This window comes from Papaver somniferum, chromosome 1 (assembly GCF_003573695.1).
Source record: "Papaver somniferum cultivar HN1 chromosome 1, ASM357369v1, whole genome shotgun sequence".
Lineage (NCBI taxonomy): Eukaryota > Viridiplantae > Streptophyta > Magnoliopsida > Ranunculales > Papaveraceae > Papaver > Papaver somniferum.
The window spans coordinates 141,594,973-141,667,061 of NC_039358.1; the positions used below are offsets into that span (position 1 = coordinate 141,594,973).

At 36.3% G+C, this 72,089-nt stretch overlaps 4 protein-coding genes across 4 annotated transcripts; 2 read left to right on the plus strand and 2 right to left on the minus strand.

The window, feature by feature from the left end:
- Positions 1-5,897: 5,897 nt before the first annotated feature.
- Positions 5,898-9,756, plus strand: LOC113333206 (sodium/hydrogen exchanger 4-like). The gene is made up of 14 exons (XM_026579722.1): positions 5,898-6,131; positions 6,697-6,815; positions 6,923-7,020; positions 7,174-7,233; positions 7,342-7,388; positions 7,486-7,680; positions 7,788-7,834; positions 7,958-8,024; positions 8,118-8,218; positions 8,399-8,500; positions 8,612-8,753; positions 8,874-8,936; positions 9,021-9,104; positions 9,189-9,756. Exons 1-14 carry the CDS (start codon positions 5,946-5,948, stop codon positions 9,450-9,452), a joined length of 1,575 nt encoding a protein of 524 aa, XP_026435507.1. The 5' UTR covers positions 5,898-5,945; the 3' UTR covers positions 9,453-9,756.
- Positions 9,757-10,005: 249 nt separating this feature from the next.
- LOC113302868 (ER membrane protein complex subunit 3-like) lies at positions 10,006-13,315 on the minus strand. The gene is made up of 8 exons (XM_026551831.1): positions 13,073-13,315; positions 12,889-12,982; positions 11,478-11,600; positions 11,335-11,383; positions 11,021-11,120; positions 10,857-10,918; positions 10,672-10,730; positions 10,006-10,543 (listed from the first exon to the last, which is right to left on the minus strand). The coding sequence occupies exons 1-8, from the start codon at positions 13,222-13,224 to the stop codon at positions 10,439-10,441; spliced, it is 744 nt and encodes a 247-aa protein (XP_026407616.1). The 5' UTR covers positions 13,225-13,315; the 3' UTR covers positions 10,006-10,438.
- A 31,193-nt stretch (positions 13,316-44,508) lies between these two features.
- Positions 44,509-45,890, plus strand: LOC113302884. Its single transcript, XM_026551850.1, has 5 exons — positions 44,509-44,976; positions 45,069-45,180; positions 45,293-45,377; positions 45,477-45,528; positions 45,606-45,890. The coding sequence occupies exons 1-5, from the start codon at positions 44,527-44,529 to the stop codon at positions 45,768-45,770; spliced, it is 864 nt and encodes a 287-aa protein (XP_026407635.1). The 5' UTR covers positions 44,509-44,526; the 3' UTR covers positions 45,771-45,890.
- Positions 45,891-45,981: 91 nt separating this feature from the next.
- On the minus strand, positions 45,982-49,966 carry LOC113302879 (bromodomain-containing protein 4-like). The gene is made up of 6 exons (XM_026551841.1): positions 49,213-49,966; positions 48,237-48,342; positions 47,941-48,112; positions 47,538-47,854; positions 46,924-47,049; positions 45,982-46,210 (listed from the first exon to the last, which is right to left on the minus strand). Exons 1-5 carry the CDS (start codon positions 49,827-49,829, stop codon positions 46,927-46,929), a joined length of 1,335 nt encoding a protein of 444 aa, XP_026407626.1. The 5' UTR covers positions 49,830-49,966; the 3' UTR covers positions 45,982-46,210; positions 46,924-46,926.
- Positions 49,967-72,089: the final 22,123 nt, after the last annotated feature.

The window sequence follows — 72,089 nt, forward strand, 5'->3', positions numbered from 1 at the left end:
TGAGTCTAAGCGGGAATATGATGAGCCAAGAAACAGACTCACAATCAGAAGTTTTTCACCTTGAGCCATCTTAACTGCAAGAAGAATCACGAATGCTTTCAACTAGGACAATAAAACATATATGAATTATTCAGAGAGTCTCTTAAAATCTCTAAACTCACGGAGAGTCAACCAAAATCTCTTGCATAAAAAGTCCCTGAACGTCTCTACTAATCCGAATTGACTAACCCCCTGTCAGTTGATTGTTTATGTTGAATGAGACTTTCTTACATTGTGAGAGGTTGATTTCTTAGATATATAGTCAACACTGCGGATCTTTTTCATAGTGAAACCTGTTAACACTCTCGCTACTATCAATAAGCCAGGTAAACTATTTTTGGATAGATATCTACATACTACGATTTTTTATTAATGTTATTCCAACGTAGAATTAAAACTTCCAAAAATATCAAATAAAAAGAAACCCAGTTAGAAACACATATTAGCACATTATGAGTTGTATAATAGAATTAGTGTTAAATAGGTTAGTTTAAAATAGAGAGTACATTTGAAATTAAAATATACAGAGTACTTGTTGCTTATATCTCCGACAAGAAATTTGGGAATAAAGGTTGGCATTCTGGTTATACAATAAAGGGTGGCACTCTGGTTAATAAAAACTTATGTTGAATGTTTCTGTTGTAGAAAATATATTACCACAACACTCCTCGAGAATTGTATTGAAAGATATAATCTTACCCGTTAGGTGAATTCATATTTATACCTGATGAATGAATTATAGACCGTCAGATGATTCACGATATTCCTCGATATGCGTTATTGATGATTAAGAGATTTTAGATCAACTCTGCAATGACTTTGGCTCTCTTAGAATTGTTGATGAATGAAGAAAGGGGGATACCTGCAAAGACACTCTGATGCCTCAATGAGTAAGATCTCTAAGAAGTTTTTATGGAGAGAGAAGGATTAGAAATGTGTCCCTTTTTAATTAGAATTCCACCTTTATTTATAGGTTATGGAGGAGTTGTATCCAGTCCAGTTTCTGTCTTGATACAGTTTGACTATGTATCCGGACCAAATGCCTTCTAGGTTCACCTGGTCTAAACCAATTGTGCTTGTTTTTAGGATTTGTAACTTCCAAGTTATACCTGGTCTTCTTAGTAAATGATTCCTCCTTTTTCTTAGGATCTGTAACTCCCAAGTTATACCTGGTCGTAATTCTTAGTAACTGATTCCTCTTTTTCTAAGGATCTGCAACTTCTAGGTTTGAATAGTACCTGGTCTTATCCATAATTTATTTGCCCTCTTTTTAGGTATATTTAACCTCCAGGTTTGAATATGTGCCTGGCGTTTTGTTGTAGAAGGATAATTGTTGATTGGGATACAATCATTCTTCCATATTTTTTACCCAAGAGCCCAATATTGGGCAGAATTATTGGGCTGGGGCACTTGGTCCCATATACACACACTATATGGCCCTTTAGTCAATTGCTCCGGCATTTTACTCAGACACCCCAAAGCTGCTTGTTGAAGTGACACGGTGGTCTGCTTCCGAACAAGGTTACACTTGGTATTTGTGTTGTGTGATGAGTTTTCCAGAGCTTAATATGAACGAGTCCTGATGATTGTACTTGCTGCTGTAACAAGTATTTTTGTTGCATTGCGACAAAGTCTTTTCTTTGCAATGTGGCAAGACTACTGCATCGATTGCTATAACATGTTGGCATATCTCTTGGATAATATATGGCTCTTTTGGATCAACAACTGGTGTTGGTCTCGTTTTTGAGACAAGAGTTTGTGGTTGCATTGGCGTAAGACTTGGTGAGATTTTGTGCTTACGATGAGAGCAAGAGTTAAGTGTCCACTTGCAAGGTGAGGCTATAGATGCATGCATAATGGAAGCCTTATTACTTGTATTGTGGTTGCGGTATAACTTTATTGTTCGGAGAAAAAATAACTAGCATATTTCTTCTTGAAATATGGATCTTTGTGCATAGATCGGTTAATGCTAGACGAATACGCTCCAATTGATGTTCCAACGATGATGGTGATGCCGAGATGTGATCTACACCCTTTAGATGGTTGTAAAATATCACAACTACCCATGCATTGAGAGCTTGATAAATGATGTTCTTCTGATACTTTTTCGAGTGATTCTTCACTATACCTCATACCTAACCAGGGGATCAGGAGGTAAAATATGAAACTCATTCCTTTGAGATCTTCATATTATATAACTATTGTTTCCTTTTTATTTTTCCTCCTGTATTTTTTTCCTCCTTGCATTTTTTTTTCTTCTTTTCTCGCTCTTTTCCTCCATGTCTAACAAAGCCTCTTCATGCAAACATTTTTTATTTTATTTTTCCTCTTTTGCTCTAGCTCCAAGTATGCTTCTTCATGTAAATGATTTCTTACCTTTTTTTTTCCTCCACGTTTCAACTCCACGAAAGCTTCTTCATGCATATAATAGTTTTGCCTATATATATTTTTTTTTTCATTTTCGCTCCTGCTCCAACAAAGTTTCTTCATGCATATTTTTTTAAACTCCATCTAAGTTTCTTCACCAATTGTAAAATATATTTCTTTTCCTCGTATAATGAACTTTCGTTGCCCTGAGAATGGGGTTCCATTTCCCATGGAACAAGGTCCTTGCTATTCTTGAGCCTGCGCTAACCGGTTTAGGTTTAGCTCGCTCGTAAATTTGCGCAAGTATTGACTAAGACCGTGCAAGGAATATTTTTTGAAATATTTTCTCTAATCAAAGCCAAGTTGGGATCTGTGCTAGCTGTGCGAGAGTTATTGTTTAACAGCTCTGGCTAGTATGCCCGAAATTTATGTCCGATTTTACCTATGCGAGTGTTACTGCTAAACGACTCTGGCTAGTATCAAAGTGTGTGCATCATGCATTTGTTTATGAATTGTGCACTTGTACGTGAATTATGCATTGCAAACAAATTAAGCAATCGTTTAGGTTTACCTTATGAGGCGTAAATGGATCCAACATCGCAAATATGCATCCCTTAGTCAATTATGAACTATTTCCAAGTTGCCAAAGTTCCAAGTTTTTGGATCCATATTTCTGCTCTTTACTCAATATAACTTTCCTCGTGCTAGATTATCTATCAGTATGGTCTTCCCGAGACGCCCCTAGTTGTTCGACTATCGTGAGTAAAACTCGCAACGATGTGTAGGTCAATATGTTTTAAACTCGTGGAAGTTTTAAATTGTATCCATCCAAAATAACATATTGTTGATTGGATCGACGAGATGGATCGTTAGTTGGATCGACGAGCTAAATTGTTGTCTGAACCGATGAGTTGGAATACTGGGTCTAACAAGTTAGATCGTTGAGGAAATCTTGAGTTTGATTGATGGACCAAGGGAGAACGTGCAAGCAAGTAACGCTGGAATTGGAGTAGAGACATAATGAATATGTTTGCCACTTATCTGTTGTGAGTATACAACTTGAGATTGCTGATATTTGCGAGGTTGGGCTAAGAGAATGTGTGCGAATTGAATATGCTGATTGTGTTGCAACTGAGGTCGACAGTTGATGTTCATGTCACATACTGTTGATGACAACCATTTTCATACGTGTCGGTACATGCACGTCATTATTTTATCTGGCATAGGAAGATTGCATCCATAACGAGATACATTTGAGACTACTGCCGTAAACAACATCCATGGAAATTTGCTCTTAATTGAAGGCAAAACTTTCCATTTTTTTTCCCGTAATACTCCTTCTGCTTGTCGAGGTATTCCCTCGACTCTGCTCGTCAGGGTATTTCTCTCGCTCGCACTTGTTGTTCAGCCAATTGTGAGATACCGATTGTCGTTCAGATTCTACGACGCTGTGATGCCTTTTGTAGCGATCATTTTTCTTTGATACGTTAATTGTTTCAGGAGCTTGCCTTTCTGATAATTCATGTGTGATATCGTGATCACTTTGTACCCGTAGCGCTCGCCAACCCTCATGTGAAGATCGTGCACGCTGGTGTAGAATAATACTTTTATTACTCGTTCGCAGTCTTTTATCCAATGAGGCCTTTAATAGTTTGTTTTCCTTATCTAACTCTTGCAATATTTCACACAGACTCTGATCCGTCCATCCCACTAGCGCAATACGTGATGGAATTTGGATGTGAGTTTAACATGTGTGTTTGATGGTGATCTAAATCTCTTGGTGGGATTGTTCAGATTGTTAACTTCACTTAACGTGAGAGTTGCAATACGTACCCGACGATTTCCTCTACTTACCTCCATGGGGATAAGTTTTCGTAGAGGGACATCCTGATGATGATGTTATAGGTAAGGTTTTAACTTCTTATCGAAATGGGTGATCAACATCGCTCCGAGTTTGTCGCATCCTCGCATCGGCATTGTTGTTCACATCACTCCAACTTGCTTATGATGTAACAATAGATCTTGAATTGTATTTCTGAATATTCCTTCTCTGCCACGCGGTGGGCGCCAAAAGATGTTATAGCAAATATGTTACCACAACACTCCTCGAGATTTGTATTGAAAGATATAATCTTAACCGTTAGGTGAATTCAGATTTATACATGATGAATGAATTGTAAATCGTCAGATGATTCACGATATTCCTCGAGATGCGTTCTGGATGATGAAGAGACTTTATCTCAACTCTCTACTGACTTTGGTTCTCTTAGAATTGTTGATGATTGGAGAAGGGGGGGATGGGGGGTTTACCTGCAAAGACACTTCGATGCCTCCATGAGTAAGTGCTCTAAGCAGGTTTTTATGGAGAGAGAAGGATTAGAAATGTGTCCCTTATCAATTGGAATTCCACCTCTATTTATAGGTTATGGAGGAGTTGTATCCAGTCCAGTTTCTCTCTAGATACATTTTGACTATGTATCTGGACCAAATGCTTTCCAGGTTCACCTGGTCTAAACCAATTGTCCTTGTTTTTAGAATCTGTAACTTCCAGGTTATACCTAGTCTTCTTAGTAACTGATTCCTCCTTTTTCTTAGGATCTGTAACTCCCAGGTTATACCTGGTCTTCTTAGTAACTGATTCCTTTTTTCTAAGGATCTGCAACTTCTAGGTTTGAATACGTACCTGGTCTTACCCATAACTTATTCTCCCTTTTTTTTAAGGATCTTTAATCTCCAGGTTTGAATATGTACCTGGTGTTTTGTTGTAGAACGATAATCGCCGACTGGACTATAATCATTCTTCCATATTTTTTTAACAAAGAGCGCAATACTGGGCAGATATATTTGGGCCCATATACAAATTAGATGGTACAAACAGTTTCTTCCTGCGTCTTTCGCCAATCTGTCAACAACCTTATTAGGTTTTACGAGCGGCGTATAAGCTATGTCAACAACCTTATTAGGTTACGAGCGGCGTATAAGCTATTTTGCTCCGTCTGCCAAGTGTAAACGACCATCGGGGGCATGCTAGACATAATAAAATAATTTGGCCTACTCTTCCGTCTGCAAGTGGTCTTTTCTCTTCTAGTTCTAGTTCGTTAGATAGAAGTTTGCAGACTTCGGGTCTCCCTGTTCGTGATAACCAATCAAAAATAGACACTATTGGTGATTTGGGCATATGAAGGTTATCTCCTAATCACAAGGCGAATGTGAATCCAACCGAGATAACGAAAAGTCTGCTTTGGATATGCGACCCTACTATATGACCGTACTATATGTACGTGCGCAAGTATAAGTATAACAGAATCCTAGTCCAGTTAGAGTTGTAGACGTGGATAGACAACAGGAAGCCCTGTCATCATGTGAATTAGACACGTGACACACCAAACCTGTATCAAACAAACTCCTGAATCTATCTCCGAGAGTCCGAGATGGACACTAATTCCTCAGCGTAACAGAAAAAGAAAAAAAAAAGAGTTTGATTCGAATACTTCCTGGGTGTTTTCCTAAACCGAAGAGGAGAAGAAAAGGTGCTAGTAATGGAGTTATTTGGTGCCGGTGGTGTTGGTGGAATGGGTCTGATTTCAAGATATGTGAATGAGGCAGATCATGCTCAGGTGGTATCTATAGTACTCTTTGCAGCTGTACTTAGTCTATGTATAGTTGTTGGCCATTTACTTCATGAGAATAAATGGGTTAATGAATCCATTACTGCCATTATCATTGTAAGTACTACTTATATGTTGTAACTTGCATTTTGTTTTCGAAATTCATTAGTTCAATTCGGGTTTTTTAATTTAATGTAAATAGAATATAGGAGTAGTTGCTATGCGGCCAACATTAGGTATCCAGAATCATTCATATTTGATAAAATTAGTTTCGCAGTTTAGATATACCAGTACTCTGTGACATGTTACAATTTAGTGACTTTGTTGGCATTGAATCTACAAACCATTGAAAATGAATGGAGTGTCTTACTAATGATATGTTCTAATCTACTGATTTTGTGGGCATTGAATTTAAGACCGAACTATGAATAGCATGGTGTGCATCTATGCAATGCATGCAAGGTTTTATTAAACTCTCAGCGTCCAAGGGAAATTATTCCTGTCATGTCCTGTTCCGATCGCCGTTATCTTGAGCTCGATTGTATCAGGGTTGCTTGTTTTCTTTGTGCGGATATGGGGATTGTAGTCATTGTCCGCGGTATAATTCACTTCCATTCTAATTTTGAGGAAAGATTCGAAATTCTCTCTGTGACTACTGTTGTTCCTTGTGTTAACGCTGCAGGGAGGTGTCTCTGGAGTTGTAGTCTTGTTTCTTAGCAAAGGAACAAGTTCCCACATTCTAAGATTTAACGAGGACTTGTTTTTTTATTATCTTCTGCCACCAATAATCTTCAATGCTGGGCAAGTTAACTATTACCTCTAAACTAAACTATGTTTGTCTGTTTGGATATTTTGTTAATTTATGAATAGTTTAGTGAGCTAGTTTCCTTTGGCTAATACTTCAACAGGTTTCAAGTTAAGAAGAAGCAGTTTTTTCGTAACTTTTCAACAATCATGCTTTTTGGAGTACCCGGTGTTTTTATTTCAACCGTTATCATTACTATTGGTAATACATTTCAACCCTCTTCAACTAGCACATACATGTGATATCCCGAACAGTAGTTTGATTTTGGAGTCATTTGTATCTCAAACAGCAATAATTTGTGTACCCTGACGAATTGGCTTTTGACATCCCTGCTTTTTATTTTTGATGTTGTAGGCTCCATGTGGTTATTCCCGAAGATAGGGTTTAACGAACTTGAAACACAAGACTTTCTCGGTTAGACTCTTGACTGTTTTTCATCCTTTATTAAACCTTTCGCCATTGTTTTGCACCTTTGCATTTCCCATGAATAACGTTTAAATTTTGCATTATTTTATGATTTAGCTATTGGAGTCATTTTTTCGTCGACTGATACAGTGTGCACATTACAGGTTAGTTCGATTTAGCTTACTGTCAGTTTTCAGTGTTTTATTTGTCATACGTGTATAACTGAAAGAAAGAAAAATTATCTACAATGCTTTCATAAAGGTCCTTGATCAAGACGAGACTCCTCTGCTGTACAGCCTAGTTTTTGGGGAGGGAGTAGTGAATGATGCAACTTCAGTTGTTCTCTTTAAAGCAATCCAAAAGATTGATGTATCAAGGATTACCGGATGGGCTTCAGTTAATGTTATCAAAGATTTCCTCTTCCTATTTTCAACAAGCACTGCCCTTGGAGTTGTTGTAAGTGGAGGTTCAAGAACAATAGTTTGAAGTAATGGGTGCTTCTCACATCTGTTTCAGCATCTTCTATATGTACATTCACAACTTACCTGTTTCACTTTATGCAGGTAGGGCTTCTCACTTCTTACGCTCTTAGGACGCTATACTTCGGTAGGTAAGTGATCTTCCACGACTTCCTAGTTGCTTCGTCTTGATTGCAATGTGGATGAATATGTGTTGGTATGCAACAAATATTCCTCAGCCATAGATGTCACCTGCATGTGATCTATTTTTTCAGGCACTCAACTGACCGTGAATGTGCTATAATGTTCTTAATGCCGTATCTCTCATATATGCTGGCCGAGGTAACTAGGACTGAGCAATTAATGTTCTTTTTAGATCTGAATCTCTGTAGTTACTTACCCTCATTCTCTTATTTATACTTGTTTGTTCTGCAGTTGCTACACTTGAGTGGTATTCTCACAGTTTTCTTTTGTGGAATTGTTATGTCGCATTATGCTTGGCATAACGTCACAGAGAACTCAAGAGTCACAACTAGGCAAGTATACAATTACTCATTGTGAGCTTAGTTGCAGCTTCTGGATATTAAACCATTTGCTGTCGATGTTGTTACTGTTTCCTTTGGTTTCTAGTAGTTGCTTCAGATCTCTTCTTTGAAGTTGGAAAACATTGTAGTAGTCAACAAACAAAGCCTGCTAATGTGATTCACATTTTGCAGGCATACTTTTGCAACAATGTCATTCATCGCGGAAGCGTTTATCTTCTTATACTGCGGAATGGATGCCTCAGATGTAGAGAAATGGAAAATTAGCAATAAGAGGTTGTTATTTTCTAGAATATATTTAGATCAATGGAAGATCTTTTGAAATATATTTAGTAGACATGTCATTCTCTTACTGCAACTTTAAAGCCTGTTTTTTACTTCCTGCAGCTTCAAAACATGCATCAGTATGTACTCCATCATCATCCTTCTGATTGCAGTTGGCCGTGCGGCGTTTGTGTTTCCTCTCTCTGTTTTATCCAACTATATGAATAAAAGTGATGAAAGAGTATCGATAACATTCAAACACCAGGTAAGTTAAATTTTAAAATTTCATCTTCAATGATTTTTAACCAAGTATCATCTCAAACTGCCAATATGAAACTAGTTAAATGCTTACATGTGTGTTACTTTTTGCTGCTGATTTGACTAGGTTGTAATTTGGTGGGCTGGTCTTATGAGAGGAGCCGTTTCTATCGCCCTGGCTTTCAAACAGGTAAGCTGCAAATACTAAAAACTGAATGATGTTGTAATTTCCAATCATTGTCCAGTTTTTCTGATACTCTCTTTATTTCCGAAGTTCACTTATTCTGGCGTAACAATGATTCCAGCTCATGCAACAATGGTCACAAACACGGTTTTCACTGTACTTTTTACTACTGTGGTGCGTCTCTCTCAGAACATTTTCCTTTTTTATCTTTCATTATTCGGTTGGCTTGTGCTAATTAGCATACATTTAAATGCACAGGTATTCGGGTTTTTGACGAAGCCGTTAATAAGGTTACTGCTTCCCCACCATACAAGCGGAAACCACCATCCAGATAATACTATTCCAAGTCATGATATGACCCTTCCCTTGCTTTCATTTGATGAATCTGCCTCGACCAACATCCTTAGAGCGAAGGACAGTATCTCCATGCTGTTGGAAAGACCTGTATATACGATACACTCATATTGGAGAAAATTTGATGATAAATACATGAGGCCTATGTTTGGAGGTCCTCGCAGATGAGTAGACCAAGCTTGCCTGGAGTTGGAGTAGAAGATATGAAGCAAATAATACAAGTACACAATATAGTGCAACAGACTAATCCTCGGATGAGGTAAATGGTAAATCGGTGAAGGATCAAACTTACCTTTGGAGGATGAGATAGCAAGGCCTGGGGTCAAACTAACCTTCGAAGGATGGTCTTTTAGGCCCAAGAAAGAAGATTACCTCTCTTCAGGTGTACAGGAAGCTGTTATTATGTATTGATGCATTTCTAACAATATAATTTAGACTCAGAAATAGTTAAGTAGGTCTGAATCAAACAAGTCCGGAGTTTTTTCCTACTTTCACATTTCAGAGTTCTTTATCTATCGGCATCATCTGGGAGTTTTATCAGTGTGTTTTAGGAAGTCCGAAAAATACAAATTTTAAATTCGATAACATCTTAGCATGGCTTCGTTGTTGTATCATGAGTCTGCGAGGGACCGCAGAGCTTAGAATGGCCCTGTTTAGTGTAAACTAGTAGCGGGAGGCAACAACTCTGGAGTTCCTAGACTGATCAAAAATTAAGCTATTTGAAAGTGATAAAATCCCACCAAAGTTTTACATTAAAATCCCACCAAAATTTTGGCAATAACTCTGTTTAGTTATGATAAAATGACTGCGATGGATAAAAATTAAGCTTAGAAGTGGCATTGATTAGAAAGTGTAGTCACCATTTGTTCTCCATCCTTCTGATAAACAATTGCAGCCATCCCTCTTGTTTTCGATAAAACTCATCCAACATTATCTACTAAAACATAAGACCCTCTAGAGAACCAGAAGCACACGTGAAAACTGATTCTAAGGTTACATTGTAATCGATTGAGTGAAAATCAGGCAACTGGAATTCTCAAGACCCTTTCCAAAAGCTTCACGAATTTAGGGTGAATCCATTCATGTTGGACGATGATCGCACAGGTACACATGAAACTGAAATTGAGGTCAAATTGTATTTTGTTGAGTGGGAATTAGGCGACAAGTTTTCTCAACACTCTTTCAGCACGCTTTTCGAATTTCGGCAGGACCCAGTCATGCTGGATGATGTCAAGGCTGTCTTTCTCTGCACCCAGAGTCTGAAAAAGGAAATGAAAAGAAAATAGAATCAACTGTAGGAAAGCACCAATGTGTATGTATATACGCTGCAGGATGCATAGCTTGATAGACTAATATGAAACCACTAGGCAGAACACTTGGAAATTACCTTTGTGGCATCCATTCCAAATCCACTCATTTGCATCATTTTCTGCGTGTCATCAGTAGCTGCATTGCCAAAACAATAAATTACTAACTAGTAACAAAACAAAAACTTCGAACTGTCACATCTATTCTCATGTCTTTAAGCTGTGACCAAAACATTAAACCAGGAGTTAGAAGACTAGTAATCACCATTTTCTTCTCCCAGAATAAGGCTGAAAAGACCCCTTAATCCAAACAGGTTGAGAAAATACCTGCATGAAAATAGTGATAAATGTTTCACAAAGATCACAAGATCAACTAAGAAATCCTAACTGATAGACGCAAAGTTCTGGTTCAAAAAAGATAATAGTTACCATGAGCGGCTGCTAACGTAGCTGACGTCAACGGTGCTCAAGTCTATTCCATTTTGTAACATTGATCTGAACCTCTGAGTAAGTGGAAATGGTATCTTGGCTGAATGAAAGACCGGAAAGAAGGCAAATCAGATGGACAAGGAACAAGCATATAAAGAATCTCCTAACTGTATCAGAAGTTCATAGAAATAACAAATGTCCGCCCTTCTTATTGGCCCCAACATAGATAATAAATCACCAATTTCTAAGCCTATATCTTGATAATTGAAGAACCATAGAGCTAGAGTTTACAATGAGAAAGTTCCGACACATACCAGCAACAAAACCAGAGAAGAAAAAGTTGACCCATGCAAAAGTGAGGGTCTGAAAATAAGGGACAATGTAGGACAAGAAGGTGAGTATTCCCAAGCAAGCAAGTGTCTAAAATATGAATAAACCATCAAATTGACTAGATTACCTGGGGAATGATCATAGAAAGATTTTTCTTCATCATATCCATGGCCATGTTAGGATCAGACAACATCTGAGCTTGTGGATTTGGAGCTGCTGTCCCCTTAGGAACGTGAAGTAAACCATCTTCCTGCCATTACAGCAAGAATTTTTTATTTTTTTTTCGAAACTGCTGCCAACGGCCTAGTAGCGAAAATGATATCCTCAAAATTTTCATGCATTTTCAACTATGTCACATATAATGGAACTCAACATTGAAAACATGCAACCAACCATGCACCACCAAGGCAGTAAGTTTTTTCAAGGTTCAGCAAATCTCTAAATATTGTGTCCTACATAACCAGACAACAGAAGTTCAAACCTGAGGAAACTTTTGCTGACTATGGATTTCTGGTCTATTGCCATATATATATATATATATATATATATATATATATATATATATATATATATATATATATATATGGTTTTTATAGTACTGTATCCTTAATTTGTATTGTGATCTACGTTCTGATGTTGTTTCCTCGGCTACTTTATTTGTAATGTTTATCTTATATTAATAAAAGACTAAACGTGGATGTTGTAGATGGAGGTTTTCTGCAAATTTGAAACCGAGTCTGTCCAAGCATAGCCTTCTGCATCTCATTGTTTCTCTTTTTACAATACAGCTTCACAATTACAAGCGTTCTCTAGTTGTTTTACTGCATCGGCGGTGACAAAGAGCTACATACACTGATAAACAGATAAAGGGAACAATTGCTGCTGGCATTGTTACAAATCTACAAATCTCTCATCAATAAGTCTCTAAAGAGTAAAAGAACCTGTTTCCGTTGTGGGGGTTATCTAAATAATTCTCTCTCTTTCTTCCTGCTTGACCTTTTTGGTAGTGTTTAAATTTAGGCCACGGAATCACCTCTGTTTCTGCTTTCACTAATTCCTGTTTAAGCACTTGCATAGTTCTGTGCTGATCTTAGAAAAGTTAGGTAGTGTTGAAACTAGCCTATGGAACCTTCAGGTTAGTGGTCTGCATTCACTATTTCCTAATTAAGCACTTGTGTAGTTGTACCAATCTCAGAGAAGTTTGGTGGATAAAATACTTGTTTTGTTTGACAACTTCCAATCATGTTGGCTAATACGGCGGAATTATCAAAACTGGGAAATGGGTGTTCAATCTAACCAAAACTCATACAGTGAGCCTATGTCTTGTGCACACAAATGTGTACCCTAAATTCAAGTGCAGCTATTCACCAATCCTGGTGCTTTGAGACGTTTGTAATGCAATCTTTACGACCAACTCATGGTTTAACTACGAAACATATCTAGTATCACTAAACTATCCAAACTCTAGCGAACATAAGCAATTTCCATAAGAACAGAACCATATATTAATAAACCAAAACCTAGGATAGAATTCAAACCTCGTTAGTGAAATAAGCTTTGCGAACTCGAAATGACTTCAAAGGAATAAAATTAGCAGCAACTCGCAGATTCCTTGCCCTAAGAACAACCTGCCTATGAAATCAACAAACAAAAGAATCAGAATAAGAAATTTATAGGTGAATTGAAAAGAAAAAGATTTTCTAGGGTTTTGAAAATACAAACCCTTCTTTGACCATCTTTGCATCTGGTGTAGAAGAAGATCGCATGAGTTTAGAAACAAAATAACGAAGGATGCCAATTAGAACCATGACTGCAGAGAGTGGGATCAAAACCCAATCTCTGATTGCTGTATCTAAAACTAGATCTTCCGCCATTACGAGAAAAATTCACAGTTTCTCTCTCTAAAACTCGATCTCTCTTCCTCTTGCTAAACTTCCCAGATTTTACCAACGAAAAACAGTGTGTATATTATAAGGCTAAAAGTCCAGAGGCTGGACGGATATTTCCACACATATACTCTAATTGTTTGTGACTAGTTGGATCTCACACTCTGCTTACACCGAGCTTCACAGCAATGGCTTGTTTGATCGGGAGGAATGCAATCAGTTTTTTATTTTCTTTATTTTTTTTTTGACTCGAATGAAATCAATATTCTAGACATACTATTATTCTCATGTTCTCATGTTGACAAATATGAGAATAGGAGGAGGAAGTCAGGTGCATAGTTCAGTGACATCTCATCAACTCTAGTAAGGAAGAAGTCAGGAGTTCAATTCTCATCGTAAAGGTTTGTATTTTGTTGTATAGAGGGGTTTGACGGGGTTGGATCTGACATTGAGGTTAGTCCAACTGGATAGATTTGAGTAGGAACCTGGGAAATGAGAAGGGGATTTCCTTCCTACTATCTAAAGATGGCATAACGGTCGATCTTTACGGATACCAACAAAAAGAGTTATTTTTCATTTTTTTTTCCCGTGAAGATGGACACTAGTTGTCCATTGAATACATTGTAAGAAGTTGGGTCAATATCTAAAAGCGAAAAATAGACTTTTTACGAATTAAAATATTTGTGCTTCTGACTTCGGAGATTGACTTCTGCTTCTGTTATTTAAACACTCTATTAAAGAGTAAGCTGTTGTTAAACAACGCATTAGTAAGATGACTCTTTCTATTCCCGCTAAAATTAGTCCACAAAGTTATTAGTATCACTTTTGATCTAACACATGAGTAGTTTTCTACTCCATAGCTTTTATAACAACCCACATGGTCCTTGTTTCTACTTCTACTACAGACTGAACCTCAAAAGATCATCAGAAAAATTGCTCTATAAAGAGAATCTCGAATCGCAAATCTTGAGCAACTAGCCAAAGAAAGAAGGCTAAGTGCCCCATATATATTTCATTTGATCCAACCCAGAAAAAGGGACATCCACCTGTCGAGATATGGGTTAAGATTATTTTATTTTATTTTGAAAGGCTTTAGAAATAGGTCCAACTTTTTCATACTTTCATACATAGTCACATACAAAGATCTTTGAGACAATCATAGTTCATCAGTATTTGCGAAAACGAAAATTAGTTTAGCTGGTCCAATTAGACCAAATAATGGTAGCAATTTGATGACTTTGATCTAGACCCCTAAACTGAGTACAAGTCACCAACTAGAACTCAATCAATGAGTAAAAGCCTTAGTAGCAAAAGTAACAGTTCAAGCAGTTGTTCTGGTTTTATATGAACTGTAAAAAAAAGATCCCATAAAAGGAGAATGGTGAACTTTTTTTGGAGAATTGTGGGTCTCAGCTGAATGCCATGGGACCCATCAAAAATAAATCATGTGAATAGCAAGTTTTAAGTTGCTTTTCTCTCTCTTCTCTCTAGGCTGGATTTCTAGCTTTTGTTTTTAGTTGATATGGCTGATAACAGCTAGTTCTCGCGGTTTTCTCGCCGGATCCTTTGGTTTTTACTCTCGTTTCTTTCTTTTACTATCCTTTTTTCTTCTCTCATCTTGCTTGTTTTTATGGATGGACTCTTTTACGAATAATTTTTACATCTCAAATCACGAAAGATTTCTTCTCAACTTCATCATGATCCAAAAAAATCACATATACAACATCAACATCACCAACACAATATTCATAATTACAAGAACAATAACAATCACAATCACGAGGAAGATATTCACATGGAAGCAAGTCACAATCTCCACATAAAGAATGGTCATTGAAAGAATATAAGTAGGAATCTTTTCAAATTCTGCTCCGATTTTAGCAAGCCATTTAAAGAGAACATTCAGAGTAGTCCTGAATTTCATAGTTTGCATCATATTTATAGTCATCATAATCAAATCAACTTAATCCCCTTGGTGTTCTCAATAGTCAACCTACTCTCAAAACGTAACTCTCTAAACTTAGGTTCCCAGCTAATCCGATTAGCTCGGCTACCTCTACTCTTTGTCTTAAAAGCATGAAAACCCAGCAGCCTCACATCATCTTACAAATTTTCCTCACTAGCATAATCAAATTAAAATATCATCAGTACTACAATCACACTATAAACATCAATTAAAGCATTAAGATGAGGCAAAACAAGAATATAAACCAGTATCTGTCTAAGTTAACCTGCTACATCTGAATCCATATCCAAAAATTCCACAAACCAAAAAGAAATAAGCAGAAACTAAAAGATAACCAAGTTCACTCTTTTAATCATATTCAAAGAGAGATTTCAACATAAAATAAAAAATAACCCCAAAAAATAATTATTCTTATCCTGCATTATTTCCTTTTCAAGTAAATATAAGATTACATACTTTTGGTTGGTAACCTTGCCACAAGCTGGGCTCCAACACCTTTTTGAATAACAATACCTAATCTATGAAAAATAAAGCTACCAACACCACTAATAGCATCATTACAAACTAAGCAGTTCTTCAGACGCTTAAAAAAACATAAAGTATCCTCACCTAATTCCCCCAAAGTAGAGAAAACTAAAATGCCAAGCCCATAACCAAGTGAAACGCACTTATCAAAGTATTTGGTACGTTTTCGTGCAACAACATTAGAAATAGCTTTGCCAGGGACAAAAGAGCGAATACCTTCACCAGTGAAGGGAGATACCCCTGTAACATCCATGCAGACATCCTTACCATTTTTCCAGTTGAGGACGAGGACATCAGCCGGCCGTAGGTCTTTGTCATCATCTGACAGGAGCCATTATAAATTTTATTATCTTTCTATCAAACTATCTATATTAACATCCAAAATATTTTCCAAACTTATCTCTGAAGAAGCGCTGTTGTGGGCTTCGGAACCTTGTCACTTGGCTAATCGTACGATTACGGCTTCTGGTCATTCGGTATTGACGGGCTTATACTCGGACTAGATTTGGCATGGTTGGATTATTGATCCTTGGATTCATGGAAGGAAACACCACCTTAGCATCTTTGCCGACAACTCGGTGAGCTACCCCATCAGAAGGTGGGCACAAAAGGTCAAGCACAGAGAACTCCATTATTCATTCATCATATGGGTATAATGCTAGACGGAGAATCACAGTCCTCCTATGTTGGCAATGTAAAGGAATCAAATCCCATTTGGCCTCCACCTGCAACTACAAACGGTCAGCAATAAGTGCTACTCACTCATGGAAAACAAATTGCCCAAACTGTAGATGGGTTGCATGAGGAATCGATTCATCAGTATCATAAATTCCCATGACTGCAATTGGAACTGTAGCGCCCCCAAAATAGCAGCTGTCTAATCTAAGAGATTAACTAAATAAAGAGGCACTAAGGAATCTAAATCATATACTTAGCATTCAATTAAGAAATCTGCTTCAAAACTTAACCCAAAAACTAGCCCCACTCTGAAATATACATACACACAAGAACTCCTCTCAAATGATACATATACAATAGACATTTGGTTTACAAATAGAATATACAATATAATAAACATAGCAGAAGTTAACCAACTAACGGAATCAACCCTTGAAGCTTTCGCTGCGCAACTCTGATCTGTCTCTGAAACTGAAAGTGGGAATGGGTGAGAACATCATCCCTAAAAAGGGGTGCCCAGTAGAAATAACATTTAACCTTTAAGAAATCATATATGCAAGATTTGGAAAACAATACGTTTTTTCCCAAACATTAAATAGCGACCAAGTCACTGAAACAAACAAACATGCATATGGAACAAACTCCTTCTTTCAAATAATGTATAATATTGATGTCGTGAATTCCACACCGAATAATAATATTGTGGTGTATCGGCCTAGCCATGTGCATAAAAGCTGAAAGTAAGTAGGTATCAATGCGAAGGAGCGTATTCTATATACCACATGTGGAAATTCTTATTTCCCATACAATTCATAAAGAGAAACAAACATTACAAGTCCTTTCCAATCCATGGAAAGATTCAAAGAATCAACAGAACTTTCGGAACTCAAATTAAACAACGCATGAAATGCATAAACATACAATGCATGAGTTATTAAACATAAATCTTTGTAAAACAAAATAACAATGATTTCAAAAGAGTTAAATGTATTCCCACCTCTTTTGATGACAAGCCACGCCTACCTCGAGATCCACAATCCACTGGTTCATCCTTTGAATCGATCGTTGTTAATAACTAACTGTTAATCATACAGGCACTCTAAGAGTTTAGCCAAAAGGCTCACACAAGGCTCATAACATAATTTCATACAATTCTCTATTTTATAGGCTAATGGTTCAAAGCCCATTTATGGTTCTACACATTTTCATTATCCATCTTTAGCACATTTAAGGTCTACGAATTCAATTAGATTGGTTTTATAGTCCCTTAGTTAAGTCTTATGAATATCTACAACTTTGTAGAAGAGGTCAAAGGTCGATTCGGACCATAAGGGGTCCAATTTATCAAAATAGGAACACTAGTTCTAAGCCCAAATCCACTAAACAAGCCCATTACACAAGGCATGGGTCAACTAACGGTCACTAATGGTCAAATAGACAACTAACAGTCCATGTAAAGTCAAAGTACAGGGTCAATAGTCAAATAAGTCAATAAGAAATCGGTCAACGATCCAACTCAGGTCAAGCTAGGGAAAACTCAGTGAGTTACAACGATTCAACTCAGTCAGATTAACTGAGTCAGCTAAACAAAACCAAATCAGACTGAGTAAGTTCAGTCAGTCATGCCACAGGTTCTTACATAGCTGAAACTCTAACTCTAGTTCAAAATCAACCAATTCATTCTAACAGAATTCTATAATTCAATATACAACTATAGTTTAAGCTTTACCTGCAATTGCAGTAGTAAGCACAATCTTTCTACATCCTGCTACAATTCTAATTTACCTAGTCGCAGCAACACCAGGTCTATAACCTTTGGTTAAGCAAAAATTCCTTTCAAACCCTAAATCATTTCCTCTCTGCCAACAGATTCCAATACCAGATCACTCCACACACACCTATAATTGTTCTTACAATCTGTACTCCATAGTCTTACTTCAGCCATACTACCATACCAATCTCATAACTAAATCAAGTCTTCAATATCACTCTCCTGCAGAAGTTCCACCTACACAAGGAGTTCAACTTTATTCATCAATCTTCCTCTGTACATTTGGACTCCAATAGCTACAACCCATCCATGATATGTCTCCATTCAAATCCACTACATCATCATAATTTGTAGCTCAAACACTCATAGCATATTACTCATCCATTACCTCAACTCTGCCAAATTATATCCAAATCTTCCAGAACTTCAACCAAGCAATACCATAATAATTCAAGTTCTTTCTTTTGTTAACAACAGCATACATCAGACAACCATTACAGAACTGTAAGAGTGTGTTGTATTGTATTGAAGAAGATAAGAAGAAATACAAATGACAGAGTCCTTTATATAGACAAGACTAACACAAATACATGTGACTCAAGGAAGAAAAACAGAAAGCAATAAATGAGTTGTTCGTACAATTAAGACAGGATGGCAAGTCATCTGTGATGATATATTATGACCATTGGATTCGCTAACATCCCCCCTCAAACTGATATCCGTACAGAAGACATTAGTTTGGCTTTCAACACACTGAACTGAGTTTTGAAGAGACCTTTCGTAAATAAATCAGCTATCTGTTGTGAAGTATGAACATAGGAAACACGAATAAAACCAAAACGAACAATATCACGAATCATGTGGTAGTCCACCTCAATGTGTTTGGTGCGAGCATGAAAAATGGGATTAGCAGTAAGACTTCCAGCACCTTGATTGTCACAAAATAATCTGCAGGGCAGAGAAAGAGAAACTGATAATTCCTCAAATAGGTATGACAGCCATAAGATCTCTGCTGCTGCATTATCTAAGCCACGATATTATGCTTTTGTGGAAGAACGAGAGATAGTTTGTTGCTTCTTGGATGACCAGGAAACAAGATTGCCTCCTACAAAGACACATTAACCAGATGTAGACTTCCTAGTATCGGGACAACCTGCCTAATCACTGTCACTAAAAGCCAGTAAATCTGAACAGTTTTCCAGCACTGAGTGTGAGGCCTTGACCAAGAGAACCTTTAATATAACGTAATATGTGTTTGGCAAGATGAAGATGAACATCTGTGGGACAATGCAAGAATTGGCTGACATAATTGTCAGCAAAGATGATGTCAGGTCTAGTGAGGGTTAAGTATTGAAGACCGCCCACCAAACTTCTATAAGAAGCAACATCATATAAAGCAGTACCATCACAAACTGATACTCTTTGTCCCTGAGGAACTGGAGTTTTACAGAGTTTACAACCAAGCATGTCATGTTCCTTCAAGAGTTCAAGAGAGTACTTATTCTGAGTTAATAACATCTTTTTAGCCTTTGAATCAAATGTAGCCTCAATACCTAAGAAGTAGCGTAAAGGGCCTAAGTCTTTCATAGCAAACTCAGTCTTGAGAGAGGCAATATAGGAATCAAGAAGAGCATCAGAAGTTCCCACTAGAATGATATCATCCACATAAACCAGAAGTATAAGTCTGTCATTGCCTTTTTGATATAGAAACATGGAAGTATCACACACAGAGTTGGAGAAGCCATAATTCAACATATAAGTACTAAACTTCTCATACCAAGCTTTGGGGGCCTGTTTAAGGCTATAGAGATACTTTTGAAGTAAACAAACATGATTAGGATGTTGAGGATCAACAAATCCTGGTGGTTGTTCCATGTATACAGTTTCAGAAAAATTCCCATGGAGAAAAGCATTACTTATATCTAGTTGTCTAATAGACAAGGTTTGAGACAAAGCAAGGCTGAGAGCACATCTAATAGTAGTAGCCTTAACAACTGGACTAAAGTTTCATCAAAATCTATTCCATCAACTTGATGATACCCCTTAGCAACTAGTCTGGCTTTACATCTCTCAACAGTTCCATCTGCATTGAATTTAGTCTTGTAGACCCATTTGCAGCCAAGTACATTCATTGAAGGCTCATAAGGAACATGTATAAAAGTGTTATTATTGTAAAGAGCTTCATATTCATTATGCATATCCTTAATCCAAACAGGTTTCTTAATGACTTCCTTGAAAGTCTTTGGATCAGAAATAGGGGTTTCTTTGCTAAGAAGAACACAAGGAACTGGATGTTTAAGAGCACTATTGGCTACAAAATCTTTAGAGAGAGGTTTAGGGAGATGAATACCTGATTTAGATCTTGTATGTATTCCTGAAATAAAAGTATCCTTCAGAGTTGGTAAAGAAGTAGAAGTATCATGTGAGGGCATAGTAGAAGTATCAATACATGGAGCAGTTGGGGAAGACATATCATGTGAAGAGATAGTAGCAGTAGCTGATGGAGGAGTAGCAATGCAGGAATCAACTGAAGTATATGGTTTTAATTTAACAGATGCCTCAGTGGAAGTAGAAATAGCAGCATCAGTAGAATTTATAATTGGAGAAGAAGCAGGAGTAGCAAATGGAAAGTGACTCTCATCAAAGACTACATTAGTAGTGACATAAATTCTTCGAGTCTTTAAATCCATACACCTGTACCCTTTATGATGAATTTTATAACCTAAGAATACACAAGCTGAAGACTTAGGACTAAGTTTGTCTTGTCTATAAGGTACTAAATTTAGGTAACATAGACAACCATATACCTTGAGCATACTATAATCAGGAGCTGTGTGATATAAGGCTTCATAAGGAGACTTATAATCCAAAACTCTTGTTGGAAGTCTATTAATGAGAAACACATCAGCTAAGAATGAATCAAACCAAAACTTCTTGGACATAGAAGCAGTAAATGATAAAGTGTTGCCAACCTCTGTGATATGTCTATGCTTCCTCTCAGCAGATCCATTTTTTTGATGAAGATAAGGACATGATATTCTTAAATCAATGCCACATGAATGAAGAAATTCTCCAAAAGGGCCTTTAGTTAACTCAAGAGCTCCATCACATTGAAAATGCTTAATTTTTACATCAAAAAGATTCTCAACAAGAGACTTGAAAGTCTTAAAACATTGAGTACTATATGATTTATTTTTCATAGGGTAAATCCAACTGAACTTAGTGCAATCATCTACAAATAGGATATAGTATTTGAACCCTAAATGAGATTGCACAGGAGCAGGTCCCCATATGTCACGATGAACTAATACAAAAGGAGAATGTGACACAGAACTAGTAGACTGAAAAGGGAGACACTTATTTTTACCCAATTGGCAAGCACCACAAACATAAGTAATGAACTTAGAAGAGAGCTTGATAGCAGCAGCAACTTCAATCTTGTGAAGTATCTTGGAAGCAGGATGACCTAATCTTGAATTCCAAAGTGTTGGAGAAGCAACTAAAGATGAGAAGGCTACATGCTGAGTAGTTACACCAGTCCTTATTGGATAGAGACCATCTTGTACCTTTCCTCTAGCCAGTATATGGTTGTTCTTCAGTGACTGTATTTCATAGCCCCGTGGATAAAAGATAAATGTACAATGATTATCTAAGGTGAATTGTGCTACAGATAATAAGTTGTGCTGAATATGAGGAACATAAAGAACCTTATTGAGATGAAAATCATTATTTGGGGCATGTAGAGTAGAAGAGCCCTGTAAAGAGATAGGAAAAAGCTTACCATCACCCACCATTACTTGATCATGACCAGTGTAAGCAGTTGAGTGATTGAGCAAAGTTGATTTATTAGTCATGTGAATTAATGCACCAGAATCTGGTATCCAAACAGGACCAGAAGTACTATGTCCCCAATAACCACCAGGTTCAAAATTTGATGATGATTGAGCATTGTAGTCAAACTCATTGATGAACCATGGTGAATGATCAGAATTGCTGCCACTGTTAAGATCAAGTCCAATAAAAGCCTTATGCTGAGGAGGACTACTATTATTTGAGGGAATATACCGAAATCGACATCGTTTAGCTTGATGACCTTGTTTAAGGCAAATCTGACAAGGAACACTTTCTGGATCAAGAATCTGCTTCTGAGTTGGATTGAACTCAGTCTTTTTGAAACCAGCTGGAGATGATGATGAAGAAGAAAATTGAGAAGTATTGGAATTATGAAATGAATTAAAACAGGAGGCACACTAGGTTTGCGAAAAGAAGAATTTGAATTAAATTTTTGTTTCTTCACATAAAATGCTGAATTTGTTGGATCGGAAATGAGAGAAGAGAATGAATCTGTTTCTTGTTCCTTTAGAAATTGTTCATGACTGATTAAGCGAGATCGTAACTCAGAGAAGGAAAGAGGAAGTTCTCTGTGTTGTATACTTATCACAAAGTGTATAAACTCTCTCCCTAATCCTCTAAGAGCATACATGACGAGATCTGCATCAGGAACTGGTTCACCAATCTCTGCTAGTGAATCAGAGATAGTCTTGAGTTGATGAATAAATTCACTGACTGTAGACGAACCTTTCTTGATAGAATGAAGCTGAGATATTAACATTGACTTTCGAGCGAAGAATTGTTCGGTGAAAAGCTTAGCAAGATGTAGCCATTTTTCTCTAGCGAAAACTTTACCAAGCAGTTCAGATGATAGAGATTTATCAACAAATGCATTTATGCAAGATCCAACAAATTTGTCAAACTGCAACCACTCAAGATAGTTAGGGTTTGGAACTTCAGTATTGTTGATCAAGAGAACAGGTTGTTCTGAAGGAATAGATCCATCAACAAAACCGTAAAGGTTTGTACAAATCGCCATCTGATCTTTCCATACAAGATAATTGGAATTGTTTAGCTTTTCAGAAACGCAATGTCAGGAAATGGAATATTGAATTTGCTTTGAAAAATAAAAGGATTGTAAGTTGATTGTGGAAATTGAAAAGGAATTTGTTGTGATTGAGTTTGTGGTTGAGGTTGAGGTTGATGATAAGAAACATAATGTTGAAAAGGTTGTTGTATAGGTCTGTATTGTTGAGCAAAAGTATGAAAAGCTGAAGTAAAAGATGGTACTTGAATCGGTGTATGTTGTAGAAACTGCGGTGATCTTTGAGAATCAATTGGTGTATGTTGTAGAAAAGGTGATGATCTCTGAGAACCAATAGGTGAAGTTTGTGATGGATGTGAAGAGAAGGTAAATGAGATGAAGATGCAGTTGTTTTTGGTAGTGGTGGTTGAGAAGTAAACAGAGGCGATGGTAATCGATGTGGAGAAGTTAATATGGGAAACATACCAACAGGTTTTTCTTGATGACGAGACTGTGGATGTGAAACAACGGAAGAAGCTTGAGTTGTTTGAGTAGTTCTCGTCATTTGTAAAGAAAAAGTTGCGGGTTTAATGGTGGAAAAAAGGATCAGAGAGAAGTTAGAATTCTCTTTTTTGGTATCTGATACCATGTAAGAGTGTGTTGTATCGTATTGAAGAAGATAAGAAGAAGTACAAATGTCAGATTCCTTTAGATAGACAGGACTAACACAGAATACATGTGACTCAATAAAGAAAAACAGAAAGCAATAAATGAGTTGTCTGTACAATTAAGACAGGCTGGCAAGTCATCTGTGATGATATATTGTGACCATTGGATTCGCTAACAAGAACCACCATCCCTAAGAACTGAAACTTCAAACATACCTTAGACACAACCATATTCTACACCAACTTCAATATCAACTTCAAACAACCAATATCATCTCATCATCATTACAGTTACATTCTATAAATATCTCAATCTCAATTTCATTGCATCTTTAATAACAACTCATGACTCAAAACTCATTAATGAAAGTAGATAACACTACAAGGTTAGCTGTGAAGAACAATTACCTCTAAATGATTCTATTCAAGCAATATATCATAATCTCCTCCCTTATTTGTCAGTTCACCATAGCCAACTTCCAACAATCCTCATGAAAACAAAATCAAACCCATATCCTCAAATTCGAGTTATTCTTCAACATCATACTCCAATTCAGGTTAAACCCACTTCAAATGAATCGTTTATATCCTCAATTTCATCATCTGTGACTTTTCATACCAAACCCTGATTATCAAATTACTCTTCTTCTCTGAAACCTAATCTTCAAAATCGACACAACCATCTTCTTCTTCTATTCAAACTCTTAAAACTACGAAACCCATCTTCAATTGACATCTCTAATCAAGCTTAAACCAAACAACAGAAACTCTAACTCACTGATTTAATCCCTCTTTCGATTCTAAATCAACAACGAACAACAACACCATCACTATCAACTAATACATGAACTTCTCCACCTCCTACCGATCACAAAGCTTCCTTTTGATCTCTCAACACTCGGAGAAGAAGAAGAACATGAGAGAAAGAAGAAACGGAAGAAGAAAGAAGAATGAAGAAGAAGAAAAGAGAATGAGAGGTTATCCTCTCGATTTGGCTAGAGATAAGGCCGACCCAGATTGTTAAAGGAACCCGATCAAAATATAAGGGCTGCCAAGTCGGTTAACTGTAAAATGACTATTTTTCCCTTCAACCAAATTTGATTATATCTTATTCGTCTGATATCTGAATGGCACGTTCGATTAGTTCATTCTGCGTAACTTTTCGAGATATATCTAAAGATACTAGTTTTGTATGTAAATCGTTGTTAGATTAATTTCTATTAATTAACGTTCGTGTTAAACTAATCGAGTCCTTAGCGGCTAAATCGTCTCTTGGCTGGTTTAATAACGTTGACGAACTTGAGGGTCTTTACAGGAACACTGTCACATGCCTTATCCTCTTTTGTTTGATCTTTTCTTTTCCCATAATTTGTCTTAATACTGTCCTTTTTTGAACACAAGTACCATCACTGCTACTTCCCCCAACCTCATTATTATTTTTCTTATAGAAAAATAATTAAGAATCATTACTAGTTTCGTTCGTATTTCCTGCAGAATCTTGATCAGCTTTACCAAATTCAACTTGCCTTAACAGTAGGAGATGATTGATTCCTAGTGGTCCTCCTTGAATCAATTGTTGTACTTTCACTGCATAGTTGTATTGATGGATCTCCCAGTGCCAATTAAAATTCCTTGCATAATCAGGAAATTCATATCCATTGGGAAGGTTATCCGATATTTAAATTTCTCAATTTGGTACTCGGTGGAGTGCCATTCAGGATGATACTTTTCTTTGATTTCAGAAAGATTTTTAAAGTTGTTGTTTCCATTGAATAATTCACATCCACTTCAATGTTTAGCTGAAAGTTCTTAGCGGATAAACTCTGTTTCAGATTTCTCTATCTGTCTAGAAATTACAGGGGTGTGAAGAATACCAGATATTGGAGGGGCAGCTTTTGAATACACAATTAGGAGTGATTATACACCCATCTACCACCCTCTGAATTGATGAGGGTTTTGATTTTATTTTGTTCTTCATGGTGTTTTTAATGAAACGCATGACTTGATTTCTGAAATACTAACAAATTACTTTCACCTTGTATGTGAAGCATCCATAGTTAGAATAATCTTTTGTTATGTATTCAATCTCTATGTAAACTGATTTAGTTCAATTTGTGATTACTTATGCCTTAAACAGATAGGTAATTCTAGGAATTGACATATTTTGCTGAGATTAAATCATCATATTTGTTAGTGATTATATCACATCTTCAAGGTAGTTTGAGGCTAGCATCTCTATATCTCCTTTATTAAAAATAGAACTAGTGTATCAAACTAGGGAACTTCTATGCATCTAGGTGGCGTATTCAAAGCCCTAGTTTATCATTGTATTATTTTCAATCTTGCTTCTTTAGCATAATCATCAATCTTCTCGTTATATTAACAAACACCTTCTCTAAATTAGTATTAGTAGAACCTTAGAGATTTTGTTTTACCAATCTGACTCCTCGTAGGATCGACGCGCATTTTCCGTTGTTTGCGTTCTAGAATTTGTGCAGTTGCGGTGTTTTATAGTAGGTTTCTAAGCCTACCAAAAATCCCATACGATTTACCATGCAACCATAATCCAAGAGCGGGGGAGCCATAATAATCATCTCAATCTTCTGAGCCAGTATACCTGGCTTAATCAGTTGTACCTCATTTGGCCTTGTCTGTGATGCTCTTATGGGCCTACCAACTGTTTCTCTGCCTCTTCATCTAGTAATTTGGCTAACAGGCTATGTAGCACACCGACTCTAGAGCTATATCTCTTTTGGAAGGAATACCAATTCCTGGTCATTTACATTATGTCATCCTTGGTTTTTTTTCTTGCTCTAGTTCTCCTTGTAGCAGGCACCCTCCCAAGATACTATTAGCCAATACAACTCAAATCCACATCAACGAATCAGAAATGGGTCACGTGAAGCTCCTTACCAACTAGAATCAGAAATTTGTACCTAGCATGGCTTACTGGACAATGACTATTGGACCTGATAGAGGTTCAGCTTCTCTCTGCAAACCATCTTTGCTCAAACCTGAAATTAATCCTCACATGACAAAAATCCAAATTAAGGTTAAAATTGTATCATCTTTGTAACTCAACACCACTCAATCCCAAAAACTCATCCTTACCTTTTTTCTCACCCATGGGTTCTCTGTATTGGCTTCCTCTACAAAATCTTGCAGTAAACCGAAATCTAGATAACCAAATAAGAAATGTTCTGGTTATCCCCGAATATCTTTTCCCCAAATCTTTTTAGGAACCAAAATAACATCCGTACCAGAAATTAACTGGGTTCAAAATGGTGCTTCATATATAGGAAAACTTTGTAGCAGTGTTTGTTTTGAGACCAACCTTTTCACCAACTTCATCAATGCCTGCTGGGAAATACACAACAGAATAAGGGTGGATATTTGGATTAAAAGGAAAAATTTCTAAACATTAAGGCTAACAAGTGAAGAGCACTATAATACCTTGAACCAAGAAGGTACTAGAGGAGTCTTTGATAAGATGATGGTTCCTGTTGGGGTACTTAAGAACTGGAGGTCCAAATCTTATTGATGAAAGAATTGTTCACTAAAGTTCAAATTTGGCTTCTGGTTAAGAGGATACCAAGGAATATCTGTTAGAGCACTGCTCGGTCGAACTCGCAAGCGTTGCTATCTCAAGCTTGTTTTTCAAGTTTAGTTACCAAATCTATAAGTCTTTATTTCTAGCTACTTATAGCTAAGTCTCGGATTAGGATAGTAAGTGTAGTTGAGCATTAAACTTCACGACGTTCATCGATTGAAGACGAAGAACTATTAAGGGAAGCTTTTGGAACTTCATCAATAAAAGGTATATGGAGACTTGAACTCATCTATCACTCAAAAGTGTATCTACTCTATCTCCTATTTGAGAGAAAAGTCGTATAGCTATATAGACTTTGAGTTTAACTCGCTTACATATTTCTCGAAATATGTGTTGGTAAGCTTTCGCGTTAACCAAATTCATCTTATATTCTTGACGAAAGTCAAAAGATGCTCATGTGAAAATCGCCTGGTAACATCTTACATGATTTGTGTGAGACAGTCATTTGATGTAGACTCGGAATGTTTCGTACTGATCATTCGATCATGTGAAAATTGCTTTGAAGCTAATAGTTTGTGTGAGACATCTATTGTCGTCTTCTAAAAATGTTTCAATGATTGAAATGGTAGTTTAGAACAATTAACCATGATTGGATATAGCACAGTATGTGTACTTGTATGCTAAATTGTTGCATGTTATTCCAAGTCCGGGAACCAGAATATGCATACCCGTATGCGTACTGGTTGGTTAATGGAAGTCCGGGAATTTGGTATGCATAGCCGTATGCGTACTGGCGTAAAGTTCATGTCCGGAAATTCAACTGAGTTTGGATGTATGTGTACCCATTCGCGTACTGGCGAACCCAAACTTAGTCCGGCCACTTAAGTATGCGTACCCGTTTGCATACTTGAGTAGGTTATGTTGTAAAATCGGTTTGTTCATGAACTAATACATTTATACATTTGATAGACACATTTTTGTGTTTAATTTGATCTCAATACTATATATTGTTGGCACTCGAGTTTGTACTAATTTTGGTGTTTTATGTGTTTGTAGGCACCTTTGGAAAATAAACATTTTTTGGAAAATTCGGCTCGAAAAGTTGGTAAAAGCCCCGGAGGACACGTGTTATTCGGACTCTCACCGTTGGATAAGGGGAACCTCAATTACTAAGGGTCACCCCAAAGGAAGCTGCTATTCGCACCCCAGTGCTGGTTAGGGGGGAGGACATCTTCTTCCCAAATTCAAAAACCAAAAATTGGCGGGAGAAAAAAATTACTATCAACTGGCAGATGTTTTGTTGGAATTTTTGAACGTGTTCTAGGGTGATTCAATGGCTGATTTTTGGTAGGAAGTTGTGATATGTCCTAGCAAACACGTTTTGGGCTTTTGGTTCGATCAAATTTGGCCAGAATTAGCTGGATAATTCACGGAATGCAAAACAGGGAAACACGGGTTGAACACGGGATTGGAGAAGATTTGAGCGTGTTCTGCTCATGCATGAGGGCTCTAGCAACATTGTGGGTCGTGTGTAAACATTTCTAGAGTGACCAGGATGGAAATCTACGCGTGAGAAGCTAAATCAGGGAAGAAAATATTCCCAGAATATTTTTTCATCAAACCGAGTTAAGAGAGAATTATCTCGAGTTATAGCGAGACTTCTTGATCTTGTGGAGTATATATAGAGTGCTGGGGACTCATAGAAGTGGTGTCGAGAGTCTGGGGGGATGAGGAGATCCAGAGAAGAAGAAATTCGAGTTTTCCCAAACTCGGTTTCTGCTGCTGCTGCTGCTGATGAACATGAAGAACACGAAGAACGGACCTGCACCAACAGTTGTTTTTCTACAGTAATAACGACTCATACCTGTGGGTCGTACATCAGGCAGTCTTATTTGCCACAACGTTTGCGACACAACTGCAACAGTCTTATTTTGTCACTGAGGGTCGTAGTTCTCTGGTTTTATTGTATTTATCATATTCTCATCATTTGTAAACCATTTTTGAGCATCAATGAAATTCTTTGAGAGGTTTTCCAACATGATGAGCGGCTAATTCTCTCGTAACCAAGGCAATGGATGAAGCTATTCACACATGAATAATGGGTAACTATTTCATTTTCTCTAATATTTAATTATAATTCACTCAATCACTGCTTTTGCAGAGTTCTTAAAAGTTTACATAATTTTCTTCATTAGTTGTGATTCAATTAGATAGGTTATGCTTTGGTTAGATAATCTATGCTTAAGGGATACAATTAATTTTTGAGAATATGTTTGATTATTTGTGGATTAAGAAATAAAGGATTAAAAGGATAATTAGAGTTATGAAATATTTGACATCATTCATGTGTAATAGTGGATTCTAGTGTCTTGGTTACCTCTCGCCCACTTTGTTAATATTTTTGTATATAATTTTATTAAATCTTTAAGTTTAATCTTCACAAGTCTGAGAGTTTGAACCTCATTACTACAACAACAATCAAAAACTTAATAAATATTAAAGAATGCAATCTTTTGCAAACTGTGGCTATAATGTTCATGAATTGATTCAAGTGAATCAAAATCGATTTTGCTTCAATTGTGTCTTGTATACTTCTATGAGAATATAAACAATTTAACAACTCTGGAACTAGTTTCATTTGAGTCATTTGAACTAGTTATGGTTAAGATGAATAAGGTTGATATGAAAGTGTTCATATGGCTAACTTCGGTTAACTATTGTTGAGCCAACAAGGTGCACACGTTTAGGTACGGTTACTCATATCTAAATGAAGTTACTTTTCATTTGTGTATAACAAGCTAAGTTCGATCTAACGGTCGAAAGATATTAGCTTGAGTCTAATCAGGTTTTCATCTAACGGTGAATATTGAATGCTTTGTTACCACAATATCATTGATTGCAAACCATGATTTTAAGACTATATAAGGGAGATTTCTAACAACTGGAAACCTAATCCACACACTTCTTGTGTAATACTAGTTGCGACTAGAGTCGATTCTCCTTTAACCTTAGGTTTTTTCCAAAACCCTGTAGGTTAACAACTTGAAGACTTCATTGGGATTTTGAATCCAGACCCAACTATTTTCTCTATAGTTGCGTGTTATGATCTTGCTGTATTCTATTGTATTGAGTACTATCTTCTCTAAGATTTTCTCGAGATTTAACTTCCGATAGGCAAGATAAAAACTAGTCACAAACATATTCGTCTCATCGTTTGTGATTCCACAATATCTTGTTTCGTTACCATACGATTAAGATTATTGTGAGGTGATTGATATTACTAGGCCGTTCTTTGGGAATATAATACATGTGTATCAATTGGTTTATTTCACCTTGATTTATCAAAAGACGGAACAAAACTCATAGGTATTTATGTGTGAGACAGATTTATCTATTCAATAGACTTTTCTTTGTGAGACATGTTGGTTTATCAAGTCTTCGACTTTTGGGTCGTAGCAACTCTTAGTTGTGGGTGAGATCAGCTAACAGAATCAAGTGTGCGGAGTCCTGCTGGGATTCAGAGGTGTAAGGAACGCGACTATACCTTGATCAGTGTAAGATTGGTTAGGGTTCAACTACATTCAGGTCCGAAGTTAACTTGGATTAGCTAGTGTCTGTAGCGGCTTAATACAGTGTGGTGTTCAAATATGGACTAGGTCCCGGGGTTTTTCTGTATTTTCGGTTTCCTCATTAACAAAATTTCTGGTGTTTGTGTTATTTCTTCTCCGCATTATATTTGTTTATATAATTGAAATACCAAAGGTAGTTCAATCAATTAGATAATCCAACCTTTGGTTGTTGATATAAATTGATTGAAACTTGGATATTGGTCTTTGGTACCATCCAAGTTATTTCTCATATTAATCCGGCTCACAGATTTCCATCTGTTCGATTGCAGATTTATTTGAGAAAGTGAGATACAACTCTTGGATATATTTCCATTGATTGAGTCTGACTGTCTAGTTGATTCTCTTGGAATTATATTGGAGTTTGTCCATACAGATTTCCTAAACGAAATATTGGGTGAGGTTGTTAAACCCCCGCTTTTTCAATATCATCCCATATTTTAGAGGCATACTCAAGCCATCTAATGTATATCATGAATCTAAAAGGCCTTACGGAAGAGACATATAGGATAGAAACATGAAAGTCAAGTTGACTATTCATGTGACTAGAGCCCGTAAAATTTGGGATTGAAGATTTTGAAACCCCAATTTTTCCACACTTGTTACAATTTGCATATGCTCTCTATAACATAAATCTCTATAAAGTGTGCGGGATTTTGGACCCCCCAAACTAAATTTGTACAAACCCTAATCAAACCACAACCACACCTTCAAAACCAACTCCAATCTTTTATCAAACTCAACCATCTAAGTCAAATATTTTTCTTAGTGGGAAAGCTCTGATCTCTAGGCCTTATTCCGACAAAGCTGCTGCCATGGAATTTGAAGCAAATATGAATCATATTAAAAAGATGGAACTTGCAAATTACATATCTAACCTTGGAAGCATGTATGGTACTGGAGACAACCCAATCATCTCCAAAGCTAGAGAATCATCCCAACAGGAAAATGAGCACCCTCGCCTAAACCCTGATGTTATTATGTGGGAAATTAGAAACGAGAAACTTCAACAAGCCAAGAAAGTCCATGATATCAACATAAAAAGAATGCCAAAATATCTACCGCAAAAGATCAAGGGAAAAATTTGGATGATTTCACCTTGATCCACGTACCTAAAAATATTTTCTCAGCTACCAGTCCTTTGAGTATTTTTCTCTTTGGTACTCTTCCTACCTTGTCTCAAACAGAAAATGGATGTTCAAATTCAAAAGAAAAAAAAAATGAAGAGAATGAAAAAACTGCACCAATTCAATGAGGTTGACTCTACTCAATCAAAGGAGGTCTTGGATAACAAATGTCATGCAACTTGACATGAACCCCAATGGAAACAAAGCTAATCATGGAGAGATGCATGATAATAGTATCTTGGGGGACTCTACTCATACTCATGTGGTAGCTTCCTTTCCTAATATCATTAATATTATTAAACCCCCGCAATTTATTTTAACCTCTTAATTTTTTACCACATGCACTTCTCTGATCTTCATTATGAACATTTTTAGAAACTTGATTTTTTGTTACCATATTGTTTCATACTTCTGGTAATTTTCAAGGATTAGGTCAAAGGATATTAAGAGATACCTAAATGATATGCTAAAGATATCTTATTTTATTTTATTTTTTCTGAAACTAAACAAAAGAAAGAAGCTATCAATTGGATTATGAAGGAAGTGAATGGCCAAAATTTCTGGATTGTTGAACCAGGTGGGGTTGTCGGCACTGCAGGAGGTTTGACTTGATATGAAAAAACAATATCTGCGTGGAGATCATTGATTTTTCTCCATCATATTTATATCATGTTTCTAGCCTGCTTGGCTTACTACTTGTTACTATGGAACCCCATATGAGCTGGCAAAGAAAGCTGAGGCTTGGAAAATGATAGAAAAAAACTGCTTCTTCTAATAATATTCCTTAGCTGGTTGTTAGGGACCTTAGTATCATCCTTCATGACTCAGAAAAATTCAGTGCCTATCGGCCCTATCCCATTGACAATGTTGAAGCCAACTAATTCAATGATAAAATTAGTGAGATGGAGCCTATTGATATTGGTTTTAATGGTTGCCCATTCACTTGGTCCAAAAAAAGGATTAGGCCGGTCATAAATGAGCAAAGACTAGACAAGGGCCCGACATTTGAGGCTTGGATTCTATTATTCCATAATACCAGTATCTCCAACATGATGGATATTGGCTCTTGCCATCATCTTATCCTTTTTAACACCAACCAGTAGCTACACTCGTTTTAAATTTTTTTTGTCCCTGGTAAGAGCATGAGGACTGCACGAAAGTCATTGATGAATATTGAAAGAAGAGGCTATCTAGATCCTCAACTTTCATCATTGCTATAAAGCTCAAGAACATATAGATTCAAGTCAAAGTTCGGTACAAATAAGTTTGTGGCGATATCAAGACAAACCTTGAAGATTGCAATAATCGTCTGAAGTGGCTTTACAAAACTGCTTCTGAAATGACATGAGTAGGTTCTAAATAGTGCTAATCTAAGGAAATAAAAAAATCAAAGATTGGTATAACATTGAAGAGAAATTATGAAAAACTAATAATAGAGACCAAACAACCAAACTTGGTGATAGAAACACCAAATTCTTCCACGGATCAACCAAAAACAGAATAACAAGAAACAAGATTGACACCATGCAAGACGCTAATGAAAGCTGGATTGCTAACAAGCATGAGGTAGATAATTGCTTCACCAACAATTTCAACAAAATGGACATTGATGAGGCCATCATGTAAACCCTAACAACATCAACCTCATTACTGCTATTATCAACCAACATGAAAATCCACCTCAATGGCATCCCTGAAGCTTAAGAAATAAAATACATCCACTCCAGTATTGTATACAAAGATCTTGGCCCAGATGGCTTACCCACAAATTCCTTCCAAGCCAATTGGAGCATTGTTGGACAAGATATAGTTAAAATAGTTCAACATTTCTGTTAGAGCATCGCTCGGTCGAACTCGCAAGTTTTGTTATCTGAAGCTTGTCGTCAATGTTAGATGCACAAAACTATATCTTGATTTCTAGTCTACTAAAGTCAAGTCTCGGACTAGGATTAGAGCATGGTAGTTGAGTATTACATATCACCGAAACACCCTCGAATATTGAATATTGAAGAACAAATAAAGACATTTGCGAGAACTTCATCAACAAAGAGGTATGTGAAGACAAATTTATCTTATTTACTCATCGTGTCTACCATTTTATGTTATGAGACGTTGTCGTATGATTTTAATATATTTAATATTGCAAATAAGGAATTTCGAGTTAAGGCTTGTCTTGTTTAAACTCTCGAAATATGATTCGAGCAACGGATTCATAAATCCTTAACAATCTTAGTTAGAACAATTAAGTGTTCACAAACTATTTCATTCAAGTTAATAATTTGGAAATTTCCCAAGCAAACAGTACAAACTGTATATGATTGTTAGGAATGTTTCAAAACTAAAAGTGAGAGAATTACAAATTGCTTAGAGCGAGCTACGCATACCTACTACGCATACCCAGTTGATCAGAATTATGTGAACTGGAAAGGTATGCATACCCTTGCAATATGAGTTCGGGAATGGGAGAAGGTACGCATACCCGGTATGCCTACAATTATGATCTGACTTCGTGAACTGCCTTGATGTACGCATACCCGGTATGTGTACTCTTACGTCCTGATTTCTCAACTCCAAGAGGTATGCACACCTACCCAGTTTCAGATGACAAAAACTGACGAACTGCCCAAGGTAATTCATACTTATTGTGCGTAACTTGATTGTGGCTAGTTCACTTTTGCTACGTCTCTCATTAACACTTCTAAGATAATTTTATTCACAAAATCTCTTTCAGCTTGTGGATTATTGTTTAGTATCAAGTGTTATTGAAGACTGTTAATGCTTGTAAGTTCCCAACCTTACTTAGCCGCTATGGGCTATCATTGTGCGGGGTTCTATAACTATCCGGAATATAGTACATATTCTTCTTTGTAATTTCAAGGCGGACTTTTCACATACTTACATGAATTCTTAAATAACAATTGAGTGAATTTTCAAACAATTTTAGCTTGAATTGCTATATATAGCATTGAAACTCTATAAATAGAGAGACTCTTGCAACTGGATTTGTTAATCCCTGGAACTTTTCTGTCCTAGTTGCAAATCTAGAGTCGTAACCTAGGGTTCTTTACGAAACTATATTAGGTTACGACTTTGAAGACTTTACTTAGGGATTGATAAATCCCGGTCAAACTATCTTTTTACCTGATAGTTCTTGTATCAGGATATTTTTTTACTGGTTATTGAAGTTCACAAACTTTAGATCATAAAAAAGATAGCTAGATATCACAAAGTTCTCTTCGTCTCATATTTTGTGATTCTTCAAGATAGATATCTAAACTCTTCTTTGATTTGTTTAGATTGTTCTTGTGACGTGGTTAGTGATCTAGGTTTTTTTTTTGATAAAAATGTAAGTGTTTCGGATTCGTGAGGTTTTTCAGACCTGTCTACTTCAAACATATTTCCAAACCTTGATTGGAACTTACCGAAAGGAAAATCGAGTAGTCTTGTCTGTCGGAGTCAGGTAGCTACCAAAACTCTTCATTGAGGCTGAAACAACTCTTATGTTGTAAAGGACGTCAGCTAAGGGAATCAAGTGCGCATAACCATGTTGGGTTCATAGGCGTACAAGAGCACGACCGAAGCTAAATTGCTTAGAGTGGTCTCAACTACAGTGCATTCCGAAGTTTGATAGTAGGCTAGTATATGTTGTGGTTTAATACAATATGGTGTTAAGAGATGGATAAGGTCTTGGGGTTTTTCTGCTAGTACAATTTTCCTCGTTAACAAATTTCTGGTGTCTTGTGTTATTTCCTTTTCCGCATTATATTGTTTATCTTTATAATAAGAATATTACAAGTAGTACATAACCAATCTAGAAGGTCTAAATTCTTATCGGTTAAGATCAAATCAAGACTTGTTCTTGCTGAATTCATTTTCTGAAAAATAGATTACAAGTTGTGTACTTGTTAGAATTTGGATCTTGACAATTTGGGTTCAAATATATTAATCTTGGATATTGATTTTTGAGATCGCCCAAGAACTCTTCTTCACAATCAGATAGCGGACCTTCGGTCTATATATATTGACTGTGCAAAAAAAAAAAAACTCCATATACCCCTTCAAGGGTCTTTACATTTGACCTACTTGTGTTTATATTAGGTTTTGTCCATATATGTTGTCGAACAAAAAAATTGGTGGTTACCTGTTACCCTCTCCTTTTAAATTTCCTCTTGTCTATTCACATCCTTAAGGAAATGACCTCCACCTTTATTTTTCTAATACCCAAAACTGACAACTCCTCATTTCCATGCTACTTCAGAACCATCGGCTTGTGTAAAACCACTTATAAAATTATATACAAGATCCTAGCTCAGAGAATGTAATCCATGATAAACAAAAGCATCTCCCCTTATGAGTCATACCCTTCATATCTGGTGAACAGTACTGAGAATATTACAATTTCCATGAAACTATCCATAATATGAGATCCAAGGGGGAAAATAAAGGTGGGAAAGGCAACGTGGGAATAAAAAATTTATATGTCCAAGACTTTTGATAAGGTGGAATATAATTTTCTAATTGTTGTCATGAAGCAAATTGGTTTCAATGATAATTGGTGCAGCAAATATATCGATGTATTTCTATTACCAACTCAATTATCCCGACAAATGGAGTCTCGGTTAACTTCTTCGAACCTTCTAAGGGGTCTCAGGAAAGGATACCCTATTTATATTTATATGCATGTTCTGCATGGAAGCCCTCTCAAGAACCCTCATGCATGCTAAAGCTATAGTCTGGTAACTGGCATAAAAATATGTAAGGAAGACCCTCCCACCAGCCATTTGTTTTTGTTGATGACTGCATAGTATTCTGCAAAGCTAGTAAAATTGAAAGTCAGAATCATGTGGATATTCTCAAAATCTGCATTGTTATTTCTGGGCAGCTTATTAACTTCGACAAGTCAGGGTGTTCTTCAGAAAAGCAAATATGAAGACATTAGCATCAACATAAGTAACTCCATGGAGGTGAAAATACTTGATCTAGATGATAGATACGTACCAATAGAAGCAAGATAAAAGCTTTTAAAACTTGTATTAAAAAGCTCAAGTAAAGGCTAGCTAGTTGGAATAATATCTTGCTAATATCTGCTGGAAGATGCGCCAACTTCATGAGCTCAGTCACCTCTACTTCAAGTATATACCAAATGAATAGTTGCAAAGTCCCAAAAAAAAAAATATCAGGATCTCAGCAAGATTCAACGAGATTTTTTCTTGAGCAAAGATGCTGACAACCCAAAGGGTTACTACCCTAAGGCTTGGATATGTACATGTAAACCAAATGAGTTGGGAGGTTTGGGTTTCAAGAACATTGAGATGTTTAACATTGCCATGATCACCAAAATTAGTAGTGTTTTGAAAAAAATAAGGAATCTTTATAGTCTCAACTTATGACAAAAAAGGATCTAGATGAATAAAATGTTTTAGATTTAGATACCAAACCAAAAGTGGTAGATTCCTGGATTTGGAAAAGTATTTTGGAAGGCATCACCAATATTCAGGAGCATAACAGCTGGAAGGTTGACATGGGACCTGAATAAGCATCAGGGATGATAATTGGTTGGATAACACTAATATCATCTTGACCAAACCCAATTATTGCCCACCAAACATGTTAATGGTCAATCATCTAAAATTTGCATGATAAATTTTGGGACAACAATAAAACCAGTCTTTGGTTCTAGCTTGAGGTAGCAAAACCAATATTGGACACACCTCTCAATTATGGATAAGCATACGATGTCAAGTGGAATCTGACAAGCTGATGAGATTTCTTTGTCAAGTCTCTTTACAAAGCCAAAATGGATAACAAGTATATCAATGAAGCTCATTTATTGATTGGGTTAATATGTTGAAGATGAACACCTCTTCCATCATCAAGATCTTTTTTTGGAACTGTGCTCATAGAAATTCTCCCTACTAATGCTAAAACTACTAGTATATATTGATCCAATATGCAAAGAAGTTGTGGGGAAGAAACCATGGTAAACCTATTTATGAGTTTCCATGCTGCTACTTCATCGTGGAAATATCTTTATAGGTACAAGGAATTTTTCAAGTATACAAACTTCATTAATTGGTTCAACTCTTGGTTTAATACTAATACTAGCACTAGCCATGGAAGGATTTCTCGTACTACTGCACGCTGGTTTATTTTGAAAGCCATGTGTGATATAATGTTCAGCAAAATTGAGTCGAATGCAAATATTATTATTAACTTATCATAGATATCATCATCTCCAGAATCATACTGTCAATAATGTGTTTTACACTTTAAAAGATAATCATGTCCAAACTCCCTTAAATAGAAGAAGCATGTTTGGGATTGTGATAAACATCTGTACTTTCCAAGACCCTGAAACCTAGCTTTTTTATACTACCGTAATCGCTTCTGAATTTGCAGGAAACTGTATAGAGCATCGAGGACATCTAGGATACAATGGGGAATAGGAAAACACATGAGATGTTGACTTAACATTCACATGGTATAAAGAGCTGCAGAAACATGGAAACTCTAGCCCGTTTTACTATGCTTTACCAGAATGTGGTACAAACAATTGGCACAATAGAAGCCAGCTTGTATCGCTCTTACACCTACCTAAATTTTCATATAAGAAAAAGTTGTTTATCACGATCCATTTACCTTGTTTTTTAGTTAGATATACGAAGGAAACCAAACCCATACTTTACTAAAAAACGCAAGGGTAATGACAACCCTAAGGTAAAACCATAAAGAAAGTGGTCATTTCCGTTCTTTCTTCTAGCAAAACCTAGAAGTAAGTAGCGTAGAGATATCAAGCGGAGATTGAATATTCGACCAAAATATATTGTCAAGAAACATATTTATATCTGTGTGAAATGTGTGTGTGGAGACTGCAGAGTCATGTGTCTTGTACGTGTGGTAACTGCCAGGTGACAGTTAATATAAACGTTGTTCACCAGCTGAGAGAGTTTTAAGTTTCAGGTGTTTAAATACACAGGATAGAGTCATTATCTGTAAGATTGAAATTGAATTTGAAATGAAATCAAAACCAGAGAAGATTGTCAAACGACATCTACTCTTATCACATGGTATCAGATACCTTTCAAAACCCTAAATCAATTCCAATTTCATTCAAACCTCAATAATATTGAATGTATGATTCAAATAACCACATTGCTTTAACCTTTAAACCTCCATCAAAGTTATCTGCAACAAATTATCCTCTCTGGAAATTTCAAATTGTTACATTACTTCGAAGTTATGATCGTTGGTGTCTCTTTCCAGTGTCCAGTTAAATTTTTCAGAAAAACATCTGTTGCTGGTACTGCTATTGTGGAAGCTCCTAATTTCATTGATCCAGATCCAGAAAATGAGTTTGTTCGCAATCCACGCCACACTTATTGGGTAAATCAAGACTCTGATATTTTATCTTGATTGTTTACTGCTTGTACTGAAGAGATTCACTATCAGGTTGTAGATTGTACCTTTTATCATGAGATTTGGACTCGATTAGAAAATTATTACAATTCAACAACCAAATCTCGAATTATGAAATTAAAAACAGATCTCATAGGCTTAAAGAAGAGCTCAGATTCTATGCTTGTGTATTTTAATAAGGCTCGTTCAGTTTCTCATCAGTTAGCTCAAATTGGTAGAGCAATTACTGATGAAGATTTGGTAATTCACATCCTACAAGGCTTACCTTATGAGTTCAATGATTTTAAAACATCGATCTGTACTCAACAGTTAAAGAATGATAATCTCATCACTTCTTCAGAACTTCTTGGATTGTTGTTATCCGAAGAAACTAGAGTTGTTGTTGAATCTAAGGTGGATCTCACTACTGCTTCTGCCAATGTGACACAACCACAACACCAACACTTCCATTCCTCATCACATGTAGGTGCGAATGCTTATCCACATAATGATTATCCAAATTATTCAGGTACCTCATATCCTAACCATTCTGGTTATTCACCTTGGAATAATACTTCAAATCGTGGTAATTTTGGAAAACATAGTAATTCTGGCTTTAGAGGAAATAAAAATGATGGTAGATTCAGAGGAGCATTTCAGAGGAGGTAGAAACTTTAATGGTGGTAGATTTGGCCATACTGGTGGCTCAAACAATTTTTATCCTCCTTCACCAAGATATGAGTATTATGTTGAATGTCAAATTTGTAAGAAACCAGGACACTTAGCTCCTGAATGCAGATACAGGTTTATGTCTAATGATTATTCAATGATGCAAGCATATCATACTTCTTATGACTCATATGGTGATGACTTTGAGGATTACTGGTGCCCTGAACCTGAGGCTTTTGCTGTTTATAATGAAGAGTGTGTTGCTTCATCATCTGGGTGGATACCTGACTATGGAGCTACACATCACTTCAATTCAGACTTCCAGTATTAATCTGCATTCAGAATATCAAGGTTCTGATCAAGTCAAAGTTGGCAATGGATCAGGTTTGAACATTACTCATATAGGTTCTTCCACATTACATAATGATTCTGTTCAATTTACTATTTCTAATGTCCTTCATGTACCATCTATTACCACGAATTTGATATTTGTTTTTCAATTTACTAAAGAGAATAATATTTTGAATTCTACTTTGATAAATTTCTTATGAAGGATATGGTTACCCACAAGGTTCTCGTTCATGGTACTGTTAAGGATGGTCTCCATCACATGGAATTTACATTTGCTCAGCTCAAGCAAGCACTATCTTCTGGAGTTTCTTCATCAAAAAGTTGGCATAATAAGCTTGGTCATCCAGCATATCAGACTCTCAAGCATGTTCTCTCTTCAGTTGATGAGGTTATTGATTCTCATTTATCCTCTACTATTTGCTCATCCTGCCAATCAGCAAAAAATCATGCTCTCCCTTATCCCACTAGTTCCAACAATAATGTGTATGGTCCTTTAGATTTGATATACTCAGATGTGTGGGTATCACCATTGTGTTCTATCAATGGTTACAAATATTATATGTCCTTTATTGACTCATTTAGTATATTCACCTGGTTGTACCCTTTAGCCTATAAATCTGAAGTACTTGCAATTTTTTCTAAATTCAAAGCATTTGTGGAAATCAGCTTAATAGAAGAATTAAATTTGTTCGGTATGATTGGGGAGGTGAATACAGGATTGTCTCAACTTATTTGGATACATGTGGAATTGGTCATAGAGTGAACTGTCCTCATGCTCATGCTCAAAATTGCAAAGCTAGGAGAAAACATAGACATATAGTTAAAACAGGATTGGCCTTATTTCGTCATGCTTCTTTACCCTTATCTTTTTGGTCCTATGCCTTTGAAACTGCAAATTTCTTGATTAATAGACTTCCCACACCAAAACTACAAAACTTGTCACCTCTGGAATTCTTGTTTCAACTCAAACCAGAATATTTGTTCTTACACACATTTGGTAGTGCTTGTTATCCATGTCTCAGAAATTTTAATCATCACAAGTTGGAGCCAAGATCAGTTAGGTGTATCTTTCTTGGTTACAGTCATATGCACAAGGTATATAGGTGCTTTAATCCACATACTAATAAAATCATTATATCCAGGGATGTAAAATTTCATGAATCTACCTTTCCTTATGCTTCATTGTTTACTTCTGATTCCATCACTGCTACTTTGCGAACTATGTCTGTTACTTCATCAGTTTTACCTGCTAGTGGGTTATCACCTGGTTCTGGCCTGACCTCTATTTCCAATGAAGTTGATATGTCATCTTCTATTCCAAGTACTTCTGCATCAGATGTTACTTCAGCTCCTACTTCTACAGTTACAAATGCTCATCCCATGAAAACCAGGGGTAAATGGGTATAACAAGACCCAAACCAAGAATTTATGCTTCAGAAGTTTAGTATGTGTGTGAAGACATTACAGTTCCCACCTGTTATACTGAGGCTTGTAAAGATCCTAATTGGAGAGCTGTTATGGATGAAGAAATCACTGCTTTGTTGCAGAATGGAACTTGGAAATTAGTACTAGCAATTGCAGGACAAAATGTGATTGGCTGCAAGTGGATTTTCAGAATCAAAAGGAGAGATGATGGTTCCATTGAAAGGTATATGGAAAGACTGGTGGCCAAAGGCTATAATCAGGTAGAAGATTGATTATCAAGACACATTTAGCCGTGTAGTCAAACAAACAACTCTGAGGATCATTCTTTCTATTTCTCTCTACAAGAACTCGCAGATTAGACAGCTGGATGTCAAGAATGCATTCTTACATGGCCACTTATTTGAAGATGTTTTTATGATTCAACCACGAGGATATACTGATAACTTACTTCCCAATCATGTGTGGAAGCTTCAGAGGTCTCTATATGGTTTGAAACAAGCCCCGAGGGCTTGGTTTGAAAGATTAAGTCAGTTTCTGGTCAAAAATGGTTTTTCTTCTTCAAAGACTGATACTTCTCTTTTCTATAGAGTGACATCTACATATGCACTTTACTATATTAATCTATGTGGATGACATTTTGGTGACATAGAGCTCTTCTTCTGACATTGATCATTTGATTGTTGCTTTAGACAGGGAATCTGTTATTAAAGATTTGGGTATCTTGCATTTTTTCTTGGGCATTCATGCTACCTAGAACTCAGCAGGTATGTTATTGTCTCAGGAACAATATGTCTCTAATCTGCTAGTTAAAACAAAAATGGATGGTGCAGCTAGCTGTGCTACTCCTATAGCTTCCTCAACTTCTGTAACGGACTCTACTTCTTTTGAAGATCCAGTTCTCTGTAGAAGTACAGTTGGTGCACTACAATATGCAACAATCGCCAGACATGACATTTCTTATGTTGTCAGTAAAGCTTGTCAACATATGCAGAATCCATCTAATGCAGATTGGTCAACTGTCAAGAGGATATTAAGGTACTTGAAGGGCACTATTTCTTATGGTTTGCGGTTTAAAAGATCCATCTCCCTTCAGCTCTAAGCTTACTCAGATGCCGATTGGGCTGGTGATATCATTGATAGAAGATCTACAGGTGGCATGACACTTTATATTGGTCCCAAATCTCATCTCCTGGTGTTCAAGGAAGCAGAAAACTGTCTCAAGATCTAACAAAGAAGAAGAGTATCGTGCACTAGCAGATGCTACCTCAGAATTAGTTTGGGTGGAGTCCTTACTTCATGAATTGCATTTCTCTTCACCAAGGGTACCTGTTCTGTGGTGTGACAACACGGGAGCAACCTACTTAACCACAAATCCAATTTTTCATCACAGGATGAAACATATAGAGATTGCCTTTCATTATGTCAGGGAATTAGTTGTTGCAAAGGCTCTGGATGTTCGATTTCTTTCTACACAGGATCAGATAGCAGACATTTTTACTGAAAGGTTTATCCAGTTCTTGTTTCTCTGCACTTAGATTCAAGCTCAAGATCAGATATCGGGTTCACCCGCCCCGGTGATAGCATTCCTTTATATTGCGCCTACCACGGTCCGCTTACCGAGGAAGAGAAAGGTAGGACCTGGAGCCAGAGCAAGTTGGGTTGGGGTATAGAGCCGTAAGTGTGGTGGGGGTGACAGAGGGAAAACGTCTACCAAAAGCGCCTTGGCGGCAGCTCTTCCCTCCATGAGAACTCTCTCCCCGCTGGAAAAGATTCATTGACTATGTGACTTTTCATCATCAGAGAAGAAGTTCGAAAGAACGGGGGTTGTGGAGGGGTGTTGGGAAACAGATTTATATCTGTGTGAAATGTGTGTGTGAAGAATGCAGAGTCACGTGTCTCGTACGTGTGGTAACTGCATGCCAGGTGACAGTTAATATAAACGTTGGTCACTGGCTGAGAGAGTCTTAAGTTTCAGGTGTTTAAAAACACAGGATAGAGTCATTGTTTGTAAGATTGAAATTGAATTTGAAATGAAATGAAAACCAGAGAAGATTGTCAAACGACATCTACTCTTCTCACATATATCAAGACAATTATCCAGTTTTCACTAAAAATTAAAAAGAAGAAGAAAGTCTCTCCACTCCGGATGTTGAGAATGCCGGTTAGAAAAGCTCTAATCTTGTAATTGCTCTTATATCTAGTTAGAAGTTCGACTTCGAGAAGCAATAACGTCATAAGTTAGTTTGGTATACGATTTCAGAATGATTTAAGTAAAAAAAATCAATTTTTTATGATTATTTTACTTATAATTTTTGGGATTAATTTCTGCTTCTAATATCCAATCACTTATTAGCGAGCTACATCCGGATTCCAATGCTCAAGCAAGATTAGCGATAATTTCACACCATTGGTCTGAGAGACTGTCTAACTGTAGGTTTTTCCATAAAAGTCCTGATCTCCACTTTTGACATTTTTGATACAAGTATTATCAAACACAAACAGTCCCCTCTTCACAAGCAATGTATCTTTAATGGGTTCCTATTATGATCACAACCATACATTGATAATTAGACGGTAAGGATCATTTGTTTAACTTTTATAGATACTTAGCTTATCAGTGTTTTCTTCCTTTTTGCTAGAATATTAACACCTACTTACATATTTCCTTCCCTTGCTCTTCTTTCATGAATGCAAAACTAAACTCATTTGAAGTTTACTTGAAACCAAACCTTCAAAACATGGGATTAGTCATTACTCCTTCGTCCCATTTTTTCCCAAAAATATTTTCAAATTCATCTTTCACTGACAATCATAATTCATCTTCAACTCTAAAGCCTATTCATAAAAAATTGCTAACAAATACTCATGCTTCGCTTGTTTTCCAACCACCACCTCTCTTAGCTGCAAACGATGGTAAGAGGAATCTCCTATCAAGGAATGGAGAGTCATTAGTTGTTACATTTGGCACCAAAAATGGTTTTGGCGAGGAAGATAACAGGGCACTTGAGACCGTGTTAAAGCTTTATACAGCGATCAAGCAGAGGAATGTTCGAGAATTGTCGGACGTTATTGGAGATGAATGTAGATGTGTTTGTAACTTCTTTTCTTACTTCCATTCATTCTATGGGAAGAAGGTAAAATATTTATAACTAAACTGCGAGTAGTAAACTGTTGTGATATCTAATATTGAGACAATGCCAAATGTTTTTCTGTCTTCGTTGAGTAGCAAGTGTTGGAGTTCTTCAGATTTTTGTTGGAATACTTGGGAAAGAACATAGAATTTGTAGTGCGTCCCACATTACATGATGGAATGAATGTTGGCGTTTCATGGAAACTAGGTTCGGAAAATTTGCTCCCCTCTCTCCATTTTCTCATTTCCTTTGTTTGCAGTTAGTTGTATGTGGGAGCTGAATTCATTCTGAAACCTTCTTCATCAAAACTTGCATGCAGTATGGGACAAGAAGCATGATGTACCACTTGGAAAAGGTATCAGCTTCTATATGTGTCATGTCTACCATGGAAAGATGGTAATTAGGTGAGCAAAAATGCTTGATAAGATGCTGATATTCCCAACTTTAATAGATCTTAATATGCTACCGTCAAGGTTCACATCTTTGTTGCCTCAACAAATCAGGAACGTGGAGATGTTTTTGGAGCCACTTGTCCATATCGAACCGCTTCAACTGGTAAGATCTATGCCTCTCCATGTCAAGTCTAAATCAAATGAACGTATAACAAATTTCAATGAGCTTTCCTTTTGCAGAAAGTCATTGGATTTGTGATGTCAATCTTGGATAAGTGGGGGTGGAACAAAGAGATACAGAGCTGGAATAAAATAAGATCAAACATCAAAGAGAAGAGGGCTTTATATCTCTCGTCCACTTTGGCTGTCACGGTTGTGTTCTTGTTCATGATCGGCCTGTGCTAGACAATACAGATATACATGTAATGTTGCTATTAAGTTTTCTTTGCTTTTGCTGCACTTGACAAAAGAGGGGAACAAATTCCGTATTTACTTCTCTAACATAAGGTCAAGTTCTTGTTACAACCCTGCATAGAGGTAATTCACAGTTTGTTGCTAATTTACACCGCAAGTGATTTTATATTTACGAAGATATCCTTGCGAAAAAGACAAAAAATAGAAAATTAATGTAAAATAGATGACCAGAAAAACTTAATACATTAATCATCGTGATAAGGTTAATAGGAAACCTGAACATAGATCGTAGAATAGCAACAGAAAAGAAAAGGTTCTGTTAACATTGTATTTTCCTAACCAATTACAGCACCAAACACTAAAATCTATTCCTACTACGTATCTGCTGTATATAGTCAAGTTACTGGCTGTATGACATTCACACTGTGCATCTGCAAGCAACAATGAACCGCAATTCCATAAATTTCACAACACGGAATAGATATACTAGCATCCGGAAAATGAAATCATGATGTACATCACAGACCTTAAACAACAAATTTATAAAAACATTAACAATGTCAACTGTGTGGTGCTAAGCTTGTTGAGCCTTGAAACTTCATTCAGAACGTTATGAGGCTACTTAGAGAACTCTTCAAGTAAAATTCGTTAAAACAAAATGATGAATTATCTTTTACAAGGTCATCAGGAAAAAGGAAAACACCACAGATTTGTTTGTTTCATTGATGACTCTAAGACAATCCAGTCAACTGAAGGGTTTAAGACAGATAATATAAACTACACCTAATTTAAAATGTAAGTAGTTAACTAACCAAAACCTGAGGCCCAGTATTTAACTCTACATCATTGATTATATACTTGAGTTGTCTAGCAGCCTGATGAACCCGAAAGAGTGAGCCAAGTAAGACAGCAAGTTTGCAACTGATTCGACTAAGTTTTTCATTATTTTCTAATGGTTCACATCAAAGAACTCAATGATAAACCGACAAGTTGGTTAGTCAGGATACCAAATCTTAGTCTCCAATGTCAGCAACAGACAGAATAACAGATTCGAAGGATCAGGTTCTATCAGCTTTCTATTTAAATAAAAGAAGGCAATAGCATTTTCAGTTTATGTAGAAACCAGAGAGGAAGCATCATATACCTATTATGAACGCTTGAAAAGATGATGTCCAACCATCTCAGTTACTCCCAGGGCAGGAAGGGTCTCACATCCAAAAAGCTCTTGAAGCTTCTGGTCACATAATATCATCATGGAATCCATAGGGTCCTAAAAGAAAAGGCAAAGGCATTAGAAGCTTTACAGAACGATTTAGTATCTCACGATGACTATAATAGATAATTAATAGAGTAGTGATAGGAACACCTCCAAAATCAATAAAGAATCTACCATATTTGCTAGTTTTGAAGACACGACAAAAAATAAGATAAATTTTCAAACTTGCAGGAAACAAATATGCCGCAGAACAAATGAGAATGTACACATAATTTGTTATTGACTACAATGATGCAAGTTTAACAACTTCTTGTACTAATAATGCAAAAAATTCATAAATAAAAAGCCATCGTATTAAAAGTCATTCTGTTGGTCTATTCACCAAATTGTAAAGGATTAGATACCTCTATCATAAGACAAACCTAAGTGGAAGAAGTGACATGAAACCTAGGCATTCAAAAGTGTCCATCCTAGAGACAAATAGCATGGCCCCAGAAATGAAGAATTTAACGCAACAACACCAGGTTGCACCTAGAACTCACCTCCAGATGGTTCGCTTGTATGTACTCCCAGACACGGCTTAAAGCCTCAGACTGAGGAATCTCCCTATCTCCAGAACCAAAAAATTTAGCAAGTGCATCGGATATTATTACAAGAGAGGGACTAGGAGGTACAACACTTGCAGACTCCTTCTCCGCTTTTACTTGTTTTTTCTCTTCACCAGATTCTTCGTCATCATAGTTGAGAGAATACAAAATCTCATTCAGGTTGACATGGGATGATGGACTAGGAGGTTCAGTACTTTCACTTGCAGATTCCACTTCTACCTTCGCTCGTTTTTTCTCACGACCAGATTCTTCTACAAAATTCAGAGATATAAACTTGAATTAACATTAAATTAAAGTAAGGATATACGAGGCATCCTTTACACACTTAAATACATACTTGATGGTTCAAGAGCAATAATATGTTTGGATAGCAGCTTGTTCATCTTGAACATGTCAGTGCAATCTGTTTCGAACACCAAACGCAGCTCGTCATTGCAGATTATCTTTCTTTTGTTACTAGGATCCTGAAGTTTATGTTTCCTTATGTATGCCCATAGTTGCTTAACAATCTGAACCAGAGAGAAAATTTGCCATAGCAGACCCAGTATTCAGAATCAAGAAACATTATATACTTATTATCGATGAGCCTTAAAAAGATGGACTCCATTAGGTAGAACGATTTTTAAGTATTACCTCGGTCCTGGGCATTGTTGGCTCACCAACAATGGTCTGAAGTTCAGGTGAGACACCACAAACTTTGTTTAGACCCCCTGGGCCACCTCTTCTTTTAGCTGGAGCACTGCAATAAATAGAGTATAAAGCAAATGTAAACAGTCATATTCAAACTTCTCCGACCATACTCAAAACACGTTCTGATTCGAACATTCTGATAGACAAAGTGGTACTTGTTTTTTTTTAAATGTACATTCACACATACCAAACAAAGACATAGTAATATCCGCATATGGAGAGAAAGGTAAAAAGTACAAATTACTTCGAAATACAGTTAATGACAAATGAACAGTGCAAAATTACGCTGAAAATAGTCAAGCACCACCGTTTTCACGAAATCACTAAACGGATGACACAACTTAACAAAGAAAGTTACCAATTATAACAAATGGAAATTGAGATGCTCACAGCAACAAACTATGCCATTAGTGCGCTTATTCATAACTAATCATTGAGCATGCAAATGTAAACTAAGTGAATATATGGTATGTAAATGCAACAGTCGCGACTTTTTAGTTCATAAACATAAACATCCATGCAAAGGTCAAACAAAGTAAACATTTGCCATCATCAGTAAACAAAAGACAAAAGGTCAACTTTTCTGGAATTCAACAAATTCCTAAATTCAGCAATAATTGAGACCATTAGGCTGCACTCGGCGGAAGTGGAGATCAGAAAATGAACTTCAAACTCCTAATTGCAAAACACGCCATCATAGCTCTAAAACCCTAAACCCGAAAATGAAACCCTAACTTGATTTTGTTTTGCAATTCAAACAAAACCCCCAAAAATGAACAGCTCCAGAACCTCAAAATACCCTTGTTTTTGGTTTGCAAATTAGAAAAAAGACCTAAACCAAAATTACCTAAATTAAAAAATAAATAAATTTAGAGAAAACCCTAAAAACAAAAAATACCGAAAATGAATGAAGACATACCCTTCTTTAGGCTCAGCTTTAGTTTTCTTAGGATGAGACCTCCCCTGGGGCTGAGGCTGAGGCTGAGGCTGAGGCTGTGGCTGTATAGGAAGAGGGTTTGGGTTTGTTTGTAAATGTATGTTTGGATTTTGTTGTTGAGTGGGAGCATGAAAGTTTAGCTCTTCATGATGCCTTTGTTGTTGTTGTTGTTGCTGCTGTTGTTGCTGCTGCTGTTGCTGCTGTTGTAGAGCAAAATGAGAAGCGATCTGATGAGAATGCTGTTGGTGTTGATGAAATTGAGGATGATGTTGTCGTAGTTGCTGGTATTGAGCTTGAAGGGCGAAATGATCTCTAGGTGTAAGATGGGGTTGTGGCTGTGGAGGATGGTGTTGTTGCGGTTGTGGTTGTGGTGGTGGTGGAGGATGTTGTTGTTGCTGTTGTGGTGGTGGGTGTGGTTGTTGTTGGTGACCATAGAGATACTGAATATGGTGACGAATGAAATTAGATTTGTGAGATAAGTCTAACCCTAATTTAGCTTCTAAATGTTTAACAATACTGTCTAGATTTGTAAATGCTTGTGGATCAGATGTTCTTAGTAATTTCTCTACAATGTTTGCTAGTTCCTGGTCAGTCACCATTGTGCATCACCAAAATGACAAACAACAAATAACTGAATAAACTGAAAATAAAATAAAAATAAAAACCCACTTCAAATCTAGTTCCCTCCTTGCTGTTGTTGTTGTTGTTGTTGGCCCTCTCTCTCTCTCTCTCTGTCTCTCTGTGTGCCTTCTCCTCTCTCTATCTCTCTCTATCCTTATATCTTCTCCTGATTTGACGTTTTTACCCTTCATTTTTACTAAAGTAATGTGACGGCTGAATGACGATATTGTCCTGATCTTATCCTGTATAAATTCTTTATTTAGAAACTGTGACCCTAGTTAGCAATTCGTAGTTCGGCATACGTACGGAACGGCAAATGTACGTGTATTATTCGGATTCATAAAGGTCAAGTTCGATCAAAAATCCGGTCAACGGTTCGTGAGCTGGCAGTAAATCGGAACGGCATACATACGTGTATAATTCGTTTTAGAGATATGAATTCGGGATACAAAATTCGGCTTGATGCAAACATTTAATATTAGAAAATTATGGTGGGGAGTGTGATTTGTGTGTTAATTGTAAATATATATCAAGTATATGTAACTTTAGGCAATCAAATAATCGTTGGCTCAGTGGAGTGGACCATAAGTTAAGGAGTTATACGTCTATGGATCGACTCTCCCTGTGAACATATTTTTGCAAAACACGGAAGAAGAGAAGTATGAGCATTTGGACCTTAAAACTTGATCGGAAAATAAGCCCAGAGAGTTGTTGCTCAGAGTTAATGGGCCGAATTCATACGGCCGATTCTAGTTCGATTCGTTAAAGCCGCGTATAGTTCGGAAAGCTCAAAAATCGGAAAATAAGCCCAGAGAGTTGTTGCTCAGAGTTAATGGGCCGAATTCATACGGCCGATTCTAGTTCGATTCGTTAAAGCCGCGTATAGTTCGGATAGCTCAAAAAATTCACGTACTTAGGTCGATATTTCAATTGGACGACAAACGAAAGGAAGGGTATAAACATATTTAGAGTATGTTTGCACATGTAGTTGTATCTACTCTTAAACGCCATTTTTTGTTTGTATTTCGTACTTGTTTCTTGTGTATTGTTCTTTGAAAGAAACCTTATTAAACTAGCGAATTAGCATGCGCGTGTGCTCTTTTAATCACTTTAAATATATGGTTTTAAAGTACTTGAAACTATAAACTACCAATCGGGACAGCATAAAAAGGGTTTTATGGTAGCAGAATCTTGAAAATAGACGAGTCGTGGTGTTCATCAAAGGAGGAACATGGGTGTCATTACAAATTGAGACGAATTATTTTGGATGCATTCTAATTTATCTTTATTCTAATCTGGATATAGAGCCATAGTTAGATTTTTAGGACAACGACATTACCACCTAACTAACAGTAGCTGGTTATTGGTGAGTTTGTTAATTTCATTGTACTTCTTTCTGCTTCTGGTCTTGTGTTTGCGTTTCTAAGTTCTTGTGTTTCTCTGATTATGAAAATATTTGGTAGGATATCAGAGATTATGAAAATTCATTATGACCAAAAGAAGAAAACAAGTGTAAACTCATAGAGCTACAAAAAAAAAAACAAAGGAAACCCAAGTTTTATAAAAAGCGCAAAACTCCAAGCAAACTCAAGTCTAATAGTACCGAAAAAATCCGCACTAGAAGATCTTATGCGTCTTCCATCAGATTTTCTAATCACTGAGGTTGGAAGATTGCCAGGGGCCAAGGGACTTTTTGCTAATTTCTAAAAATTATGACTTCACGGAAAGTCTTTTCCCTTCCCGGTCTCTGTATCACTCATTGGTTGATACTGTTCAATTTGCAATGAGTCGCCTCGATAAATCTCCACGAAGTGACCTCTCAGAAATGTATAATTGACGTCCACTTTCTCTTTGATATACGGTGACTATACGAACGCCTTCACGATGCTAACATGTTTAGAAAAAGGAATCCAAACAACGCAAATATAGAGAGAATCCACTGATACTAGTATTATTTCCACACCCTACGTTAATTTTTCCAAGAATCCACATCTTCCCTAACTTGGAAATATAACATTTGGCGCTTAGATGTTTGCACTTTGCTTATCGACTTGGAAGAACTATATATGGAAATGTGTTATGGTTCTATTGTCTTAAAGCTTATGCTGGCATGCTATATATGGAAATACATTATGGTTCTATTGTCTTAAAGCTTATGCCGGCATTGTTTGATGCCAATGTCACGCTTCCTCTTGTTCAAGGGATCGGTGCTACAACCGTTCGCCAAAAAATCCTGATTTATGACGCAACGCTATGTTAAAACGTGCACATGTGTGAGTAATGGGGCGAACTATTGCGCACATTTAGGTTCTTACATTTAGGACATCAATGTGTGGAATTGTTACTGGAACTGATGTCAATGTCCTTAACTATCCACAAGAGTAGTATTATTGGTGCCAATATAATACAATTAGCTTCTACATCTCTTTGGTGTTTATGTTAAGTTGTTGTTGATGCCAAACACCTCTCAAATCCTTCATGTTCATCCAATATCTCACAATATTGGCGCCATGAGTTACTGTTATTGATGCTCAGTATCTTACACGTTCAATGTCAATGTCTGGCATCACTCAATAGCAAACACGTTATATGTCAATGCGTCAACACAATCGATGCCAACATCTGGAAATGCTCACTTGATCTAAGTGCTCGTTGATAGACATATTTTTGTGTCTGATTTGATCTCAATTCTATATATTGTCAATGCTCATTTTTATACTTATTATGATGTTTTGTATATTTGTAGGTGTTTTTGGAGAAATAAACTCTTGCGAAAAAATTGATTCGAAAAGTGATATTTGTACCCTGAAAGAAAATTACTAAAGGCATCCCGAAAAAGTGTTAAAAGCACCCCATATATGCGTTAAAGGGCCAAAACGAGTTGATAAAAGCACCCAAAAGTTACTATTTGCAGCCCAGTTGCTAAAGGGGCACCGGCTTCCTATAGGGGGGGAACCCCTTCTTCATCGTTTAAAAATTACTTTTGGCGGGAAATTGTTGCAGTCGACTGGCAGAGTTAAGTTCGAATTTTGGGCAAGATTTAAAGAGATTCAATCGCGGATTTGGACTTCTTCGGGCCTGTTAAAGCTAAACAAGGATGATATAGGCTTTTGATTCGGCTACATAGGTCTGAATCATCAAGATAAAGCAAAACAGATGTCTCGGGGTTTCCTTATTCCTTCCCGAGTTTTCCTGTGAATGGCGTGTGGCTGGATAGAATTTAACTCAATCAAGGGACGTGTTTCAACATGTATGGAGTGTGAAAGCTGAGGATTAATGCGTGTAGAAGATAAAAAAGGGAAGTTATTCCCATAACTGGAAAGAAAATATTGCAGAATTTTGAGGAGTTATTACAGAGATTTGGACATGTTGTTGGGTATAAAAGGGTTGTCGGAGTTTATAGAAGGATCATCGAGAGTTTAGGGAAGTTTAGAGAGCTAGAATAGAAGAATCACGAGTTGCGGGCAAAGTTTTCTGTTGCTGCAACTGAAGAACATTAGCTGCCAAGATCCGTCGTTCTTCAACAGTGTTTACGACAAAAAATTGTAACTGTTATTTTCAAATTTGCAAGGCTTATTTTCAAATCTGCAACGCTTGTTCGTAACAGTCACTTTGTAACACCTATACAGCGTTGCGATTTTTCTGTTTTATTCTATTTTCACCTCCTTATACACTTTTGAGACATGAACTATTATTTTGAGCAAGTGATTAATATGAGGTGTTAAACCCCTTTGCTCGGGTGACAGAGGAAGCCATTGTCTTAATAAATGTGGTATATTTTTATTCATATTAATTTTTGCAATTTCTTTTATGATTATTTGCCTTGATTAAAAAATGATTTAAGGATTTTTACTAAGAAAATGTGAATTCTTTTGATAAAGCATGTTTAGCCTAGGGTTGTTGATGATCTATGCTTTCGAATTACAGTTGTTATTCTGAAAATTTATTTTTGCAACATATTAGAGTCACTTTAAACGTAAAATATTACATGAATATTGATCAGACTGAATCACCAAATTGGTCAATTGTGGAATCTTGAGCCTCAGTGCTTTTTATAATCTTGATATCAACTTTCAATTGAGTTTTTCATTATTTAGTTTTAGAAATTTAGTTTAAAATCAAAATCTTTACAAATCTGAAACTCGAATATTTTCTTATCACTTCTATAACACATCACTCATCTAAACATTTCGAAACTTGCTATAGACCTATTCAATGTACTAAATCTTTGCTCAGCTCTTTGGCCAAGGAAGTCTCTGTTTGACTCAATCAACTTGACAGAACCCGTACTTTGTTTTATAATTAATATTTTTGCAAGAAACCAATTATGTCAGCTGAGAGATATCTTTAGGGTTTTGGCATTCTGGTCTAAGACACATGCAATATAATAGTATATTCACAAAGAGAAAGAAACTGAGGAGTGTGGAAGTTGTGAGGAATAAGGAAAGTGGTGTAGGATTCTCAATCTCCCTACAATCGCGGGCATGGTTCCCATGTCTTTTTCTCCTACACTATTTCCATTTCTAACGAGATTAGGGTGATTGTAGCCACTATAAATAGATCACTTAATCTATTTGAAAAATACAACATCCTTGCATAATCAAGTCTAATAGCAAACGTCTGAAGTCAACTACATAGCTTTTACATTTTTCCGTTAAAATCATAATATACTTTAATATCATTCTTTCTTTGCTACTCTCTCTAAGATCAACCCTTTTCCTCCTATGCGATTGTAGCAATACTCTGAATGCTCATTTGCTTGGTTAAGGTAAGTAATATTCGATTTTGATTTCTCGAACTCATTCTTCTTCAACTCACCCCTCAATTTCCACTTTGTTATTTTTTACCCTAAATACACCATGCTTTAGTTTGGATCCTAAGTTTATTCATTGACGGTTTTGGGTCGCTTGACCGTGAGTTGACTGGTTAACTATTAACTATTTTAACCAATACAAATTTGTGAAAACACCGTGCAGTCCATCTACCTATAACTAAGCTAACTCCGTCCAGAAATTAGATTTTTGCATCATATAAATAGCGACAACTACCACCCCTAGAAGAAACCATCAACCGTATGAATACGACCTTATCGTCCACTCAAAGTGGAAGTATAAAACTTAATCTATTTTGTTATCTAATTGCATGTTAAAGTATGTTATGAACAAAAATATTTTCAGTATCAACGCGTTGATTAGTTAAGTACCAACGGTAGCTAAGTTTAATTTATGTTAAGTAACCTCAATTTCAATAATCCAAACCACAAACAAAATTCTAAGAACAAACCCATTACACAGATCTATTCGGATGAAAAATTGAATAAACCAAAAGTGCAGATTTCAATTTCTGATAGGAAAATGACCAGGACAATAATTTCAATTATAAGAAAACATTAGTCTCACTGTATGTAAATTAAAAAAATATTGTTTTACAAACTATCTAACCTGGTTGTTTCTTCTCGATAGTCGTTTGATCTTAAGTACTTCTTCAATCATTAAATCCCATATTATTAACCTATTTCTTGTTTTGCATTTGTTAATGCCGCCAACTATACCATCGTGTTTCATCCCTGCCATGAAAACTAACATAAATTTCATTAATCAATGTGAACAACTTAAGATTTTTAACAGAAACTAGATTCTGAAGTTCTTCTTCGTTTGAGATTGATTATATAGTTTGGTTGTAATGACTTGACCCTCCACCAATATTGTCCCCACTTAGCCACTGCGGTTATTCGACAGTGTGAGGTTTTCGGCGGGCGTCGCTGCGACCATCCAACAACAACTTCTCCTGAAGTCACCCATCCCTGGATTACTCCCGCCCGATCACACTTACTTGCAGAGTTTTCAGCGAACAATGTAGCCAACTATGCTGAAAAGTCCTCGGTGTTAAGAAATGACGAAACATTTGAAATGACGAGGGTACCAATTATACCACAATCTTTTCGATATCAACATATATGACAGATAAGTTGCATGATCTAACATAGACGCATACTGTCAAGAAGATATCAACATGGTATACACCTGGTATATTGTATAATCCGGAACCGAACCTAACTGTAGGGATCAAACCCAAGTGTTTGGATTAAACTACAAGTGTGATTACTTTATTATAACTAAAATATTAATTATAATACGGAAAATAAAATAAACGCACAACACAAGATTTTTTTAACGAAGAAACTTCAAATGCAGGCAAAAAACCCGGACCTAGTCCAGTTTTAGATACTCTCAAAATTAATCCACTATACAAACACCACTATCAACTTCGTATAATTGAGACCAATTAAACTATCCCTACTTACCTAGTTTCCTCAGTATCCATGCGCCTACAACCAATCTGGCCAATGCACGTGAATTCTAAGATAAAGTCCACTATCTTAAGTTGATTCACCATTCGTGAAGACTCCTTGCACTCAAATCCTTTGGATTATCTGAAACAGTAAAAGAATTAGTTGTATTCAGTAACTTCTCTATCAATCTCAAGAAGTAAATAAGAGATTTTATGTTGAGTGAAACAAAGGCTCTTCTGTTTTCTAATAAACTCCGTTATTTGGTTAAATCTACCAAGATATAGATTATCGAGATAATCAGATCAAGATATACAAACTATCATATTCAGATCTTGAAGAAGACTACCAAATGACAGCTTGTCGATCTATACGACTAGTAATAAGTTGTCTATCAAAAGATAAACAAAGCTAAATCTGATCTTAGCCGATCAAGTATGTGCCCGAAGAAATCACCAAGACAAGTAACCAATAATAAATCTTCTTGTCTTCTATGTATCTGCACAAATGTACTTGATTCCACTTATAATCTATCACGCACGTAATTGAGTCTGTTAACGATGGATGATTACAAGTCTATCGTTAGATCTAAAAACATATCTGAACTACCATCAAATGTTGATCTAGTTTGAGTGACCTTATGTCAGAATAGAAGTGTCTCAAGAATTGAAAAAGCGGGGGTCTAACAACCACACCCAATATTTCGTTCGACAATCTGTATGGACTAACTCCAATATAATTCCAAGAGAATCAACTAGACAGTCAGACTCAATCAAGGAAAAGCATCCAAGAGTTATATCTCAATTTCTCAATACAATATGCAATCAAACAGATAAAAATTTGTAAGCCTGATTGATATGACAAATAACTTGAACGATGTCAAAAATCAATGTTCAAGTGTCAATATATTTCAATTAACAATCAAAGGTTGGATTTACCAATTGATTGAACCACGCACAACCTTTGATATTTCAGTTATATAAATAAATATAATGCGGAAAAGAAATAACACAAACACCAGAAGTTTTGTTAAAGAGGAAACCGCAAATGCAGAAAAACCTCGGGACCTAGTCTAGATTTGAACACCACACTGTATTAAGCTGTTACAGACACTAGCCTACTACAAGTTAACTTCAGACTGGAATTTAATTGATCCCTAACCAAGTCACACACTGATTAAGGTACAGTCGCGTTCCTTACGCCTCTGAATCCCATAAGGACTCTATGCTCTTGATTCCTTTACCTGATCTCACCCACAACGAAGAGTTGCTACTACCCAAAGTCAAAGACTTTATAAACAAATATGTCTCCCACATAAAAGTCTATTATGATAGATAAATCTGTCTCCTGCAGATATACCTACGAAGTTTTTGTTCCGTCTTTTGATAAATCAAGGTGAACATGAACCAATTGATAATCCGGTCTTATATTCCCGAAGAACAGCCTAGAAATATCAATCACCTCACAATAACTTAACTATATGGTAGTAGAACAAGATATTGTGGAATCACAAAGAATGAGACGAAGAGATTTGTGATTACTTTTTATATCTTACCTATCGGAGATAAATCTCCAGCCAATCTTAGAGAAGATAATACTCAATACGATAGAACAAGTAAGATCAGAATACACAACTACAGAGAAAATAGTTGGGTCTGGCTTCAGAATTCCAATGAAGTCTTTATGTAATTATGATTCTCAAAATCGATAATCTAGGTTTGATGCTTCAATTAGGTTGAAATCCTATTAGAAAGCAGGTTTAGCATTTGGGGCGTCACAGGAGTGAACGGATTTTAATTTGTATTTCCTGTAAAAGGGTTAGAACGATTTTATTATTGAAATAATGAGGCATACCTAATGTAGTTATGGGTAAAATTATGTCGCACTTACGTGCTTATCAGTTAGCATCTTCTCATTGTTGCCTTTAAGTTTGATTTTCAGAAAGATGGTCCTTATGACAAAATGATTACTGAACTTCTCAATGTTAGGAAACACAAGCGTGCTTTGAAATGGCAAAGACAAAGCTCGGTATACACGAGAGCAAAGAAGTAGAGAGAGGAGATTTCCAATGTATTCAGATGAAGTCGGATGGATTACTCGCAAGTAGCATGTTCCTTGGTCATCATCTCAAACAGAAGAAGAGAAGAAAAAAAAGTTCATACTCTCAAAAATAAATATTCCACAAATTTCCAAGTCTCCCAAAATATCACCTCTTGGGGAGAGATTTCTACCATGCCTATTTTCCAAAAAAGGTCTCCCCAAATCTCTGAAAACAACAAATCAATGAATTTTATTTTTTCTTCGAACAACAAGGGTGTTGGAGTGACTCTTATGAAATCCTAATCCAATAACATGGAGTTTTACAGAATGTAAATGACTTCAAAAAAATCTCAAACCACTAACAAGAGACATTTGGAGCTCTCCAAAAATCTCCATGGACTAACACTAGATTTGGAAACTCTTCGGAATCCATTTGAAATGTCATTTGACTATCCCCTAGTTAAGTTGTGAATATAGACAAAATTATGAATTAACTTAATGTTATGGGTAACCCACGGGATACCCGTCCCATATGGGTATTCTCCATAGCCGCCCTATCCCAATTCATGTGGGTAACAGGACGGGTATGGGATTTTTTTTTAATAAATGGAGCAATGACTGGGATTAACATACCCCCTCATGGCCATCCCTATTTTGATGTATTAGGATGTAATACTCATTTCATTGTTGTAAAGGCGTGTTATGTCGGTCATTCACATACTTATTTTAGTTTATTTATTATGTTTTGTGGCTCTTTTATTTTTTCTTTTCTTGTGTGCCAATTTAAAGTCATTCACACAAACTGCTGAAGTGGATCATTGTTAAGAACTATTTAAGTTTGTTTACAGAAATGGACACATTTTTTGCAGACCCTCTTATTTGTCTTTGTGGATGAGATTGATGCTTATAGATGATAGGCATGCAAGACAAGATCCATAGAGAAGGGTATATTTGAGGCCCTGAGTGCATCAGTTGCATTTTTCTTCAATATCCAATTTTTTTTCTAAGCCATGCAAGAGATGAGTTTATTTGTAGAAATTCAAATCAAGCGAGTTATAATTACTGCATCCGGACTATGCATAACTGTATATGTTATAGCTTCTTAATAGAAACCATTTATGGCCATTATCTGTTGAGAGTGAGATCAAGCGTATAGATAAGAGTCTTACATGAGAATTCTCATGGTGATTTCTTGTGATTCTATGGTTGAAACTAAAAGGGTTTGATCCACACTCAAAGGTGATTCCGTTGTATTCTTCAATTTCGAATTTCATCCACAAAATCATCAAAGGTAAGTTATTCTAATTTTAGGTTTCCAAGTTGTTGTTTTTTTCCAATGAAGATATTTATACTAAGTTGATTAGGTATTTTGTATGTAAGCTAACAACAACATTAAGATATAGATGTAGTGCAAAATCCATGATTATTACTTGTTTTGTGATGCATCTCTTGACTTATGTTGAATGTAATATTTGTAAACTACTATTGTATTGATGTTTAATATTGATTGACTTGTATTTCATGTATGGTATAGAGAAATTGATATTATAATTGTTGTTTGCAAAGGTAAAAAATGAGTTCAATGCGTGCTTATGTGAGAATTAAAAATGGAAGAAAAAGCTCTGCTAATTTTTACACAATTGTGTTTGGAAGAACATCTGCGTATTATTCGGCAACCTGTGCCTAAGGAGGAGTAGACATGCAGTGTAATTACCCGAGATCGAGTATGTCATGATGTAAAAATGATGAATGATTATTTCACACCTGGAACCGGTTATACCTCAAGACAATTCAAACAACATCTAGGAATGAAGGAAGATTTATTTGAGAAATTATTAGGAAAAATACTTGAAGTGGATCCAGAATGGCATCAACGTCAGGATGCAACAGGTGTTATGGGGCATTCTCCACATATGAAATTAATTGCCGTGATAAAATGTTTGTGCAAAAGTACAGCAACTGATAGTGTCGATGACTACACTCGTATGGGTGCCACAACAATAAATTTTATCTAAAAAGATTTTGCAACATAATTGGCATGACTTTTGGAGAAAGATATTTGCGCCAACCTTCTCCTGAAGATGTTCAAAGGTTGCTAGGTGAGAATGCCGAATGAGAATTTCCAGGAATGCTAGGTAGTATTGATTGTATACAGTGGAAATGGAAGAATTGTCCGATAACTTGGCAAGGAACTTATCGGGGTAAAGTGAAACACAGTTGTATGGTGTTAGAGGCGGTGGTATCATGTGATTTATGATTTTGGCATTCTTTTTTTTTTTGCATGCCTCGGTCAAATGACGATTTGAATGTGTTGGTACACTCACCCCTTTTTGGTAACATGATAAAGAGTGTAGCACCTTCATGCAATTATGTCATCAATGGTCACCAATACAAGATGAGTTATTTCTTAGCCGATGGTATCTATCCAAAGTTAACTACAATTGTACAAGCTTTTAGTTAGACATTGGAGGTTCCAGAGATGGTAAGTGAAAAGGCGGGGGTATAGCAACTGAAAAAGCGAGGGTCTAACAACACCACCCAATATTTCGCTTAGCAATCTGTATGGACTAACTTCGAAATACTTTGTTAGAAAATCAACTAGACAGTCAGACTCAATCTAGATAAAAGTATCTCAAGGAGTTAATATCTCTCTCTTGATTTGATTTTTACTCAAGCTAAAAACAATAGCGAGTCTTTATCAAATACAAGGAATAACTTGGACGGTACAAAAGACCAATGTCCAAGTGTTAATCAATGAAATCAACAACCACAAGGTCGGATCTCTAATCGATTAAACTTTAACGCACAACCTGTATTATTTAAATTATAAAGATAAACAATACAATGCGAAAAATGAAATAACACAGACACCAGAAATTTTGTTAACGAGGAAACCGCAAATGCAGAAAAACCCCGGGACCTAGTCCAGATTGAATACACACTGTATTAAGCCGCTACAGACACTAGCCTACTCCAAGCTAACTTCAGACTGGACTATAGTTGAACCCCAATCAGTATCTCACTGATCCAAGGTACAGTTGTACTCCCTACGCCTCTGATCCCAGCAGGATACTGCGCACTTGATTCCCTTAGCTGATCTCACCCACAACCAAGAGTTGCTGCAACCCAAAATACGCAGACTTGATAATAAACAAATATGTCTCACATAGAAAAGTCTATCAAAGGATAAATCTATCTCCCACAGAAAACCCTAGGTTTTTGTTCCGTCTTAAGATATGAAATCAAGGTGAACATGAATCAATTGATAATCCGGTCTTATATTCCCGAAGAACATCCTAGATTAATCAATCACCTCTCAACAGTCTTACTTGAATACACAAGAGGACGTCGAGGAATCACAAATAGTGAGACGAAGATGTTTGTGACTTCTTTATCTTTCCTATCGGAGAACTCTCACGATCTCAAGCCAATCAAAGATTGTACTCGTACGATAGAAGATGCAAGATCAAATCACACAACTACGATAAAAGTAGTATCGGTCTGGCTTCACAATCCCAATGAAGTATTTAAGTCGTTAACCTGGTTTTAGAGAAGAAAACCAAAGGTTAGAGGAAAATTGAATCTAGCGAGCGCATTAGTATCACACAGACGTGTAGGGATTAGTTTTGCCCAATGCTAGATGTCTCTTATATATAGTCTTCAAATCAGGGTTTTGCCTTAGTTACAAAGCAATCAATATTCACCGTTAGATGAAAACTTGATTTGGATTCAAGATAATATTTCTCAACCGTTAGATCGAAAACTTAGCTTGTCACACACACTTGAGATATACGTTTACTGGGTTTGTGAAAACCGTGCCCAAACATGTACGTGTATGTTGGTTCAACATAGTAACCCAAAATGTTAACCATATGAGGATTTCATATTAACCTTGTTCTTATTCACCATAACTAGTTCAATTGACTCAAATGAACTAGTTAGAGAGTTGTTCAATTGCTATGAGATCTTATGTAACTACACAAGACACAATCGAAACAAAGATGATTCGATTTGATTGAATCGGCTCATGAACTTTATATCCACGGTTTACATACTGCATTCCTTAGTAATTTAAGTTGCACATCTTTATATCATAACCCACTCAAGTACGCAAACAAGTTCGCGGACTTAAGACAACCGGCAGAGTTTTCCAAACTCAGCAGAAAATCTCGGCAAGGAGACTTCCACCAGTTCGCGAACTAGGTTCGCGGACTGAGTTCGCGGGCTAAACACGCAAACGAGTTTTTGGAAAATCCCAGCAGAAATTCTCGGCAAGAGAACTTCCATCAATTCGTGGACTGAGTTCCCAAACTGAGTTCGCGGACTTGGCAAAGCCAATTCCTCCGGTTTCTCTCAATCAACAAAGTTCGCAAACTTCGGATTAAGGAATAGGACTTATGCACATATGTGTTTCCACACAATGCTTATATCCATCATTGGTTATATAGACCTAAACTCTCATTCCAACCATTGAAACATTCTTAGAGGACGTTATATAGTTGTTACACTATTTCTCGTTAAAGCGATTTTCAAAGTGATTGAAACATTATGACTTTCGTCATTAGGTGAAGATAAACCCGATCAAAGCGAAACGCTTTACCAACACATGATTTCGAGATATAGATAGGCGAGATATACTCGGCTCGAAATATCAAATGTGTATGATCCAGTCTATATAGCATACGACTTTTGTCTCATAAGAAGTAGGAGATAGAAGAGATAGACTTTTGAGTGATAGATAAGTTCAAGTCTCCACATACCTTTTTTTTGATGAAGTTCCACGGTTCCTTGAGTAGATATTCGTCGTTGTATGATGAAGCGCCATGAAGTCCTTGAGCTCAACTACACTTTTCTATCCTAGTCCGAGACTTAGCTATGTAGACTAGAAATCAAGACTCATAGTTTTGATAACTAACATTGATAAACATGCTTGAGATAGCAACGCATGCGAGGTCGACCGAGCTATTCTCTAACAACAACCACACCTAATAATTCTTCCGGCATTCTGTATGGATAATTTCCAATATAATTTCGAGAGCACCAACTTAAAAGCGAGATCAATCAAGAGATATATCAAAGAGCTTTTATCTCTATTTCTCAATCCAATCAACAAATCAAACATATAGAAATCCGTGAGCCTGATTGAAGAGAAATAATTTGGACGATACCAAAGACCAATGCCCAAGTTTCAATCAAGTTATATCCAACAAACAAGGTCGGATTTACCAACTGATTGAACTATCCACAACCTGTGATATTTTAATTATATAAACAAATATAATGCGGAAAAGAAATAGCACAGACACCAGAAATTTTGTTAACGAGGAAAACGCAAATGTAGAAAAACCCGAGGACCTAGTCCAGATTGAACACCACATTGTATTAAGCCGCTATAGACACTTGCCTACTACAAGTTAACTTCGGACTGAAATATAGTCGATTGAGGTACAGTCGCGTTCCTTACGCCTCTAGAACCACGCCAGATTCTGCGCACCTGATTCCCTTAGATGATTTCACCCGCAACTAAGAGTTTCTACGACAGTCGAAGACTTATAAACAACCTGTCTCACACAGATAAGTCTATTCTGATAGATAAATATGTCTCCCACAGAAGTACCTATGAAGTTTTGTTCCATCTTATGATAAATCAAGGTGAACAGGAACCAATTGATAATCCGGTCTTATACTCCCGAAGAGCGGCCTAGAAATATCAATCACCTCACAATAACTTAATTATATGGTAGTAGAAGAAGTTACTGCAGAATCACAACGTCTGAGACAAAGAACTTTGTGACTACTTTTTATATCTTACCTATCGGAGATAAATCTCGAGAACATCTTAGAGAAGATAGTACTCAACACGATAGAACAAGTAAGATCTGAATACGCAACTACAGAGAAAATAGTTGGATCTGGCTTCAGGAACCCCAAATGAAGTCTTCAAGTCGTCAACCTAATAGGGTTTTGGAAAAACCTAGGTTAAAGGAGAATCGACTCTAGTTTGAAACTAGGACACATGAAGTGCCGAGATTAGGTTTTCCAGTTGCTAGCGTTCTCCCTTATATAGTCTTTCAAATCAGGGTTTGCTTTCAATGAAAGCTAAGATAGCTTAGTAACAAAGCATCCAATATTCACCGTTAGATGAACTCCTGATTTAAGATTCAAGCTAAGTCTTCTTTAAAATAAAGCAATCAATCTCCACCGTTAGATGGTGTTAGCTTGTTACACACAAATGAAATATGCCTTCATTTAGATATGAGTAACCGTACCTAAACGTGTACATTGAGTTGGCTCAATAACAATTAACTAAAGTTAGCCATATGAACACTTTTGTCTAACCATATTCATCTAACACTTCTAGATCAAATATGATGATCAATCAATCATGAAAGATAATCAAATTAATTTAATTGTGTTTCAATAGAGTTGTTCAATTGTTCACTATCTTATAGAAATATATATGAACCAATTGAAACAAAATCAGACTGATTCGTAATTGTACAAAGTACTTATACAAGAATCAATTCATGAACATTAAGCCACGGTTTGCAAAGAAGGCATTTCCTAATTCATAAATGTTTTTTTCATGAGTATGAGAATCATACTTAACCGATTTTAGAATTTAAACCACCGTGTTCGCAAACCAGATATGCGAACATAAGAAGACCTTATTGATTAATTTAATCGGAAACGCTCAACATAAGAAAATTTGCGAAACCATACAGTACTTTCTGTTAGAACACTACTCGGTCGAACTCGCAAGCATTGCTATCTCAAGCTTGTTTATCAAGTTTAACTAGTTGTCAAAACTATAAGTTTTGATTTCTAGTCTACTTATAGCTATGTCTCAGATTAGGATAGAATGTGTAGTTGAGCTTTAGACTTTATGACGTTCATCGATTGAAGACGGAGAACTACTAAGGGGAGCTTGTGGAACTTCATCAACAAAAGGTATGTGGAGACTTGAACTCATCTATCACTCAGAAATCTATTCTATTTTATCTCCTATTGAGACAAAGTCGTATACCTATAAAGACTTTACATTATACACATTTGATATTTCGAGCTGAGTTTCACTCGCTTATATCTTTCTCGAAATATGCGTTGGAAAGCTTTTGCTTTAACCAAGTTCATCTTTATTCTTGACGAAAGTCAAAAATATTATCATGTGAAAATCACCTGGTAACATATTTCATGATTTGTGTGAGACAGTCATTTGATGTAGGCTCGGAATGCTCCGTATTGATCATTCGATCACTTGAAAATTGCTTATAAGCTAATAGTTTGTGTGAGACATCTATTTCGTCTTATAAGAATGTTTCAATGATTGAAATGGGAGTTAAGAGCTAAAACCCATGTCTGGATACATTACGGTTTGTGTACTTAGTGTACAAACTGTTTTGACGGAATTCGGGACCGGAAGTTTGCGTACACGTTCGCAAACTTATTCAACGGTTTATGTCAGGGTACTTAAGTTTGCATACCCGTTCGCAAACTTATTTAACTGTTGAAGTCCGGGAACCAAGTTTGCGTAACCGTCCGCAAACGGTTTCAACTGAGTTCGGTCCGGAGCTAAAGTTTGCGTACCCGTTTGCAAATTTTCGGCTTGTGACCAATGTCCGGAACTTAAGTTTGCATACCCGTTTGCAAACTTAAGCCGTTCAAGTTCTTAAATCGGTGAAGTATGATTTCATACTCATGAACAAATACATTTATAAATTAAGGAATGCAATCTTTGCAAACCTTGGATAAAATGTTCATGAACTGATTCTTTTGAATCAATCTTATTTTGCTTCAATTGTGTCTTGTATACTTCTATGAGAATATAAAAAACTGAACAACTCTATGAGTAACACAATTAGATTCATTTGATTATCAATTGATCAAGAAGTGTTAAGATGAACAAGGTTAAGAGAAAAGTGTTCATATGGCTAACTTCGGTTAACAATTATTGAGCCAACTCAAAATACACGCTTAAGTACGGTTACCCATATATAAATGAGGGTATATTTCATTTGTGTGTAACAAGCTAAAGACTATCTAACGGTGGAAAGATATTATCTTGAATCTTGAATCAGGTTTCATCTAACGGTGAATATTGATTGCTTTGTTCCAAAGTTATCAAACCCTGATTTGAAGACTATATAAGGGAGGACTCTAGCAACTAGGAAACCTAATCCCCACACCTCATGTGTGATACTAGTTGTGATTAGAGTCTATTCTCCTTTAACCTAGGTTTTTACTAAAACCATTATAGGTTAACGACTTAAAGACTTTATTGGGATTCTGAACCCAGGCCCAATTATTTTCTCTGTAGTTGTGTGTTCTGATCTTACTTTGTTTTCTCGTATTGAGTACTATGTTCTCTAAGATTTGCTCGAGATTTATTTCCGATAGGTAAGATATAAAAAGTAATCACAAAGATCTCCATCTCATTCTTTGTGATTCCACAATAACTTGTTCTACTATCATATAGTTAAGTTATTGTGAGGTGATTGATATTTCTAGGATGTTCTTCGGGAATATAAGACCGGATTATCAATTGGTTCCTATTCACATTGATTTATCAAAAGACGGAACAAAACTTCGTAGGTATTTCTGTGGGAGAGAGATTTATCTATTCAAATAGACTTTTCTGTGTGAGACATATTTGTTTATCAAGTCTTCGACTTTGGGTCATAGCAGCTCTTAGTTGTGGGTGAGATCAACTAAGGGAATCAAGTGCGTAGAGTCCTGTTGGGATTCATAGGCGTAAGGAACGCGACTGTACCTTAATCAGTGTAAGATTGGTTAGGGCTCAACTACATTCCATTCTGAAGTTAACTTGTAGTAGTCTAGAGTCTGTAACGGCTTAATACATTGTGGTGTTCAAATATGGATTAGGTCCCGGGGATTTTCTGTATTTGTGGTTTCCTCGTTAACAAAACTTCTGGTGTCTGTGTTATTTCTTTTCCGCATTAGATTTTCTATATAATTGAAATATCACAAGTTGTGTGTAGTTTAATCAATTGGTAAATCTAACCTTTGGTAGTTGATTGAAATTGATTGACACTTGATTATTGGTCTTTGGTACCGTTCAAGTTGTTTCTCATAATAATCAGGCTCGCGGATTTCTATCTGTTTGATTTGTTGATTACATTGAGAAACAGAGATATAAATCTTGGATATATTTTCCTTGATTGAGTCTGACTGTCTAGTTGATCTCTTGGAATTATATTGGAGTTAGTCCATACATATTTCCTTAACGAAATATTGGGTTTGGTTGTTAGACCCCCGCTTTTTCAATTGGTATCAGAGCAGGAAAACACGTTTAAGACCTCATAAGTCCGTGTTTGTAGTAATCTGACTCTATGGACAGAAATGCTATCTCTTTAAATGTACCACCAGTCTTCGATAGCTCGAATTACTTATGGTAGGAAATTTCTATGTGTGCCTTTCTCCAAGCACGTGATTTTCAATCATGGGTTCGTGTAGTTAATGACTATGATTGATAGTTTTTGTAATCTATATGTATTGAAACTTTTTTCACTAAAATTGACAAAGGGGGAGATTGTTAGAGAACTTCTCGTTCGAAGTCGCAAGCGTTGCTATCTCAAGCTTGTTTGTCAAGTTTAGTTGTCAAAACTATAAGTCTTGATTACTCGTCTACTTATAGTTATGTCTCGGATTATGATAGGATGTGTAGTTGAGCTTTAGACTTCGCGGTGTTCATAGATCGAAGACGAAAAACTACTAAGGGGAGCTTGTGGAACTTCATCAACAAAATCTATGTGGAGATTTGAACTCATCTATCACTCAGAAGTTTATTTCTATTCTATCTCCTGTTGAGACAAAAGTCATATAGCTTTATAGACTTTACTTTATACACATTTGATATTTCGAGTTGAGTTTAACTCGCTTGCATATTTCTCGAAATATGTGTAAGTAAGCTTTCGCTTTAACCAAGTTCATCTTTTATTCTTGATAAAAGTTAAAATATGATCATGTAAAAATCACCTGGTAACATCTTACATGATTTGTGTGAGACAGTCATTTGATGTAGTCTCGAAATGTTTCGTATTGATCATTCGATCACTTGAAAATTGCTTATAAGATAATAGTTTGTGTGAGATAGCTATCGTCGTCTTCCAAGAATGTTTTAATGATTGAAATGGGAGTTAAGAGCTAAAACCCATGTCTGGATACATTACGGTTTGTGTACTTAGCGTACGAACTGTTTTGACGGAATTCAGGACCGGAAGTTTGCATACCCGTTCGCAAAATTATTCAATTGTTTAAGTCAGGGTACTTAATTTTGCATACCCGTTCTCAAACTAATTTAACTGTTGAAGTCCGGGAACCAAGTTTGCATACCCGTTCGCACACGGTTTCAACTGAGTTCGGTCCGGAGCTAAAATTTGCGTACCCGTTTGCAAACTCTAAGCTTGTGACCAATGTCCAGAACTTAAGTTCGCGTATCCGTTTACAAACTTAAGTGGTTCAAGTTCTTAAATCGGTTAAGTATGATTTCATACTCATGAACAAATACATTTATAAATTAAGGAATGCAATCTCTGCAAACCGTGGCCAAAATGTTCGTGAACTGATTCTTTTGAATCAATCCGATTTTGCTTCAATTGTGTCTTGTATACTTCTATGAGAATGTAAAAACTTGAACAACTCTATGAGTAACACAATTAGATTCATTTGATTATCAATTGATCAAGAAGTGTTAAGATGAACAAGGTTAAGAGAAAAATGTTCATATGGCTAACTTCGGTTAACTGTTATTGAGCCAACTCAATATACACGTTTAGGTACGGTTAACCATATCTAAATGAAGGTATATTTCATTTGTGTGTAACAAGCTAAATACCATCTAATGGTGGAAAGATATTAGATTGAATCTTGAATCAGGTTTCATCTGACGGTGAATATTGATTGCTTTGTTCCAAAGTTATCTAACCTTGATTTGAAGACTATATAAGGGAGAACTCTATCAACTGGGAAACCTAATCCCCACACCTCTTGTGTGATACTAGTTGCGACTAGAGTCGATTATCCTTTAACCTTTCCTAAAACCATTATAGGTTAACTACTTAAATACTTCATTCGGATTCTGAAGCCAGACCCAACTATTTTCTCTGTAGTTGCGTGTTCTGATCTTACTTTGTTCTATTGAATTGAGTATTATCTTCTCTAAGATTTGCTCGAGTTTATTATCCGATTGGTAAAATATAAAAAGTAATCACAAAGCTCTTCGTCTCATTCTTTGTGATTCCACAATAACTTGTTTTACTACCATATAGTTAAGTTATTGTGAGGTAATTGACATTTCTAGGCTGTTCTTCGGGAATGTAAGACCGGATTATCAATTGGTTCATGTTCACCTTGATTTATTAAAAGACGGAACAAATCTTCGTAGGTATTTCTGTGGGAGAGAGATTTATCTATTCAAATAGACTTTCATGTATGAGACAAATTTGTTTATCAAGTCTTCGACTTTGGGTCGTAGCAACTCTTCGTTGTGGGTGAGATCACCTAAGGGAACCAAGTGCGTAGATACCTGATGGGATTCAAAGGTGTAAGGAACGCGACTGTACCTTAATCAGTGTGAGATTGGTTAGGGGTCAACTATATTCCAGTCTGAAGTTAACTTGTAGTAGGCTAGAGTATGTAGCGGCTTAATACAATGTGGTGTTCAAATCTGGACTAGGTCCCAAGGTTTTACGCATTATATTTTCTATATACTTGAAATATCACAAGTTGTGCGTAGTTCAGTCAATTGGAAAATCCAACCTTTGGTTGTTGATTGAAATTGATTGACACTTAAATATTGGTCTTATGTACCGTTCAAGTTGTTTCTCACAATAATCAGGCTCGCGGATTTCTATCTGTTTGATTTGTTGATTACATTGAGAAACAAAGATATAACTCTTGGATATATTTTCCTTGATTGAGTCTGACCTAGTTGATTCTCTTGGAATTATATTGGAGTTAGTCCATACAGATTAACTAAACGAAATATTGGGTGTGGTTGTTAGACCCCCGCTTTTCCACTTTCATATAAAAGTGGATCAGGGAAAGATCAATACTGCGAAATTTTCAAAAGTTCATTCTATCTTTTATCAATATTTGCATAATGACATAATAGGCATATATGAGATAATCATAGTTCACGGATGTAAACACAACATATCCCATAATATTTTTGCAATCTGTAAAACCAATAAATATTAATACTGCAAAGTGATCTTCCAAATAACTTAGAATTTAAATAAATAAATCAAAAATCATTGCAACATGAAAAATGTTAAAATAGCTATGTGTAATCACAATATTTGCTATTCCAAACCCTAGTTATCCTTCTTAAAACATAAGAATAAATTCTCATAAGAAGTTTCCTAGATATTGTAGAGCTTTCTCAGAGCGTCTACCGAGAATTCTTATTCATTAATGAAAAATCCATTGATTATAAGATCATTCAATTCTTCCAAATTCTTTAGAAATGTCAGTTAATTCACTAAGCTCTGTTTTCAGTTTACACAAGGTGTTCTTTGCCAGAGCGAACACTCGTTCATAGTGAGAAATCTTTTCCAAGGATAAAATGATTTGAGATTTTAAATCATTTCTTTTGCAGATGAAATCCTTCACCATAACCCTTAAGTTATTATCATATTGACAAACAGATAAAAACAGTTAGAGGAAGAACCTTTTTCATCATTTGTAGACTTCTCCTTTTTCTTTCTCGAAGATTGGATTCCTTCACATAGATACACATTAACTGCTTCTACTGCATCCCTTTTTGTGGTTCCTCTGGTTACATGAGCCATGATATTGTATCTTTCAAAGAAAAAAGGAGTGAAGGATATTTGATTACAAAGGAATATAAATAGAACGCCGGAAATGTCAAACCCTAAAGAGCATTTTTCAAGAGACACTTTGAGAAAGTATTCACGGTTCACGATCCATTATCTATTTTTTGATAAGAAAATATTCACTTTGCCAAACTTAACTTTCATATCCTTAAGATAAAAACAATCAACTATATAAGACTTGAGCAACCTTGATGCAATCCTCATATTCTCAAGTTAATAAAGAGAATGCAAACATTACTATCATTAGGTAGCAATGGAGTGAGCAGAATGCTCACTTCTTTGTCACATGGCGATATATCATGGTTTGTTGTATAAACAAGCTTCTTACCTCGTCTGACCCTGGTTCTTTGAGGCTTCTTCTTGACATCAGAGGTTCCCTATTGGTTACGCAAGGCCGGATTCATTCTTTGCACGTCACCTTGAATCTTGGCAATTGTTTTGTTGTTCCTCTTGAATTTCCAACACTTACTTTGAACATGACTTGTATTTCGAAAAAACAAAAAATTCAGAGAGGAATTTTCGTTTTTTCGATTGATCTCATGTTTATCACAACCTTTTACATCCATTTTTCAAGAACTGGATGGAACAAAGAAGTTGTTGGTGCTCACAGTTTTGCTTTTGAACCATATACCATTTGTGTTTCTAAAGGACTTCTGACCAAATAACATTACTGAGATCTTGTCAGAGCTTCCAGACAACCTTTGCAGGTGTTGATGGTGGTTTTTAGCTTAGGGATAAAATTGTAAAACCGTACATCTGATGTGACGCCACTCTGTAAGGAAACGGAGCCGTGAGTGCTAACCTCTCCACTGGCATAGTTATTGAGCCGTTCAATATATTTACATGAAATTTATCCAGACTGGCGCATGTAGCAACCATCCCAGATGTTCTGTAAATTTCAGCGCCTTGCCTATATTCACTTAATACAAGTTTCTTTGAATGCTTTCTATGCTATGTTCCACGGCTGAATCCTTGATGTTGATATGGCATGACAATTTGTGTTCACTCGCAGCAGAGTAGCACAAATTTCCAAATATCAAGGATAAGGTCTT

Excerpts from the sequence above, each read along its gene's own strand:
- LOC113333206 (XM_026579722.1), top strand. The coding sequence starts at position 5,946 with ATGGAGTTATTTGGTGCCGGTGGTGTTGGTGGAATGGGTCTGATTTCA. Across the intron at positions 7,835-7,957 it reads AGGACGCTATACTTCGGTAG|GCACTCAACTGACCGTGAAT; the intron begins GTAAGTGATCTT and ends CTATTTTTTCAG. Across the intron at positions 8,501-8,611 it reads TGGAAAATTAGCAATAAGAG|CTTCAAAACATGCATCAGTA; the intron begins GTTGTTATTTTC and ends TACTTCCTGCAG.
- LOC113302884 (XM_026551850.1), top strand. The coding sequence starts at position 44,527 with ATGAATGCAAAACTAAACTCATTTGAAGTTTACTTGAAACCAAACCTT. Across the intron at positions 44,977-45,068 it reads ATTCATTCTATGGGAAGAAG|CAAGTGTTGGAGTTCTTCAG; the intron begins GTAAAATATTTA and ends TTCGTTGAGTAG. Across the intron at positions 45,378-45,476 it reads CATGGAAAGATGGTAATTAG|GAACGTGGAGATGTTTTTGG; the intron begins GTGAGCAAAAAT and ends TCAACAAATCAG.
- LOC113302879 (XM_026551841.1), bottom strand. The coding sequence starts at position 49,829 with ATGGTGACTGACCAGGAACTAGCAAACATTGTAGAGAAATTACTAAGA. Across the intron at positions 48,113-48,236 it reads CAACAATGCCCAGGACCGAG|ATTGTTAAGCAACTATGGGC; the intron begins GTAATACTTAAA and ends TCTCTGGTTCAG. Across the intron at positions 47,855-47,940 it reads TATTGCTCTTGAACCATCAA|AAGAATCTGGTCGTGAGAAA; the intron begins GTATGTATTTAA and ends TGAATTTTGTAG.
- LOC113302868 (XM_026551831.1), bottom strand. The coding sequence starts at position 13,224 with ATGGCGGAAGATCTAGTTTTAGATACAGCAATCAGAGATTGGGTTTTG. Across the intron at positions 11,601-12,888 it reads AAGCTTATTTCACTAACGAG|GAAGATGGTTTACTTCACGT; the intron begins GTTTGAATTCTA and ends CTGTAATGGCAG. Across the intron at positions 10,731-10,856 it reads TATTCTGGGAGAAGAAAATG|CTACTGATGACACGCAGAAA; the intron begins GTGATTACTAGT and ends TTGGCAATGCAG.